Source organism: Parasteatoda tepidariorum, chromosome 11, assembly GCF_982258835.1.
Source record: "Parasteatoda tepidariorum strain Cologne lab strain chromosome 11, Ptep-v5.0, whole genome shotgun sequence".
Lineage (NCBI taxonomy): Eukaryota > Metazoa > Arthropoda > Arachnida > Araneae > Theridiidae > Parasteatoda > Parasteatoda tepidariorum.
Window position 1 is genome coordinate 62141906 of NC_141765.1, and position 57833 is coordinate 62199738.

The following is a 57833-nucleotide window of genomic DNA, read 5'->3' on the forward strand; positions in this document are numbered from 1 at the left end:
TATTTAAATATTAAAAAACCATTCTTTCATAAGGTAAAAAAAAAATTTTTTTTTTGGTTGTTAAGATACCTTACTTCCTTTTTAAAGAAATGGAACTAAATATCATATGAAAAATAAAGAATTCTCGCTAGTTATTTCAAGCAAAACATTCCTATTGAACATGTATTGCAGCCTTCATATTCAAAAAGGCTCAAAAATTCATAAAGTAATTTTAAAATAGCATTTCACAATAATGATTTATTACTAGCGTATTGATAATCATACTGAATCTGTAATGATAATTTAATGTTCATATGGAATATCTAAGTCATTGAAGTATTTAAAATCCCTTGTTATTACTATATTCAATTATTTTTATTACAATTTTTCCAAAAAAAACTTATAAATGTTCCTATTAATTCCATAAATTTGAAAAACGATCTTTAGTAAATAAAAAAGTATAAGAACAATACAAAAAATCTCTCTAAATGTAATTGCCTATTTAAGGTTAGTGCATTTTTTCGTGTTACTAAAAAGTTAGCGTTACAACACAAACAACAAATGTGTTGCTTTTCTGCGTGATCATTCACCATTATTATAGAATTAGTTAATGTACTGCAGTTTAACAACACTTTTTTTTAAAAAGCAAATTACTCCTACGATTGAAGTTTTATTTAATTAAATTAATGACAAAGCTTTTATTTGTCACCGGACAAATTACTTGACATTTTTTTTTTCATTTTACAAGTTAGATCAATTAACTTCAAGCTTAGTATTAATATTTATTTATAAAGTTCATTGCTATTGTTTTTATTGTTAAACAAATTTTTAAAAAAATTATGTGCGATTAGTATTTATTTAGCTGTTAAGAAGGCGTTCTGTAATTCAGATAGTATTTTTAAAATTATGTGATTTACAGAGGGTCTCAAAAATATTACGACGAACTTTTAAGTGATGTAGCGCACATCATAAGAATGGCATAGATTTTTGAACTGAGATTTGAAATGACCGAAAATGTCAGGAGAAAATTGTAGATGCATGAAATCTGAAAGGACACAGGAGAGTGATTAATTGAAAATATTTATTGGACATCAGGATTACAAATAGTGTAATATATTAATACAGTATATTACGTTGTAATAGATACTCTAAATCGGAAGGTATGCATGCCGGGCACAGTCGAACCTGATGATCTCATTTATTGTTTCCTTGCTACAAGTTCAATAGTAGTCTCAACAGGTTTGTGATACATTGCTTTAATACATACATAGCGTGCGATGATAGCTTTAAGAATCTTCAACAACAAAAAATCTTGGTGAATCACGATTTAGGCACCTAGCAGCACCCACATAGAGCTAAGTGAACAGTACTGACCACTTATCACAAGAGCCTTGATGGCGATTAATGTGGTCACGAAGTTCATCTATTCAAATAGGGGTGTGAAGTTAACAGTTTTGCATTGGTTTAGGTTGATAGAGTCATATAATTTCTACGATTCTCCTCCATAAGAAATGGTTTTACTCTTGTTCAATAACAGCAAATAAGTTCAAACTTTTGGTCGAGAGGAGTTCTCATGACAGTTGAATAGTATCATTCAAGTAGTGAGATGATTGCTCAGTTCTTATATTTTATAATAAAAATCTCTCAATTCTTATGATGTCACAATGCTTTTGAGATAACCTATAAGAAAATCAGAGTTTTTTCTTTCCTTAAAAAAATTGACGTGATTGACTAGTTTGTTACCAATTGCAAGTTTGACTGATAACAATAGATTTGAAATTAGCTTTTTCAGTTATATTGAGTTTTTCTACCTCAAGGTGAATTCATTCAGAAAAGCAAAAGAACCATTGAGCGAGATTTTTTCATCTTATTTAGTTACAGATTGGAAAGGTGAGAAATGTATGCATATGGTAAAAATGATCCATATATTTACAAAATAAGAAGGATGATAGTACAAGCAATATTTACCATTGCACATAGAGTCAAATTCTAAGCTGAGAGTCAGAAAGAAGTAGTAAGGCCTCTTGCTTGGCTTTCTCACACCTATCTGACCTCAACCCAACAGATTGTTTTCTTTTACGGAAGCATGAACTCTACAGTGTACGAAACGCCTTTAGACCTGGCAGTAAATCTCATTGCGAGAAAATTGTTGCCACAGATAAAATTAAGGCAACGCCAGGAATCTTCGACAGTGTGCGCCAGTCGTTCTTTCAATGTTATAAACGACACGCGTGTTCACCATTTTGAGTACTTTCTGTGAGTTTTCTTACGATGAGTAAATCAGATTGTGTAACTTTTGGTATCGTCTATTCACTTTCCCAATACTAATTATTCTGATTGAAATTTTAATTTAATCTTTTTTTGCCAATCAAAGGGGCATTTGATGCAATGTTCCGTTGAAATTACAACAATATATTTAAAATGATCAATCAAAGGATTATTTGATTGAATATCGTTTTATTCTTTAAACTTAAATATAAAACGGAAATCAACATTTTTATGAAAGAAACGTAAATACTTTTTTAACATACGTTAATTGGGTGAAGACAGCAGCGGTTAATTTCTCACGAAAAGAGTTTTCAAAATAACACTTTAAAAACAATTTTTCACAGTAAAAAACATTTTCATGGAACAAATAGTATAATACTTAAAGAATAATTTCAGAAAATTTTACATCAGGTGATTTCTCATGCATATCAATGAAAATTAAAGCTTCTAGAGGGTAGACTGACGGACAATAAATTACAAACGGAAAATAGTATTTTCAAACACCCTATGCCAAAAAATGTAGCAATAAATTTGTAACAAATAATTTGGTTATTATATGTAATAATTGCACAAAATTTCGCGAACATAGCTTAAATAATTATGGAGAAATGGATATTTTTCTAAAAAAGAAAAAAAACAAATTTTTCTGTTTTTTTTTTGCTATATTTTTAAACATATTTAATAAAATTAAAAAAAATTTTTTAGAGCAATTTAAAATTACTTACAAAATTTTTCGTTAAAATTTGAAAAATATTCGTTGGAAACTGTGCAATATATAAGTAATTAAAGCAGCTATTTCATACTGTATTATATCATTATTATTATACTGCTTATTATATCATGGGTGGAAAAAATTAAAAAAACCTTTTTTTCTGATAATTTTGTAAGCGTAATTGGCTTATAATGAAAAAAAAAATGTGATTTGAATATCTGAAAAATGTAAAAAGTTTTAAGCAATTTTCTAAGTAGTTTTTGTACTTTTTAAAAGAAACTCAAAATGAAAGAGGCTTTCCTTAAACATTAGTTTATATAATAAGACAAAATTAAAGAATAGATATAACCTTACAATAAACGTTCATATATCAAAATATGATTGTATAAGGAAAGAAAACATGCGAAAGAAAAGTTACTTTTATGGGGAATGATCCCCAACAACTGCTGCGTCATTTTTAATAAATCTTGTTTAATAGAACAAAATGAAATTTGTGGAAGACCACTTATCATTTACAGCTATCTTTTAAAGAGTACAAAAACTACTCAGAAAGTTACTTTTTAAATTTTTGAGATATTCACTACAAAATTAAGTAAAAAACAATTAAAAATTCTTCTGTGCATGCACAGTATAGAAAAATTATAATACTCATATCTTTCGCAGTTTCAAATTTTTTTTTTTAAATTTTGAAATAATTTTGCATTAATTTCAAATTCTCCAAAAATTTTGTTTCATTTCATTGAATATTTTCAAAGTTATAGCAAAAAGACGTAAACCAAATATTTTTTTTAATCAAAAATGTCTAATTCTCTATACATATTTAAGCTAGATTCTCGAAATTTCGGACAATTACTGCATATAATAATCAAAATAATTGTTACAAGGTAAAAATTTACTGCTACTATTTTTGGCATAGTGTGTTCAAAAACACTATTTTCCCCTTAGTAATTTACTGTCGGCCCCTCAAGCCTCTAATAGCTTTAAACTTCATTGACAAGTATGAGAAATCGCATAACCTAAATACTTAGAAATTTATAAAATGATTATCGAAGTATTTTTTTTTTGAGAAACATCAAAAAAATGTGTCAGTATTGAAATGTTTTAATTATTTTGTCCAATCAAAATTAAATTTGTTACACCAAAATAATTGTTACAATAATTGTTACACCAAATCCAATCAAATTGTTGCATCAAAATTGTCAAATTAAAAAATGACTAGTTTTCTATCAACAAATTTCTTAAAAATATGGGTATATGTCATGTTTAAAGATATAAATAATTAAAGAAAATATTCCCTCATTTATTTATAGATTAACTTGTATACCGTATAATATAAAATAATGCGATTTTATTTTCGCATTTCACAAGTCAAACTATTCTATGAGAATTTTCGACAAATTATTTTTATGTTTTTCATTCACCATGAACGTGAGGCTACAACAATTTGGAACTTTTATAATAATTTGTTACATTCTGCTTCGAAGTTTGCAGTAAATAATACTTTGCTTTGGTAAAATATCTAAAGTATTGTACCTTTTTCTAATTTTCATGTAACAACGAGTATTGTTTATCATTGCATAAGGTATTTTAAATTTCTTTTTTATAATAAGCTTCTCATTTCTAATAGCTTATAAATGTCTGAATTTATTCTTATCTAACTGTGACGTAAAAATAAAATAAAATTGCAATTTAACACAATTATATTAAACATTTTTCACCAGCCCATATGAACTATGGAGCTCAATTTTCAAAATATGTAATAACATTTGATTATTTAATTTAAAGAGCTTATTGTGAATTTTTGTATTATTTATTTTCTCTACAAGTATACGTACTTTTGAAAATATTTGTAACAATTAAATGATTAAAAAAATACAAGATAGGCTAAGCCAAGTTTGTAAAAAATCACCATAATAGTGTAAAAACTCTCAATGTCCTAGTCTCTTAGTTTAACAATTTTCACTAACTTCTAAGAAATATTAATATACTATATATATATATTCCTATAGATAAATTTTAATACATACCACTAAACTGAGTAACATTTATTTTTATAGTGCAGTGTCATGCAGAAAGAACGGGTTCCGCAGTGGACTGATTGTTAAGACACGGCTACCAGCAGATCAAGGAAGTCAAGCAGCACTTGCGACGGTCAGTGTGCAGGTGGGTGACCACTTGGATCAGCCTGCGTAGGGATCGAGGGTGTGCGGTATTGGTCCTCGTTAAACTGTGCTACCGTAAAGTGCTCGACTTCGCGCGCAGGTCGTCGGGCTACCGAAGCGGGGGTGCCATCCCCTCCGCAGAGGATCAAAATTGTGATGGCATGTCTTCGGATCATCCTCCGGGATGCTTCCCAGACCGTCGCCAATAACCCATTGTGCAACTCTAGTGCGACGTAAATTAGCAACAACAGCAGCAGGAAGAACGGATACTGATTCAGGAGTTTACTATTGGAATGCCACAAATCATTCAACAATTGCAACAGTAAAATGTCCATTTGGGATTCTAGATACTGCACTTGAAGCTATTGTTTCGAGGGAATGTGTTCTAGATGAAAATAAGACTTCATGGAATCCTGTAAATGCATCTTTATGTAAAGGAAAAGTAAGTTTTAAATTCGATTTTTAAAATTTTTATATACTAAGTCAGAAATATACTTGAAAAAAATACCGACAATATCAGTGCACAGAATCAAGCCGTGTTGCCACATTGTGCTTCATCAGGAACTCTCAGATTCATGTGTCTCGAATGGACAAATATCCTTTTTGATAACGCCCATGTCTTTTTGCTCGTTTGTTACCGTTCTCTTTTATCTTTCCAGTACAGTCGGAAAAAAAAAAAAAACACATCACCCTGAATAAATTTAGTTCTAATGATCAGATTATTTAGTGCTAACTATTAATTAAGTTACGAAATCGGACACAAAAACGTGCATTCTCTGAATAAACATATATTTTTTAAATACATATTTGGATTCAAAATATAGGGCAAATAATCAATGTGAGACAAGTTATAGATGCTCTAAATAGAAAATTTAATGCAGTTATATGAAAAACAACATCTCCTGCCTTTTTTTTTATTTCGATTATTTTGAGTTACATTTAAAATATTTAAAGCTAAAGAATGTGCGAAATAATTTATAAAAAAAAGCTATTTTGGGAAACAATCATATGTTAATTCTACTTAATTGCACCAAAAAACATTGTTTATTATTTAAAAAAAAGTTATTTATTAAATTCTTAAGATATTAAACCAAAAATCGGCACGGTGCCAAGACATTCTTAAAAATGTTCTTTGAAAGAAAAAGATTTTGTTAAAAAAGATTTCAGTGTTTAATATTTATGTTTAATAATATGTAAATAACAATAAGTAAAAAAAATATTTGCTAAGGTTTAAGTAAATTTCCTATCCTTTTTTTCATTATTATACCCTTCTACAAGATTTTTTTTCACTTCACAATGCGTATAAAAATCATTATTTAAAAACAAATTATGTATATTGTGGGCTTGAAACTTTTTTAGGGGGTGAAAGTCACTTTCATTTCTTAAATATAAAAACCAAGCAATCATGTTGTTCTGGCAAAAATTATTCGCCAAGTTTAAGAAAATAATTTTAGAAGGACTTTTAAATTTTACATGGTACACTGTAAGCCTGTATAAAACATGCTTGTATAACATTATAATTAATTTGCTTTTACTTCATTTAAAGTATTTTTTATTTTAATCTCTATGTCTGCTAAATTAAGAATAATTTTTAAAAAAATTTATTTATAACTTGACATTTTTATGCCAAAAATGTTTGTCGATGAAGTTACATATTTGAACACACATTACGGATGCAAAAATGTATACTTTGCGTCAGAGATTTGACTATCTTAGTATTTTAGTCTAAAAGGAATTTTATTTGTCTGGACTTCAACCCAGGTTCACAATTCCTGTTTAAAAAATATTCTTAAATAACTATTTTTTATATTTTACTTACTTTATATGAAATCTTTATATTTGATCATATTGCATGGCAGTGAATGACGACCAATAACAAAAACAGATGAAGAAAGACTAATAATATTTTATAAATATTTGGCTCAATTAGAGAAAATGATAGTTAGAGAATTCCATTCAATCATGAAATCAACAAACTAATATGGGCATGACTTTATCAATCATGACCCGTGTAGTAAATGGTGACTGATGCATATTAAATCTGTCGAGTTGCAAGTCCTCCATGTGCCCATAACAGATCAATACCTCTGGGGGTACTCATCCAGGAGATTCCTTGTTTCTGGATAGGGTCAAAATTACAAGGCTACGGAGTTGAACATTAGTAGTCGTAAACACATAAAATTGGGTCGGCTGTTCAACGAGTTATAAAATAAAATATATACAAACAAGGCGGGGATAGCCTGGTTGGTAGGGCACTGGGCCCACGCTCAAGAGTTCGTGGGCTCGATCCCTGACGGCTGAAGACTCCCTAAATGGTGACAGATGCACATTAAATCTGAGAAGTCGAAAAGTCCTCCATGCTCTTTGAACAAATGAATACCTATGGAGGTACTGATCCAGGAGTTTCCATGTTTGTTCAACGACGGATATAAGAATACATACAAACTGAGCCGCGATGGCTCAGGGGATAGAGCGTTCACCATTCAATGAGGCAAACTGGGTTCGAATCCCAGTTGATACAAAAAGTGTTTTTGTTACTCCTATGAATATATGACTTCTTGTTGTTCTGTTAAATAATAGAGAAGATTTGTACTTACAATTCTGTGATATTAGTAAACCATGTTAGTGTTCTTTTGGATTTGCATTGTTCTCTTAGTGAGGTACATTGCAAAGTTATGTTGAAACATTTCTTCTCTTTGACGAAATCATAATTAATCACCTATGAGTTTGTTACTTCATCATAAAAATGTCAACATCGAACTTAATGTTTACATTATGAACAGTGAGAAAAGGGTAGTATAAACGCAGATCTGACTGATTAAGCATAATTAACGATATTTCCAACATATTATAGTTTCTACAAAAGCTTGATGAGGGTCAGGAGAGTCACGGAGGTTAAGACTCTACAATTTCCTGATCATCAAGATGATGTCAATGTTATCATCATTATGCTTAAGCTACCTTTACTTCCCAGGCAAACTTGTACCTATTGATCTGAAGATGGGTGATCTTCAAGTCACCACTCTGGATCAAACTCTCCATAGATTAAGGAAAGTTTTAATAGCATAAAATTGTTTTTTAAACAATAAAAAGAAGAAAAAAAACATTATTACAATGGTACACATGCATTTAAAATAGTCAAAAAAATATTAATTAAAATTTAATGAAAAAAAATCTGAGTTTATTTGCAAACTACAAATAGAAAAATCTATAAAAAGTTCATTTATTGCTATTACTTTGCAAACTTGAAAAAAATTCAGATATACATTCTCGCAAATTTTATTTTCATGTTAAAAAAATATGAAATGGTAGCTTTTTATTAATTTAAAAAAAATCTAACACCTGCCTTAATTGGAGATAAAGTGTGTTTTTTTAAAATAAATATAATCGAACTTGCTTATAACAAGCACAAAGGGATCGCATTATTTGCTCGTTATCACAGAATGCTCTTATTAGATGGGCTCAAGAAAAAGTTTATGCATATTTTCTAAACAATAAATAAAATACTTTCTTCATTTTTATTTTAGTACCGTAGAAAAGCAGTTAATTAATTTGCTACAAACTGTCTTATTGACTGTTGCATTTTTATTCTTAGGAGAAGAATCATTGCCCTAAAAACATCATTTGCACTGCTGCTTTCTAAAAAAAGGTTCAAATGTTTGCTGAATTTATGAATTATCATTTACTTTTAATTGTCTTTGGATTGTTAAGGAATTGTTCTAAAAAGTCTTTAGCTAAGTTGTAAAGGGGGAAGTACATAGAAATTTTATGAATCACAAAAATACTGTGGGCGTTAAAAGCGAGCTATATTCCAATAGACTTAATGCACCAACCAAGTATTCTAGATTCGTTTGTTAAATCTGGGGGCTTGCTAAAAGTGAGCTTAAATGCATTTTATATAGTAAGCATGCAATATATTGTACTTCTTAGGAGCCAAAAAAAGTTGATAGATCCAAATGCAAGATAGAATTAAGGTAAGTGTAAAATTAGAGAAACAAAAAAGTACAAGGATATTGTGATAAATTTTGTTAGTAAACAGGGTGATTAAATAACACTTTCCCCTGTTAAGACCAACACAGATTCGTTTCTGGTTGAAGTATGTTAATGAAACTTAGTACATACTTAATAATATAAAACATGGGAAAAAAGAAATCTGCAATAAAAAAATATTAGTTCGCATTTTAACCACTTGATGAGAAAAAGGTACACATAAAAAACATGTCGGTGAAGTGAAATTTTATTTAAACATAGGGCATAATCAATGTGCATTGCAGTTTTACCAAAACACATGTTCAAAACATGATAAACAGAATTCAACCAATTCATAACAAATGGTTCTTTGATCTATTACAGAAACCTGGCTGTATCACGTTTGCTTTCAATTCTATTTGAAAGCTACTTTTACCTTTCTCTTGCAACACACCTCTACCTGTAATTCCCTATTGTCTTTGAATTCAGAAAAGAAATCAACTTTTGCAATTATTTCTTCTGTAATGCTAAGGTGCAGAATGATATTATAGGCAGTAACAATGGATTTCTAAAACTGTTCAAAATTGCATTAAAGTTTTATTTCATACATAAAAAATTACACCTATCGTTAGAAATATGAAATTTTTTTATTAAAGATTTCTTTTTTCCTATTATCCATATAACATACATACCAAGTTTCATCAACATCTGTCCACCAATATGGTCTAAACAGAGTACCTTTAATTGAAACCAACCTGCACAATCAGAGTAAAACGAACATTCTTGGTACCAATCCAAACCAAAGATGGTTAGTTCCCTATTCCCAATGCTACATCTAAAAAAAATAGATAATATGAATAATTGTATTCTATCACAAACGGGTTGGTCGCTATGGCCTCCGGCCCCGCGCCAACCAACCAAAATCACCATAGTGATATTTTTCCTTCACTTGTTGCTGAGGGTGGCAACGAGTGACTGAGAGGGGGCCATGTGTTTTTTAAAATGTAACCCAGTAGTGTGTGTTTTAAAGGGAGTTTAAAAAAACTATCTCCTACAATTGTATGATGTATAAATTTTGTTTTAACATTTTTAATAAAGCCTTATAACTGAAGCTATTAAAAAGTGTTATAATGGCGCACCAACTAGAGGCCCGGATCCCCGATAATCCGATTTTGTGTGTGATAGCGTCACCCGAAAGATCGTTCTTCAACGGTCTTTTCTTTTTATTTTGTTTCTTCTTCCGCTCGCTGCAGCTGTGCGTGTGTGTTTTTTGTTTTGTTCGTGTTGTTGACATTGAATAACTGTGATTCTTTTTTTTTCTTTCGCCTTTGGGGAGAGAAAAATGTTTCTTCGGTGGTTTGAAATAATAACTTTTACAGCTCTTTCAATGATTTAACATAAATATTTTGATTTGTTTTATTGCTCTCAATTTATAAGAATGCTTAATCAGTAATTGTGATGTTATTTAAGTGTTTTAAGTAATATATTTTAAAATAATTTTGGTTACTTGCATTACCTATATATGTTTATTAGAAATGTTTTATAACTGGTTAATAATTTAAAAAGTGCTCATGTATTTCATATATGTGATTAAGGTATTATATTTACTAAAATAATTCTGATTAAATTTTGTATTGTAAAAGTTTGTCAAGTATGCTATACAAGTTACCTCTCTAAGATCATTTTACCATAACAATTACAGTATTATTTTAATTCTCTAAAGTATGCCCTTGTGCAAGAATCGCCCCAGTGTTTACATTAAGTGTTACTAATCTAAAGTATGCCCATGTGCAAGAATCGCCCCAGTGTTTACATTAAGTGTTATTAATCTAAAGTGTGCCCTTGTGCAAGAATCGTCCCAGTGTTTACATACAAAGTGTGCCCTTGTGCAAGAATCGCCCCTGTGTTCACATTTATCATCTGTGCTCTGAAAATAAAAACGTTTTCTTTTGTTTATTAAAAGATGACGTTCTTTGGAAAAGCTCGTAAGGAGGATTTAATTCTCCTTGCTAGTGAGTTGGGTGAAGATGTCACCCCTGATTTAAAAATTATTGATTTGAAGAAAGTTATTACCTCTAGTGATAACTATGAAGAGGAGTTTGTAAAAGAAATGCTTAACACGATCATTTCCCAAAGACAGGATGCTGCTGAGGAGAAGAAGAGAGCTGCTGAGTTAGAAAAGGCCAGCATCGAGAGCAACGAAAGAATCAAGACAGAGCAAATGAAATTGGAGCTGGAAAAGATTAGACTCGAGATAGAGGCAAGACAGTGTGGACCCTCCACCAATACTGATGGTTTCCGAAGAAAACCTGTGATTGATTTGTTGTCCTTAATGCCCCGATTTGACCCAAATAACAACGACATAAACCTATATTTAGTGCTATTTGAGCGCCAAGCTCAACTCAGTGAAGTTCCAAAAGAATTTTGGGCATCCAATCTTATTGGACTGCTGCCCTATGATGTTGCGCAGCTAATTGCAAGAGAGAGTGACGAGGTTGCTAGCAATTATGACAGAGTAAAACTACTACTTCTAAAAAGATTTAAATTGACGGCGGAAAAGTTTCGTCAGCTGTTTGTGAAACATAATAGAACTAACTCATCGTCTTGGCAAGATTTTGCTTATGAACTTAGGAACTTTTTCCAAGGTTGGGTTAGTGGTTTGGAAATAACCACTTTTAGTCAATTAGGAGAATTGATCATATCTGACCAAATTAAACGTAAAGTGCCGGCAGATGTAAAAGATCATTTTATTGATGAGTGGTGCCAGTTGAACACAGTAGAAGGGCTTGTCAAACGGCTTGACGACTATGAAGCTGTAAGAGTGAAGAGGGAACCAGCCACTTCAAGCTCCACTGCCCGAGTTGACTATAAAAGATATTCGAAACCAAGTAGAAGGGGATACCCTGATACAAAACCGAATTTTCAAGAACATTCTAGGCCAGAAAATTTTGAACTTCAACCAAAGTTAACATGCTATGGCTGTGGAAGACCAGGATACATCAAGGCAAAGTGCCCTACCTGCTCTCCAAATGTTTGTGCAAGTGCTATCAATCTGCACGCTTGTCATATTTCTTCCTCTCCCATAGCACTGCTTGATGTTGAGATTTCTGACATCAAGGCCAGAGTTTGTGCTGATACAGGAGCAACCCGCTCCATTGCTGGAGAGACATTGTTTAAGATGCTGAAAGAAAAAGGAGCCCAATTCCAAACTAAAGAGGTAGTTATGACTTTAGCTGATGGAAGTCAGACTACAGTTGAAGCATGCGCCACCCAGGTGCTGGTTAACATCGAAGGTAGAAAATTCAATCATGAACTGTTAGCCCTGCCCGAGGCTACTGGAAATAGAACTCTACTGGGGAATGATTTTCTGGAAAAGACTGGTATCGTCCTAGATATCCAACGTAAAAGATGGCACTTTGGTGATGAACCTCATCATAAAATCTATTTCCGGAAGGATATCCATAAACCTGGTTTATCCATGAGCAACATTGTGGCAAATGAATGTAGCCTACGAGAAAATGAAGGAGAGCCTCTGACCCCAGAGCAAAGACGAAGGATTTCCATACTTCTCAGTGAATTTGCAGATACCTTTAAACCAGGGGGAGACCCTACTCCCTTTGCCGAGCATCGAATTAATACTGAAAATCATGCACCAATATCAGTTCCGCCATACAGACTGTCACCAGCCAAAAAAGAAATTCTTAAACAAGAATTGAATGATTTGTTAAAAAAAGAAATTATAGAAGAGAGTGAATCTCCCTATGCAGCTCCCGTTGTGTTGGTTCCCAAACCAAATGGTAAACACAGACTCTGTGTTGACTATAGAAAGCTTAATGCTGTGACTGTCACAGACTCCTATCCTTTGCCAAGATTAGATGATCTCTTGCATGATGCTAAAAACATAGGCTATATTTCCACTATAGATCTCCAGTCCGGTTATCATCAGGTGAAAATTCATGATGATGATAAAGACAAAACAGCATTTGTAACTCCTTTGGGTGCTTACAGATTCAAGAGGATGGCATTTGGGTTAAAAAATGCCCCTGCAACGTTTCAGAGACTAATGGACCGTTTTAAAAATGGACTCCCCTCAGTAAAAATTCTCATTTATTTAGATGACATAATCATCATGTCACCTACTTTTGAAGATCATCTAAATGATCTAACTCTTGTGTTCAAAAGACTAGCCCAATTTCAATTGAGAGCTAACCGCCTAAAGTGCAATTTTGCTTGCTCTAAGGTAAAATACTTAGGTCACTACATAACTACCCGAGGACTTGAAGTAGATCCAGAAAAAGTAGAAGCTATAACCAAGCTTCCTGTCCCTAAAGATATAAAGCAGGTTAAATCCTTCCTGCAAACTTGTTCATGGTATCGTAGGTTTATAGAAGGCTTTTCTACCCTGTCGAAACCATTATGTGAACTTACAAAAAAGAATGCTGCTTGGAAGTGGACTGAGCAGGAACAAAAAGCTTTTGCTGCCCTGAAAGAGAAGTTGGTTTCTTCTCCCATTCTGAAACAAGCTGATCCCGACCAACCGTACACAATAAGAACTGACGCCAGTGGTTATGGATTGGGTGCTGTTCTCTTACAAGGGGAAAATGAAAATGAACACCCAATAGAATATGCTAGTCGTCTTTTAACCTCTGCAGAGCAAAACTACTCGACTACAGAGAGGGAAGCTCTGGCTGTTATTTGGGCTTTGAATAAATTTAGAGGGTACATAGATGGTGCCCAGGTGACAATATCCTCTGACCATCAACCCTTGAAGTGGTTGTTAAGTATTAAATCTCCATCAGGGAGGTTGGCCCGATGGGCCTTGCAACTACAATCTTACAACCTGAATATACAGTACATCCCAGGAAGAAACAATGTCATTGCGGACATGCTGTCTCGCCCACCTTGTGTTCATGAAGAGAGAAATCCTTGTTGTCTCTGTTCAGTTACAATTGATCTTCCAACTCGATCACCAAGTGATATACGCACTGAACAGCTGAAGGATAATGATTTACGAAAGATTATAGAAGCATTTGAAGATCACTCAGATGAAGTAGACCTTAATCGATGGACTGAACGAGGATATATCATGAATAGGGGAGTTCTCTATAGATACTCCCATGATAGTGACTCGGACGAAGCTCAACTAGTAGTCCCTATGCAAGAAAGAGGTCAAATTCTTAAAGAATTTCATGATGCGCCAACTGCTGGCCATTACGGTATAGAAGGTACCCTGGATCGAATCTCCAAAAGATTCTTTTGGACTGGTATGAGAAGATTTATCACCGACTATATTAAAAACTGTGTCGAATGCAACCGCTATAAAGCTTCCACTCAAAAGCCAGCTGGTCTTCTTCAGACTCCTGTACATAATCAAAGATTTGAAAGCCTATCCATAGACCTATTTGGTCCATTGCCCGAAGGTAAAGATAAAAAGAAATGGATCTTCATCGTTGAGGACTGTTCAACTAGATGGGTTGAGCTATTTGCTTTAGCTCAAGCCACAGCTAAGGAGTGTGCAATCACTCTGTTGGAGGAGGTGATCTTGAGATATGGATTGCCTAGAAGAGTTATCAGCGATAACGGCTCACAATTTGTGAGCAGTGTGATGCAACAGCTTTGTTTTCTGCTTGATATTAAGCAATGTTTGGTGCCGGTATACCATCCCCAAGCAAATCCTGTGGAAAGAAAGAACAGGGACTTGAAACCTCGCTTGGCTATTCTTGTTGGCCAAGAGCATAGAAATTGGGTTGACCACCTACCAGTCATCCGATTCGCTATGAACACATCAAAGTGCGAAACGACAGGGTATACTGCTGCATACCTTCAGTTTGGACGAGAGCTCAGGACAGTTCAAGAGGTAAAGCATGATATTCGAACGGTTATCCAAAACGATAACTTTGTCCCTGAGATAACCCCGTATCTCAGAAAGTTTTCTTCTATCCTCTTGACTGTTAGAGATAATGTAGAAAAATCCCAAGATCGGCATAAAACATATTTCGACTCAAAACGCCAGCAAAACCCCACTTATGCTGTAGGTTCGAAAGTGTGGGTGACTCTACATCCACTCAGTAATGCTAAGAAAGGAATTACTGCCAAATTTGTACCCAAAAGAGATGGGCCGTATCTCATACTTCGAAAGAAGTCGCCTACCTCCTATGAACTTGCCCACCCAGATAAGCCACATGTTCCTGTTGGGACTTACCACACCTCAGCATTGAGACAATGCAACTCTGATACACAAGCAACAGAACCTATTTTACCTCTCCGAAGGAGAGGCAGACCAAAGATGAATTCTGATTCCTCCCCGGGACGTAACCTCGGAATCAGAGGGGGAGAGTATCACAAACGGGTTGGTCGCTATGGCCTCCGGCCCCGCGCCAACCAACCAAAATCACCATAGTGATATTTTTCCTTCACTTGTTGCTGAGGGTGGCAACGAGTGACTGAGAGGGGGCCATGTGTTTTTTAAAATGTAACCCAGTAGTGTGTGTTTTAAAGGGAGTTTAAAAAAACTATCTCCTACAATTGTATGATGTATAAATTTTGTTTTAACATTTTTAATAAAGCCTTATAACTGAAGCTATTAAAAAGTGTTATAATTCTAAATTGCAATGAATTCACATAATATATTCCCGTATCTCTTGAATTCTGAGAAATACAGTGTAAAGTCGCGTATCCGGAATCGGTGGGACTTCCAGAAGTCCATATAATAGATTTTTCCGTATAATAGACCCCCAAGGTAAACAAAGCTTAAAATGATTTAATAAACGATCTGAATCTAAGAAGCAAAAAATAAATAAACATTATTTTTAAGGGGAATAATGTTTTAGTATTAGAATATCTAATCAATCAAACATAATATATGTATTAGAAAAAAAATATTATTGCTAAAAATATAGAAAACGAAAAAATTTGACAGTCATGAAAATATTAATCCGCCATTTTGAACTAGAACGATTCAAGCAGGAAGGGGAAATTCACGTCATTCTGGAACAAAGCTTAAAATGATCTAATTCTAAGAAACAAAAAATAAATAAACATTATTTTTAAGGGGAATAATGTTTTAGAATTAGAATATCTAATCAATAAAATATGAAATATTAGAAAAAAAATATTATTGCTTAAAATATAGAAAGCGAAAAAAAATTGACTTATGAAAATAATAATCTGCCATTTTTAACTAGAATGATTCAAGCAAGAAAGGGAAATTCCCGTCATTCATTAAGGTGGGTAGGTAGAGGAGAAAAATTCATTTCCTTCGTATTTGTGAAAGAAGATAAGTGTAAAGAGGAGATCATTTAAGTTGAGGGTGGGGAAGTATCAAATTATTGTTTTCTCTCCAATCATTGGCTATCAATCAAGCATAAAGGCGGGCATGCTGATCGGGTTCTCTTTATTTTTTCTTCTATGACTGAAAGAATCTGCTAAAGAAAGAATGTTACCCCCTTTCCCCCCGCCTCCTAAATATTACATGGTACGGGGAAGAACGAATGTTTTGTTTCTCAAGGACGTGTATCCTTTTAGACCTATTCAAATTTTTCATTTTGACTCCCCCTCCACCTTAACGCTTGCCCCGTTTAGCGTTTTCCACAGTATTTCTTCTTTCAATAAAAAGGTTCCAGGAAATGCCTCTTTTACTAGCCATCTTCATGGGAAAGGAGGGGGGGAGGGGACTCAGTTGCGGTCTTTTGAAAACAAAACTCCCTCTTTTTCCTACATTCCAAGGGAGGAGCGTCACTAACGGTCACTCAATGGTCTTGGTAGATCTTCACTTCCCCTTTCTGGTGATTTATGGGTTGGATGCATAAATCAGAGGTTCAGTGCAATGCAAGCTAGAAAAAGAGAAAATGCGTCAAAAGACTTTTTTTTTTTTTGTAGGAAAGGGGAAGAAGGAGAGATGTTTGTTTATTTTGATTGTTAAAAAGTGTCCGTGAAATCGACCCTTCCGGGAAAGGGACGTCCGGATATAGGACGTTACACCGTATATATATTTTTCAAAGGATATTGCAAAATTTTTTTTAAGGAGCGTAATAAAAATAGAGATATATCGAAATCCATGATATATAACCCATGATATATATGAGATATATAATCCTTTCTACTTTTACAAAAATCAAACTCATTACTTAGTTTTTAAAAAAATATAAAATGTAAAAGCTGAATTTAATTAAATGTTTAAATAAAATGAATACATTTTATTTTTGATCAGAATTATTTAAAATGATTAAAGGACATGAAATAGACTGAAAAAATATAACATGCTAATTTGGAAACTAAGATTTCATCTGATTTTCAATCAAAAGAACTTTATTACTCCGGGAACAAATTAAAAAGGGTTATGCTCTTATGCCAAAATAAATAAATAATAATTGGTATAAAAACTAGTATATGAAAATACTGAGTATTATGGCCATACAATTTTCATGTAAGAAATAATAATTGTGTATCAACACAGATAATAAGTTAAAAAAATAAGGATTCAATTAAAAATGAAATTAATACTTAATTTACATTTATCACTTATTTTTCATAAAAAAAGACACTCTTACTAATTAGAAACAAACAGTATGACAGTATTATAAAAAAATACATGTTAAATAATTTTTATAATTAAACCTTTTCCAACCAAAAATATAAACTTTTAATATACACCAATCACAGTTAAGAGTTTTCTCCATCAAACACTGGTAAATTATCATGATCTAAAAAAAAAAGTATAAAATCAGTACCAACTTAATCCAAAAAAGTATTACATAAAATCTTTAAAATAAAAAAAAGAACAATAAATTATTGCAAAAATGCATGTAAATTTCTAGAAAAGTCTCACAAAGCATAAGTCATAACACTCCAATGAAAATCAGAGTTGAAAATATTGTGAAAGTTCTGCAGTACTTCAAATAAAATATTAAAACAGGAATCAATAAATCGCAATTAAGAAGTTTTTATTATTTACTAATTTTGTGTTCTAGCTTAGAACATGGTAAAACTGATATTTTCAGCATTTTTCAAATAATCTAAAACATTAAATGAGAAGTGTACTTTTATTTAATGTTTAATGTATTGGCTTTTACTGCATGCAACAGTATTTATTTCTTCTATGTAAGATGAAATAAAAATATTAAACTTCAAAGCTTAATTTTATTTGATTTGATTAACTTAAACGATTGATTTGGTTGCTATTATCACCTCACAACTTCATTTAATATGCACATGAAAAAAAAAACACTCAACAACTAAATATTATTTTACTAACACATGCAAAATAGTGATTCCCCCTTTGTATGTCATTAATATGAAAAGGTCGTGCTACAGCATTATTTATATTAATATTATTATTTAGCTGTAAGTAATTTCTTTATTTTTATCTAACAAGTCAATAAAAGAATTTTAATACAAAATATTTAAGGCAATATGTTTTTTTTAAATTAAAATATAATTGAAAATAATGAAAAGGAATAAAAAGGGGCTGCATACGAAATAGTAAAAGGCTGTTTTAGTACTAATAGTTTGTAAATAAATAAATAAAAAAAAAATTTAAAAAGTTTATTTTAACAAAATGGAACTTCAAATTTAACAATATGCTTATTAACAAAAGGCAGCATTAAATAAAATAATAGACAATAAAAGATATTTAAAATGATTTTCGAATCATTTTTTGCTAAAATGTTTATTTTTTATAAAAAAAAAATGCATTTTGAAAATATTAAAATAATGAATAAAAACATAATGTATTCATATACGATTCAAATTTGCTTACACTGAAAATAAAATTTTTTTTTACAAAGATAAAACGTAACATTTGGTGAAACACATCATTCCCATTCATACTTTTGATTGTGGCGTAATATATTTTTAATGGGATTAAAAAATTTTTTTCACTAACTCTTTATCTTAGCTCATTTAATAACATTACATATCTTATTTTAAAATCTTTCAGAACTAGAATTTATGGCACTCTAATTTTATATTCCACCTTTTTAGAGACATCATGATTTAACTTTTACTGATATTAATCCTAGTTCATTTTTAATATATTTATCTTCGCAGGAAAACAAAGGCACGTAAACAATTAAACATTGCATAATTATGTTTATTTAAAGTAATGCAGACTCCCATTAGAAATTAAATTTCAAATTGAAAATTTTTTAACACTAAATTTTAATGTATTTTTTAATCTTACACATAGGTTCTCTTCATCTAAAAGTATTTATATAAATAATAAAAAAAAATATTATTAAAAAGATTTAAAAAAAAAAAAAAAAAAAACAGACTACGTTTATTAAAAAAAATGGCTTAGACCAATTCAGATTCAATTTAACCGGTCAACTCTGATAAGAAGTATAATTGTAACCATTATATATTTGCTTGGTTAAATAAAATTGGGTAAAAATGAAACTAAACGAAGTAAACATTAATATTCGTTTTTTTGTGTATGTATATTATGAGGTAGTGACTTCATAAAGATAAATACTAGAAATATATATGTGTGTCTGTGAGAGAGAGAGAGGGTATAATAAAGTAAATGTAAATATTTTAAATAAATCTCTTGAAAACAAAATAATTGAAAGTCTATTATTTTCTACACCAGATATTTAAGACTTAAATTATAATCTCGTAGAATGCATGTACAAATTTCTCAAGTTGAGGAAACAACTCAGTTTGCTCAAATTATTCTCAATTATAATTAATAAAGTTGCGGTGCTTAATAAAAATTTATATCTTTAGTTTATGCAATAAAGGCTCACTTAAATTCAAAAACATAATGCTATGTCACCTAAATTTTAATTATTTTTTGGAAGTTTTCTTCTTATAAATTCCTTGAAGGTAACTCCAATGAAATTTAATAATTAAACATAAAATTATACAATCTTGAACTGAGATTTCTTCTTATGTTTAATTATATTATATACAATTTTAAAGGATATTTAGACATAGTGTTCTGTAATGACCACCATTGATATATATTTTTAGAACCATTGTTGAAATTCATGAGAAAAAGGGAAGCAAATTGGGAGTTACAAATTAAAGTAGTGTAAAAAAATACCAGATTCAATATCAACTATAAAAAAATATTATATATAATCTACAGAATTAATATCACTAGATTTGACCTCTTAATTTTTCTTTAAAACATGAAAAAAATAAATTCTTATCTTGCGCTGTTTGCAATTCAGAGAATTAACCCCATTACACATTAAGTGGTTTCCAACTGCACATAAACAGGAGAGTGGTAATTGGTTGTTAATTCCATGTGATAATTTTCCTTTTGTTTCAAAAGAACTGGGTCTTATCTATACCGAGAACGAGCATGCAGACATTTAATGTGCTCACTTAGTAGAGTTTAACGATTTGGATAACAGAAAGCAAACTGATTTAACATTAAAACAAACAATAGACATTTTAAATCATAACAATAGGTTAGGAGTTAATTAAACATCGCTCAGTCTCTACTTTAAAAAATTTTGACGATCTTCTTGTATCATCATAGAAAAATTGAAGACGAGCAATAGGAAACCTACTAACAATCAACAGTTGATGAATTTTTAACTACATATAATTTTTATATTTTAAATATATCATACCTAAACACAAGGTGAGTTCTTTTTATTTCATTTTCAAACTCAGTATGAGTGGCTGAAATTGGTAAATTAATTTAAAGAAAGAATGAATGTTACCCTCTTATTAATTTAAAGAAAGAATGAATGAATGAATACTACAGAAAGAATGTTACCCCCTTTTTTCCCCCCGCCTAAATATTACATGGTCAGGGGGGAGAACAAATGTTTCTCAAGGATGTGTATCTATCCTTTTAGACCTATTCAAATTTTCCATTTTGACTCCCCCTCCACATTAACCCTTTTCCACAGTATTTCTTCTTTCCCTAACACTCTAATAATAAGGTTCCAAGAAATGCCTCTTACTAGCCATAGAAAAGAAGGGGGAGGGGACTCAGTTGCTCTCTTTTGAAAACAAATCTTCCTCTTTGTCCTGCATTCCAGAAGAGGAGTGTCACTAACGGTCACTCAATGGTCTTGGTAAATCTTCTCTACCTCGTTCTGGCGATTTATGGCATAAATCGCTAGAAAAGGTAAAAACATGTCAAAAGACCTCTTTTTTTAAGAGAAGGGATGATGAAGTGATGTTTGTTTATTTTGATTGTTAAAAAGTGTCCGGGAAATCGACCCTTCCAGAAAAGGGACGTTACACTGTAGTAACAAGTCTTGTTTCTTGAATAATAAAACTCATCTTTAGTCTTAATAAACTGCCTTTTAATCTTGTACCTGTATTTGTTTATTTTTAGATTGGATATATTTTTATTATTATGTTATTAACACCTGATTAAACTAGTTGCAAGATGCGTGTTTAGTGGTGACATTAATGTTACTTTCAAACAAAATCTAAGTTTACATCATATTTTCACAACTACAGTTTGTATAACATTTTTTTTTGTATTTAACTTAATAACATGATATTTTCTAAATTTCTTGGGACCACTATCCAAAAAGGATTTGAATGTAACTTGATTATCCTTTCTTCAGAACATTAAAAACTATGCAAATCATTTACTCTCATAATAGCCCATAATTTTTTGTATGTGTATTGCATCCTTACCAGGAATTTTCCACAGTAGAGGAGAATAAAGTCTTCCACCAGCATCAACATGAAATGTTTCCCCCGTAATAAATGATGCACCAGGAGAAAGCAAAAAGCAAACAGGAGATGATATCTTAAAATAATATAAATGAATTTAAATTTTAAAATTAGCAAAAAATAGAAATGTTTATACACAGTAAAGGAATTTAAACAGATAAAAAATAAAAATGGTCCAAATTTCTCCATGCTTAAAAAATAATTTTATTTTTGTTAAATTATTAAAAAATAATTTATTTTTGAGTGCAGTTAGTGAAACATTACAGTTGGTTAAAATACATGATTATTAAAACATAACGGCAAGGAAAAACAAGTCGTAAATAAAGTATGCCTATATTATCCAGAAATCAAGCTTATAAAAATGACTTTATTTTCCTATTTACTCAAATATTTTTGATGCAGACCTAATGAGAGATAATACATAATTCAATTTCAACTAAATATCTTTGATTTTAATAACAAGCTCAAATAACAAGAAAAATAAGCTAAAAAATGCAGTAAATACCTTTTTTAAAAAAAAACTAAAATAAAGAAAAGCAAAGAAGAAGTTGACAGCACTAGAATATAAAAGGAACCTTGGCAACTGTTTATTGCATGAGCTCTTTCTATTAGTAAGCAAGATCAACAAAATGCTAATCAAGGTAATTGAATATACAGGCAAACAACTATTTAAACAAACAATATATCCAAAAGATGGGAAAATCCCAATTGAAAATGCAACACAGCCGAACTAAATTGTATAATATGAAAATGTATCAATATTAAATTTTAATATTTCAAAGAATGCCTCATAAAGACAAAATCGTTTATTTGGATGAGAATTAGACCAAGAGACAAAAGCAAGACGATGAAACTTAACAAACAGATCATAAATGCAAACAGGCACTCAAATCATATAAAGCAATACTATTTGAGCCTTCCTCACTAAGTTAAAAGCCTCTGGGTCTAATTTCCTCTAAATCCAATTATTTTGTCTTAACGTGAAATTTGTCTAATACTTATAATTTCATTTTTTTATCAGTTTGACCTAGTTACAAATTTTAAATTGTTGATATACATAGTGGCAATAGATATTTTTAAATATTTTCACTTCAATTCAATTTTATGTGTGCTTTTACTAGTGACTTGTATTGCAAGTTCAGACCTGAAGCCTCCTTCTTTAATCGTTTTTATTTCAAGTTATTCTACTATCATATTCTATGAATAGTCAAGGGTCTTGATTAGCATTTTGTTAAACTTACTCACCAGTAGAAACTGTTCAAACAATAACAACAAAACTTCATTTGATGAGGGCCCCGCCTGTTACTTTTCCCCACTTTTTCGGTATCGCAAAAGATGGTGCATGTATTAGTTTATTAAGTTTCAAATTGTGAATTATAAATGCAATGTCACTATTGGCATTACATATTTCCTAGCTTTTAAAATATCTGTAATTACTTAAACTTATGTTTTTTAATCATTCTGAATCGAATTATAATTAAATTAAATCAATGAGTTAATTTTTATGGTAGCAATCAATTAGTTAATAATTTAATAGTTAATTATTATAAAAGCGAACATAAAATATTTTATTCTTTTCTTATTGATCAATGTAACAGCTAACTTTTTATTTCAATATTAATGTACTCATTAATTCACTGTTGCGCCTAATCGAAAACAAAAATCTATTTATAACTCTTTATTATCAATATCTTACAGCAAATATGTTTAAGTTACATGGTTATAATAATTCTCAATCGCCAAAGTATTTTCAAACCTAATATTGATTATGGGGGGTTGGCTTTATTCTGGCTATGTTATCTTTAGATAATTTGCCAATCTTGTATCTCTTCTACATGCTCCTGTGTCCGTTAGGAACAAATTCATTCAATTTTAATTTCAAATTTGTTACGACTGGGGGTGACCTTTTGGGCCTCCCAGTCCCAACCATTAAAATATCATTCATGCCAACAAAACTTCTCGACGTAGAGAATTTTGTCTTGATCCCTTTAATGGACTTCCTTTTCCTTATGATTTGTATATTTTAAATATGGCCACTTTGAATATACTAATTCTTACTTAATAAATTAAATTTTTACTTAAACAATTTTATTCATTTTTCTTGAGACAACACTTCAACTACCACTATATTATTAAATATGGCGATCACCGTCTGCATAATAATTTTGATCATTTATGTGACAGCAATGATTCATTTTAAATGTTTGATATAAAGTAAAATTTACAATCAAAATGCTCTTCAAGTTTTAAATTCCAAATTGCAAATTCGTAACATACATATAAAGAAATGATAGGCAAAATGCTTACTTCTTCAGGCACCCCCAGGCGTTTGGAAGGAATATTTTCTTTAACCATATCATAAATATTAATGGGATAATTCTTAGCAGCTGTTTCAGAATATATGGAAGAACCCTTAATAATGCAAGAAATTAAAAACAGACAAATTAAAATTATTGAAACAAAAAAAAATCAACAAATAGAATGAAATATTTTGAAACATACAGGAGCAACAGCATTAATTCTTATGCCATTTGATGCCCATTCAATTGCTAAAGATTTTGTCAAATTATCTAATCCACTTCGAGCAGCTCCTGAATGCCTATAAAAAAATATTGTTTTTTTAAAAGTTTGTTTACATTAGAAAAAGCATCACTACGCAAATAATCCAAACTGAATAAATATTTAATGCAGAATATTATCTTGAAAATCATTATGAAAGGTAAATTTTTCAATATAGAAAAACCACTCATCATGAGCCCACATTTATGAAAATTTTTGATTAAACTAGCTAAATTTAATACAGTAGAGAACCAATTATCCGGGATGCTCGAGACCATCGCTATCCTGGATGTCTGAATTTCCCGGTTTTCTGGATCGACCAAAAAGTGTCTTTAATCGATGTTTTATCAAACCCGAATTACAAGGAAAAAGTGTAATGCATAAAGTACAAGAAAAAAGAAAGGTACTCCTAACTTTAAATAGAAAAAAAAATGGTAAAAAAATAACATTTAAAAGAATAAAAAAATTTGCAAGTTTAGACAAGAAAAACAAGTTTAAAAAATACAAAATTCTCGTATTTATTTTTTAAAAATAATTACAATTCCTAAATTAACTAATATAAACAAAACCAATGGTTAAATAACGCAATATATTTCATACCTAATTATACGGGGGAAACGATAAAATAAAAAGAGAACTTATTAATCTAAATAAAAACACTTGAAAATTATCAAACCGAAACGATAGTTAAAAAAGGCACTAGCATAAATATTAAAACCCGGAACAAGGCAAGATCAATGAAATTTTAAAAAAAAACCTAATGATAAAATTTATGAATAAAAAGAATTAATTTATTAAGTGCGAAATTTATCGTGAAAAGAAAAAAATATCAAACGTAGTGGAATCAGAAAAACAAAACTGCAATCTGCTTCATAAAATAATCCTATGTTTAAATAAATAAATAATTCTCCTTTTATTATTTTTTGTTGTTGATCAAAACACGATATTTAATTACAGCAGATGTGATTCCACATCAATAGAAACTTGCAAATGATACCGCACTTCCAAAGAATGAAAATTTATTCAGAAGAAAAAGATTTTATTTTTATTAATCGATGTCAAATAGATAAATATATTTTTCTCTTTCATCTTCTGTTCACTGATATGCATTTTCCCCACCCCCCTCGTAAATCAAACAGAAAACGAAATCAGCATGCCACACCCTTGAGCTAGATTGACGGCCTAAAGGAGAAAATAAAACATTCCTCCCTTCCCTGTCTTCAACGTCACGGAGGAAATGACGTTTCTCTGGGTAAACGGGGAAAAAAATTCTCCCCTTCCTTACATTTTCCTCTACTCAACTTCAAGGATGAGTTCAATTTCCGCTTTTTTCATAGTCGTTCTAGTTTAAAATGACGGGAAAACCGATCAAAATTTTTCCTGGTTTTCTGGTTTCCCGGTTATCTGGATACCGGATAAATGGTTCTCTACTGTAGCATGTTTGGTAAAATTTCATATATGCATTAGAACATACTTTTTCGTGAGCAATTTTTTATTCTTTTTTGTCAAATTTATTGAGAAATAATTTTGGAAGCATGAAAATAAACAGAATTAGTGACAAATGTAAAAAAAATTATTAGAAGTATTTTTTGCATAATAATTTTGAAATATGCTTCAGGGTTATTTAGAAGTAGTTAAATCATTTTTTAAAGTTATTGTCAACAGGTACAACGATGCAACCTTCAGGGTAAATGGCAACTAGACTGCAAGCTAGATCAGCCCATTTTTCTCTTTCCTATAAAATTTGAGAAGTTTGAATATCATGAGAGAAGTACCTGAATGGTTGCAAATGCATTTCTGGTTTCAGAGATACATGTAAGAAAAGCTCATTTCTTGTGCTTACTTTTTAAAAAATTTTTTGAAAGCGCATTTTTCATTGAGCTGATTTAAGTGTCGAAAAGTATGGTCTAAAAAAGGCGAAGCTGAAATTATAAAACTCTAAGAAAAAGAAGAAAAATTGTAAAATGTAAGCAGTATGGAATTTCATCTCTTTTGAAAAACAATAAGGCTTTAATGAAAGTGTAGGAAAAAAATGTAACCGATTGTGGAAGGCTAAAAAAAAAGCAGGATAAAGGATTTGATGGAGCTCTCTTAAAATGGTTTGTTAAACAAAGAAATTCTAGTTTGTCAATAACTGTGCCTATAATGAAAATCCAAACTACACAAAAAGCAGCTCTTGTGCTAGGTTACACAGGATTTTCATAGCCTAATGAATGGCTATATAGTTTTAAGCAACATAATTTTAATAAAAATATGCCATATAAGGACAATTTTATTTTGCAACAGTAACTTTATTCATGGCATGAAGTTGTAATCTGAGTCAACTGAATTCACTTATGTACAAAACATATATGAATTCTAGAAAATTTGAGAACTAAAGCATACACAAACTAAACATTTGCAAAGATGAAAAAGAAAAACTTTATCGCAAAATACTTTATTTTAAGTAATTTTTTAAAAAAATATTTACTTATATTTATCATTTTCAAAGAACTTTTTAACATTGAATTTTTTTCTTTTCTTTTGTAGCTGAAGTCCAATGCTGACTAACTCAACTATGAATTTAAAAATCTAAATTACGCAATTTTAAATATGATGCAAAATTTAGTTTTCTTGCAAAGCCTAAACAAGAACACTACATTGTTGAGCAATCATTTTGTGTGCAAACCTTCTATGAAACATTAGAACGAAGTGAACTAATGGATTTTATATTGTTATTAGTTTGCCTCTTGTCACATTATTGTTATTAGTTTGCCTCTTGTTTTCTTGTTTATTATGATCTCTCAGCTGTTCAGCAGTAGAGATGGCTACTATTTTTCATAACAGCTATATTGGATCAGTTAAAGAATTTTTTTTATAAGCATACTTTTATATATGTTTATTATAAAATATTAATCAATTAATGTACTTATAAGAGTTATTATTTTATTTTATTAATGTTAAACCAGTTTTAAACAAAACAAAAAGGCTTAATATATTTTATCACTGTATTTAACAAATTATGTTATGATTAAGATTTATTTTTGGGCTTTAATAGTTTGAAATTGAACAGTCGAAAACAGTTCAATCAATAAAAACCATAATAGAAGATATTTTTCTCTTAATTCTATTAATGGATCTGTCCCTCTGTTGCATAACAGACAAGGAAACATATGCTACAGCTGTTTTTATTTCCGATTAATATAGAGGCCAGTTACTTTGCAACAGAAATTTATAATAGTTATGGTTTTGAATTGTAACAGTTATAACATTTTAATAAAAAATAACTATTATAACCCATCTTTACTACTGAACAGTTACTACCATGGCTCTTTGGTCAAATTTAGTTCACTAATGATCCTAATGACATTTGACATGTTAAAGTGATTTTAAATTATATAAAAGGGATTATTTTTCTTTTTAGGCAAAAATATAATATTTTTAAAGTAATTAACTTTTATTACAATGAAACAATGTAGGCTAATGTTTACTATTACCTGTCCACTTATTAATTATTATTTTAGGAAATTACTAGAGATTTTTTTCAATATGAAACAAATGAGAAAAAAAAAGAAATGATTTTCTTAAAATTAACCTGAGCCATAACATTAATTAATAAAAGATTTAATAGTATAATTTCAAAAAATTATTACTAAGATAATAACATACGCTGCTAGTGGTAGGCCTCTTTCAAAATCCATCAATATATTGATGATTACACCACCATTGTCTTTCATCCATTTATCATATACTGAAAAATATTTAAATTGTTAACTACAAATGTGAATATCTACGATTAATAAATGTAAGTGTCAGTGATTAAAAAACGTATTATATTCCTTTTAATAATTATAAAATGATGTGAACTTGTTAGATTAGAATTGATTTTGGAAAACCTAACCATTATTTTGGCAGTTATAATTTTATCGGGCTTTTGCAAATAGTTTTTTATATTTTCTCCCAATATTTTTATAAGATTAAATACGACTTTTAAATTTCGAATTTGAGTTATCACTTTTTAAGGCATTTGATTTGTGATGTTTGATTTGTTTTCACTTAATTTTTTTACATTAAATTACACTAAATTACACTAATTTATAATTTTTCTAGTATTATGGATTATTTGTCTCTTTTTCTTAATTGAACATTATGTGAACATGAAAGTAATGATGTTTTGTTACATTAAATTTTAAAATATATTTCAGCAAATTGTTTGCTTTAATCAATGATGTAAACGTTATCAGAAACCTTTTGCTGTCTAACCTGCAAAACTTAAATTCTGGATTGATAAAAATCAGTAATATTTTTGAAAGGTATATTAGAAGCAGGTATTTTGAAAATTTTATAGTGATATATATGAAATCTAATGGTGTAAGGTCGGTCAATTATGATAAGTGATTGAAGTACTTTGACCTTTAATCATTAAAATTTACATGATAATTTAAGACCAGACTGTGCAAAACAATCCCTGAAAAAAATTACGAATAGGGGTGGAAATATTCCAATCACCCACCATATTTGCCCGACATTGCACCATCAGATTATCATATATTCAGGTCATTACAACATTTTCTATGTGACAAAAAATTTTATAATGTGGATGATATTCAAAATCCGATATTTAAATTTTGCACGCTATATGACAATGTTTCTGGTGATGTGGAGAATGCATCATAGATTAATAATTAAAACCTGCTAACTCTTATAGAATTTAATATAACATTATTTTCCAGTCTGATTAACTTTTGCACTCTGTTTTCATTATTTTTTTCAGCCTGTAAATATTATGTAAAATTTTACAAAATAAAAATAAATAAAATAACAATGAAATTATTTTCTCTCAATTCCTTTGAGGTTTGTTGGAAGAGTATAAAACATATATCCTTCTATCTTAGTTTTCCCTCCTAAAATTATTGATACATAATAATTATGTTTTTGAGAGAAATGTATACGTATGTATTTACATCATAAACGTAAATTCATATCATATATGTATTTATCTCTTCATTATTTCAGAGCTTCATAATAATACTTATTTCATTATACAAGTTTTGTTAAGATAAAAGTACATTATATAAGCAGTTGGTACTGCATTTTTATCAAAAAATAAAAACTGTAGATTTTAACTTATTTTTAAAATTATGAATCAAATTTGTCTTTCTCTATACATATTTATCATCCATAATGGAAACGGCCACAAAAAATATTCTTACTTACACTTGAAAATAGGCTTGGACCACCCCTGTCATAATCAAATAAGCATCTTTAATTAATAGTATTTGTTGTACAAGTATGCTTTTCCACAATAATGATTCCCAGTCACTAATGAAATTATATAAGATTTTATTCTGTGGTTCTTTCTGCCTTTCCATTCAGGTTAACAAATCAGGTTTTTTTACTACTTCAACAAGGGGAGTATCTTATATAATGCCCCTGAATGACTACTGATTATGTAGAAGTTTAATACCATGATAAATCTATTAAAACTAACGAGTTATTCATCTGATAAACAAAAGAATAAAAAATTTATATTCATTAGTTATACAGAATGAATGAAGAATATAAATATAATTATAAAAGTAGAGGATATGTTAAGTGACAATTTTTTTTTTTGAGAAAAAGGAAACACTATGGTAAAAAATACTAAACCTGTATTAAAAGAAGCACTTTAAGCATAGAATTGTAATTTAAACTATTGATATATGATTGCAATTTTATAAGTGCATTTGTTTTGCATTAAAACGTATTATTTCCTTATAAAATACATAGTCACATTTCAATTTTGTATTTATTTTTAATATATCTAAGATAGAAAAATCTGCTTAATGTCAGTTAGCTTTGGTTCTGATTAGATCGGATTATCCAGAGACTACAGTAGTTTAGATTTTAAATTTTTTTTAAAATTAATTGAATTGAATTCTTTTTTAAGAAAGATTTAATGGAGTTTTAATACTGACTTACTTAGCACACTGTGGAGCAGTTACACCTTTGCATAGCAATGTTTCTAGAATTCTTCTTAATTTAAGTGGAATAAGAGCAAAAAACAATTAAAATTACCTAGCCTCCATGTTTAATTCAAAAAATTAAAAAAAAAATTAAGCTTATAGATTAATTCATTTTTTTAAAGATTGAATTATGTGAGAACTTTTTTTTTTAAATTTTTGGTAAAAATATCTCGGGGGAAAAATTTAAAATCATACAACATAAAATTTTGTTCCTTACGGAAATTTTTCTTAAAAAATGGAAACTACATTTCTGCAAATAAAAAAAACTTAGTTAACCTGTAGTTTGAAAATATATCAATAATTAGAAAAACTTTTTTTCCCAATCAAATGAACAAATTTAATGTATGAACACTTAGAAAAGGGGAGTGAGGTAGTCATTCAACATCCTTGAAAGTAAAACTAAATATTCAGTAAAAAATAGTATTTCTAATTCTAGTTTAGGATATAAAACATTTAATTAAGTACATAATATAAAACAAGAACTTGATAAAATTTACATTAAAGAAAAACTAATATTTACCTGCCCTGGACATTAAAAATGGACCCTTTAAATTTGTTTCTATGACAGCATCCCATCCTTTAGTGGTTAGATCACCAACTGGACAGAGAAATTGTCCACCTCCATTGTTAATCAAAAAATCAATTCTTCCATACTTGGCCAAAGTTGCTTGAACTAAATTTTTAACCTAAAACAATATAGTCTGTGACTTAATTGATAATAGGGTTTGAAAAAGAGGCTCAGCTCAGAAAACACTGAATATTTCAAAATGGGCTCATCTGATTTTGAAATTCAGTCTTAACTCACACTTCATTTTCTTTTCATTTTAGCATTATCTTCTGTGGCAGACAAAATTTAGAAATACCTATTGGCAAAGGTGAAAAAAGGGGTCCGCAAATAATGAAGAGAGCCAAATTAAAAAACTTTTTGTATTACTAATTGCCATTAGATTACAATCTATCTGTGGTCATAGGGAATAAATAGAACTTATGATTTTATCACATTATTTACTTTAAGAGTTCATAAAATACAATATATTTAAGATAAGATATTTTACAAAAAATTCACTAATGCATAAAATTAGAAAAGTGCCAAATTTTAATACTTTAAGCTTATCTTCAAAACAAAAAAATTATATTGGTAACTTTAAAATATATTGGTATTTTAAAATATTTTTTCCCTGATTTCACAAGAGTGATATACATACTATCCAGCAAATGTTTTATAGTTACTATTAGTAAGGGCGCACACCCTTTTTCAGTGCTGGGCCACTTGCACAGCAGATTGAATAACGAAAGGCTGCATTTGGATTTAAGCATGCTGACAACAAATATGATAATTTCTATTCAAAACATTAGTGCTTTAAGCACTAAATATTTTTCATCATTAAAATTGGTAATATATTTATAGAAAATTAAATACTTTTAATTATTAGAATTTATTCAAAAATGAAAAAGCTGATACTTTTTTTTACACAATTGTTACCCTTTTTATCAAAAATTGATATCTTAAAAAATATATATATAAATATTAGGGAAAAGAAATGGGTTTTTCTTTTAACATATCGAATAATACAAAATTTTATTTTAAAATAAATTCTAACAAAAAGGAAGAAAAAAACTGATGCTCACAGAATAAAAGTATCAACAAAAAAAATAATAAATACACATTTTAATGAGTAATATAAATTTAAAATGAACATTTTAATTAAAAAAAATATAGGACTTAAAATGATTTTAAACTTCAGAAAGTTTACAGCATTATTAACTTCCAAGGTTAAAAATTAAAAATAATGATTTTATTTTATCAGTTAAAAGGGATTTAGATTTTTTTATTGCTAAATTTCTGAGGTTGTTACCCCCTGACGACTTCAGCCTCAGTTTGTCATTATTATATTTGTCATAATTTTTATTGTTTTCTTCTTTGTTTACAATTTGCTATTGGTTTCAGTTTTCTTGTGGAATTTTTGCATTGCACAATTTTCCTTTGAAAGTGTAGTTTTAAGCTGTTTTTAACATATATTTTGATTTCTTTTTATTATCATAGCATTGTGCTAACTGTCAAAAAAATGGTGAAAAAGCAATTTGGATTTATGATGAAATAAACAAAAAATTGAATCAAACAGTGATTATTTAAATGTGCTGGCCTGTCATAATAACATCATAGTTAAAAAACGAAAGGTAAAAATCACATGGTGACAGATGACAATAACTGCAGGAAAAAAACGTGTTTAAGCTTATGATGATATCAGGATGAATAAAGCATGTCAATAAGTAACTATCTAAAAGTGTTTATTTATAATTAGCATAGTGTAATAAAAATTAGAATTTTTAAAACCACATGGGAATGTGGAGCAATAACTGACTACAAACATGGTTAAAAAATAACTTGGATTTACAATGGCACACTGTGGAACAAAAATTATTTTTCGCAGTCAAAAATAAAAAAATGAAGTTATATGAAAAAAAAATCTCAATATGGTTTTTTGTAGTAAAATGTCCAAGGAATATGATGGTGTATTTTGTTTTCTTTTTTCTTTCGGTTTATTAATGAAAATAGCAATTAAATGGAAACAAAGTCGAATTAAAAAAAATTAAATTTTTCAGTTAAATTTTTATTAATATGATAAATCCTTATAGTAAATAAAAATATCAAAGCTATGCATGATTTATACATAAATGTATTTCTAAGATATATATGAATTCATTATTTTACATAAATACTATTAAAACCAGAGCCATTTCCCTATTTCTGCCCTGTGCAATGAAATTGTAACTTTAGGGTGCTCTCGTTGCCGAGGTTAAAAAAAAATGTCTACATTTGTTTGGTATATATACTCAAGAACTAAAAAAAAAAAAAGCTGCGAATATTTTCGAATTTGGCTGATATATCGATTTTTATAGTTCGTGTCATTTTTATAATAATGATAAAATTAATGAAAATATTAAAAAAAATAAACTTGAGATTATCATTTTTGTTATAACATTTTCAAAATTTTTTATATCTAGCAAAATAGATTCATCATTTTTTTTAAATTCGATAATCGAATTTGTAATTAACAATCTTAAATATTTTTATTCAATTTATTTAGTTTAAATTTGCTTTGATCAATATTTGCGATTTTACATCCATTACTTTATTTAGTATTAAAATTATTAACCACAAATTTGTAATCAAAGATCTCAAAAACTACTAGTAAATAATTTTTATTTATTTATTTACAATTTTTTCAATAATCATCCGCCATTTTTTTTTTTGAAATTTTGACTTCATATTTGAAATCAGCGACCCAAAAAACATATAGGTGATCAATTTTTAGAACATTGAAGCTAATTTTCTAAGTTTGGCCGCATTTTTCTGATTTTGTCCCACTGTGTGGCATGGGCACAAACAAAGTGATTATTCAAATGCGCAATTTGCAATTCTTATATTTAAATAAAAAATACAGGATTCTTGGTAAAAAATACAGGATTTTCATAATCAAGTCGAAGAGTGCAGCAATAAAAAAAATCATTTAGATTAACGATGAAATCGCCCAAAATAAAACATTTCAAAAAGTAATCGCTCAAATGTGCAATTTATAATTTCAAGTCATATATCATATTAAATGTATCAGGATTTTAAAAACCAAATGGAAATTAGTAGTTATAACTGCCAAAAAAATTTAAAAATTATTGAATTAGTGATGAAACTGGAAAAAATAAAGTTAGATAAAAAGTTCAAATTCGCATATTGAGATATCATATTGAAAATATTGGATTTTTGAAAAATTATGTGGAATTCCAAAGCAATTACCATGGAAAAAGCAATTGAGAAACATAGATTTATAATAAAATCTGTGCAAATTGAGCGCATCAAAAGTGATGACTCAAAATATTAGAAGTTTTTTTTTTTTCAAATCGAATTTCTAATTTCATTGTATTCAGAAGCTCTTGTGGGCTGCAGGTTGAGCATCTCTATTATTAGTCATATTTTAGAATTACCCCAAAATTAAAGTCTATGCATTAAGGATTTCGGCTTTTTTTTTAAAGAAATTCCGAATTTTAAGATACCTGACTCTTGAAAAGTTCTGAATGAGGTTTCGGATTAAGAAATACAATTATAAATTTTTGTTTCAACAGCCTGCTCTCACTTTTTCAAGTCTTTTTTTTTATTTTCCAGAGTTACAGAAAGACCTCTACACCTCAAAAGAAGAGAAAAACATAACAGGAGTGGCGAGAAAAAATCTATGAACTGAATAAGTCCCTTGCGCTCCAGTAGCGGTCGCATAAAGAGATGTCCTTTGATGCTGAGCAATGGGGATGGTGGTCTGCATCCATCTAGTTCTGAAGGTCACAGAGCAAGGGGCCTGCGCAACATGAATTTGATGAAGATGTTTAAGGAGGAAGTCGTGTTCAGTCAGTGGTTAGCTGAAACTCAGCGACTGTTTTGCGTCTTGGCCACATAGGGTGATCTTGAAGATTATTCCACCAAATCTTTCTGGAATTTCGCTCTGTGATTTGGTTAAAAGTGAGATCCTTAATCTTTTTCTTGATTAGGAGCTAAGCATTAGCAAGAGAGGCAGCTTTTTTTTGTTGTTGATATTTGTAGGATAGAAGCTCCCTGCTCTGCGGTAGTCTGCTGACTCGTTACCAGGTATACAGCAGTGTCCCGGGATCCAATGCAGAACAATTTCTTTAGAGAACACAAACAGGCTCTACAGATATTTTTTGCATTCGAAGATGTTGGTTGCTAATCGTTTCTAGAGCAAGCGTCCTTAAAATAGAGATGTCTTGATCTCTTTTGAAAAATACTTAGGTGGTATTTATGAATAGTTGGATCCAAAAGTAAAACTAGTGGCTCGAGACAGAAATTTATATCAAGTAGCTCTTTAAGTTCCAGGACACTGATGCGCAAAACCGCATTGGTCTTCAAACATCTCCCTGTGCCCAAGGAGAGTTCGGTCATAAGAGAGTCTTTGGCATGAAATTTTATATTTTTGCTGAACACAGAATTATTTTAAAATTCCTGGCCCCTAATAGTTCAGTTATAAGATCCCCAATTTAAAAAAACAAAACAAATCATGGCATTTATTTTAAATACCTCACAATTGCTTTGAAAATTAGAATTGTGTTTTTTAATTTAGGGAAGAAATACTTCAATTAATGTTTTCATTCTCAGTCAGTGTTTTGAGATGTGTTAGATGATGATTAAATATATGACTTACGATAACTCATTCCCATTCATCACATGAAGGCAAGACAGAAAAAAAAAATTTACTTGCTATCAATATCATTGCTTTGAAAAGAAACTGTTTTGGTGGGTGCCAAATCTATTAATTGAAATTTAAACTTTATCCTGCATTTGTGATGCGATAGCCGTAAATTATGACTCACGTTTTCTTGCTCTTTATGAATGCCTCGCTATTTACACCCTTTCAACACTTGCTTTCACTTAGTTCAGTGGCATAAATTACACCCCCGAAGAGCCTGGGGAGGCACAAGGTTTTAGGGCACACGATCCATAAATAATACACTGCACGATAGGGGTGCACATCATGTAGCCCGCCAGCTCTTCGTGTGCGACACGCGAATATAGGAATAATAACAAGTATTACATATATTTCTTTTTCTTGAAAATAAAAAAAAATTAACATTTTGAATTATGCATTTCAGTTATGGAGGTGCTGAATCTAAATATTTCATTGCATTATCCGGTGGCAAATTTCTATAGATTTGAAAATCCCAATACTTTTAATATGACAAAATTATGTGTGAATTTTGAACTTTAGTAATAACTCTGCTCATGCATTTAAATATGCGCTATATTTACTGAGCTGATTTCATCACAAATCCAAGAGGTTTTTTTTTTCTTCATATTGTTCTTTTAACAGTTATTGCTTTGCTTTTCAACAGGGTTTTCAAATCAGGCATTTTAATCATCACTAAAATACGGAATTTCAGGCAATGAAAAATGCAAAAATAGGCAGGCAAAAAGGCATTTAAAAAGCTTGAAATAGGCACTTAAAATTGGAGCAAAATGTTAGCTGTTAATGCCTAAAAGCCCATATAGGTATCGTATCCAAGGTATAAAAAAAGTTGCTAGAAGTATCCGGTATACCTACATATTCATTTTACTCGACTGTCGTAGCAATAGTACAAAAGAAGTGGACATAATTGCACAAAAAAAAAAAATCCTCAACTGCGTAAGTATGAAACAAAAATTGAAAACTCATACTTACAATAATATTGTATGCAAATTTATTCTGATGATTGGTTGTTGTTGCACATCACAAATAGATGCTTTTTCGAATTTTCAAAAGAGAAATTTTGTCTCCTGTCAGTCAATATAGTTTTAAACAAAGAGAAGGATCTTTCTACTTCAAGAGAAGTTATGGGCGCGCACCTAAAACAACTTGCCATGGTAGGAGATATGGTAAGTTCAACTGTAGTATCACCACCAGAAAGTACTTTTGCAATGTCTTTGATGCATTCAAAGTCTGTATTTGCAGAGATGACGTTTTCACATTTCTTCCTTATTCTGTCACCAGCTAGTTCAGGCACAGACATTAGTTCTTCAATAGTATTGTCGAAAATCTTTAGTGACTCGGACAAAGACATATTTCTTTTTTCCATGTGTTCAATAGCTCCAGGGAGCTTCCCAAAATAAGTTGAAATAAAAGTCAGTTCATTTTTTATTTTAGAACTGCTATGCAGACTTTTACTTTTTCTTATGGATATTGCCTCTTCATCCGAAAAGCTGGTAAGGACTCGAGTAACTTCCTCAAAATTTGTGCAGTAGTATGAGACTGCTGAAATCCATGTTCCCCATCTCGTAAGGATCGGTTTAGGAGGTAATTGAATGAACGGTGCAATTTCTTTGAACACTTGAACTCTTGAAGGGGCTTTCACAAATACTTTTTTCACACTAGAAACAAGCGAGTCTACCTCAGGATAGAGACCTCTTACTTCCTCTGCTATCCTGTGCAATGCATGAGCAAGGCACCTTAGATGGATCATATTAGGAAATAAAACTTTTAACGCATTTCCAGCCTTAAGTGTATTCTGTATTCTATTCTCTATTCAAACAACACTGTCAATCTCATGGACAGAAAAATGTCTTTCACCTGCCTTGCTCACTCAAGCACGAGTACTCTATCAGCTCAGATGAATAGCCATTGTATACTGCGAGGGGTGACCACTGCCTCAGAGGGAGTGAGTTGTCCCAAAAGGAATAAAGTCCTAATCTCTATAAATGCATTACAATACGTTGGATGACAGTCAACCATTTCTGTACTTCGAAATTTATGCTCGGTCAAAAGTACAAAAAGCTTTGCAGAAAAAATTTAAATTAGACAGAAATAGGCATTTATGAACAAAAGGAAAGAAAAGGGCATTTTCAGAAGAAAACGTTTAAAAAAGGCATTTATGGCATTTTGCCTAAACTTCCGGGCTCTAATCATCACCCTTGATGTGCTTTATTTGTGCAATTTAATCTCCATCCATGTTATTTTTCACACTACATTTCAATTTTTAAAATTCAATATTTTTAATACAATATTATTACTAGACAAGATTTTTTAATGACTGTCCACGGCATGATAGAAAACTAATTATTGGAGATCTTAATGCTAAGGTGGGAAAGGAATCTGAATTTCATTCAGTTATAGGTCGACACAGTCTGCATGATATTACGAATGATAATGGCTTAAAGTTAATTGATTTTGCCGCCTCCCATAATTTGATCATTGGGAGTACTTGCTTTCCCCATAAAAAGATTCACAAAGCTACTTGGAGAGCACCAGATGGATCATTTGCTAATCAGATAGATCATGTACTTATTGAAGCTAGACATTATTCTAATTTATTAGATGTTCGAACTTACAGAGGTGCCAATGTTGATTCAGATCATTTTTTGGTAATTGCAAAAGTGCGAGAAAGAATATCCGTGGTTAAAAATAAAAAAGGTACAGTTCTGAAGGAGTTCAACTGTGATAAACTTAAAGTAAATGATATAAAAACGAAATATATCAATGATGTTGAAGCTGCTCTCACTAACATGCACTGGGAGAATGATTCTGTTGAGTCAAAATGGCTACAGTTGAAGGAAAAAATTTGTAATGCTGCTGACAACATTATTGGTAAGAAGGAAAAGAATTCAAATAAAGATTGGTTTGATGATGAGTGTGCTGCAGCATCCAATACTAAAAACATTGCTTATAAGAAAATGATTCAAAAGAATACAAGATTTAATGCTGATGAATATAGACGATTAAGGAGAGAGGAAAAGCGAATCCATAAGAGCAAGACAAAAGCTTTTGAAGAGGAAAACCTAGGAGGTATTGAGTCCCTGAAGACAATAAATGAAAGCCGAGCTTTCTACAGACGAATTAATAGAAGTCGAATGGACTTTAAACAAACATCTAACCTCTGCAAAAGTAAAGATGGTTTGATTCTGACAGACAAACAGGCTGTACTCAGCAGATGGAGTGAACATTTCCAAGAAATGTTCAGTGAACATGATCAATCCTATTGCTCTGGGAGCGTTTTTGAAAATCAGAATAATGAAGATATACCTCCACCTGAACTGGGCGAGATTGATATTGCTATTAAAAAGTTAAAAAACAACAAAGCAACTGGGCACGACAGGATAGCAGCTGAGCTGTTAAAATGTCATGGTCCAGTATTTCTAAAACTAATTTATAATCTTATTACTGATATTTGGAATGCTGAAATTTTACCTTCTGACTGGAACACTGCCATTATGTGCCCAATATATAAAAAAGGTGATACCATGGTTTGTTCTAACTACAGAGGTATAAGTTTGCTTTCTACTACCTACAAAATCTTGTCAAACATTTTATTTGAGAGACTTATACAATATATAGACCCTCAAATTGGAAACTACCAATGTGGTTTTCGCAAGGGAAAATCTACTAAAGATCAAATATTTGCACTTAGACAAATTTTAGAGAAGACCAGGGAATTTGGTATTACAGTGTTTTCACTACAGCGCGAGAACGCGAGAATCTCGCATATTTTTTTCTTTTCTCGCATTAAAAAATTATTACCGCGAGAAATTAGCGCATTCTATAAATCAAATTTGAAAATTCGCGAATTTCTCGCATTTTGGAAAAAGCTTCGAATTACGCCATTTAGAATAAAATCCGTTTCACTTTTCTTCCTGGATCTTTCATTATTTCCAACATCTGCCCCGTTATCTAGCTTCCCTATTTACCAGTATTGTTCAGAACCTTTTCGAACAACAGAACACGACCACGGGATCCCTTTCAGAACACATTTCTCTGCAACTACGTGTTTATAATATACGTAATATACGTAAGGTTTCTTCATGTAAGATAATCAAATTTTTTATGTGCTAATGTAAGATGGACAAATACCTTGTAAAGGCAAAATCTTCTATGATGATGCACCAAAAATATTCAATGCTTTAAAAAATAGAAGACGTTAAAAATCTATTATAATTAAAGAAATGATTTTTATTTTCGAGAGTTTTTGTGTTTTTTTAGTTTTTAGAAATCTCACTTAACTTTTTGAAACCTCACGCTGTTTTTGAGAAAGGGTGAGAAATTCTCACCCATTTTTTTTCTATGATGAAAACACTGGTATTACCACACATCATCTCTTTATTGATTTCAAAGAAGCCTTTGACAGTATAAGTAGAAATCGCTTGTATGAAGCCCTGGTTGAGTTTCAAGTACCACCAAAACTAATTAGACTTGTAGAAGCAAGCATGTCTAACACCGTATGCAGAGTCAAACTTTTGGGATCTTTATCTGAAGAAATTAAAGTAAATAATGGAGTCAGACAGGGAGACTCCTTATCCTGTCTTCTTTTTAATGTTGCTCTAGAGAAAGTTATAAGAGATGCTGAAATCAATATCAGAGGCAACATATTTTCAAAATCTATTCAAATATTGGCGTATGCGGATGATTTAGACATCATTGCACGAACTGTTCCTGCATTAAAAGAAGCTTTCCTTTCTTTGGAGCTTGCTGCTAGGGATATGGGACTAATCATCAATACCGATAAGACCAAATACATGCCTGTACTTGCTAAATTAAATTCTAGTGAATCCTATCTGGAGATTGGTTCCCACAGGTTTCAGACTGTTCAGAATTTTACTTACCTTGGTTCAATTGTTACTGCCGACAATAACATAGACAATGAGATTCGGAGTGGTCTAATTTGTTCAAATAAGGCTTTTTATGGTTTAAAAGTTTTTTCAAATCATCTCTTTTATCAAAAAATACAAAACTTTTACTCTATAAAACATTAATTAGGCCAATACTTACCTATGGCTCTGAGACCTGGAACCTAACTCTAGCTGGTGAAAATAAAATTGCCATTTTTGAGAGAAAAGTTTTGAGGGCCATCCTTGGTGGGATAAAAATAAATAATTCCTGGAGAAGACGATATAATACTGAACTGTATAAAATCTACAGAGAGCCAGATATTGTGAAATTCATTCAAATAAATCGAATGAACTGGGCAGCTCACATTTTCAGAAGGAATGATGACTCAAATTTAAAGAAAATCCTATTACACAAACCCCTAACGAACAGGAAAAGAGGTAGACCCAGGCTGAGATGGCTGGATTTAGTTGAGACTGATTTCCTTACTCTAAAGGAGAAAAACTGGCGAACAAGTGTCAAAAGTAGAGAGAAGTGGATTCGAATTCAAAGGAAGGCACTGGCCCACCCTGGGCTGTCTAGCCAGATATGATGATGATTATTACATAATGTGGGTTTGTAAACTGCTTACTGTTTTTGAACTTCATTTCTAATTTTTTGAAGCGTAAAAAAAAAAAGAGTTAAAAGAAAACGGTCTTAAGAATTCATAAAATTTTGCATAATTCATTAAATATGTCGTAAAATTAAATATGTACTAAATTCAAACGCATAATAGCAAAAATGTATGCATGAATTAAAGACTGATCTCTTTATAGCCTGAAATAAGATTACAACTGAATAATTGAATCTTATTTTGAGCTATAATGCATTTTTTCCCTTCTTTTTTTAAATCATTTTAAACCCCTTACAATCCCATTAATTAAAATGCTTAATTTGCATTCATGTAGCTCAATAAAATATCTATTCATTTTTCTTATTTAATTCAAGAGCATTTCAGTTAATTTATTTTAAAATGCACTTTTGCGTTACGTGATGTGATAACAATAACCATAACTTTTTCCCCATTTCTTTCTTTCTTTTTGATAGAACTATTTTTTTGATCAAAAGTAAATACTTCTATTGTGAAAAATATCAGTTTGGTATTCTTCAGTTTTGAATGAATTTTAATATTCAAAAGAATTTATTTTTATGGAAATATATTCCTAAGCTGATAAAAAAAAAATAAACAGAACTAACAAAATAAAAAAAAAGAATTATTTAAGACTAATTTCCAGGATAAAAGTTAAAAAGAATTTTGTTTGATACATCAATGTTTTCCTAAAAATTATTATATTTATCGTCAACAAGTCTTAATACTTGGACATGCATCCCTAATAAATAAAAATATTTTTTAATTCACTTAAAAAATAACTTATAACTAAATTTTGATTATAACTTTTGTAAGATAAAGAGTTATTTTTGCAAATTTTTAAGATTAATTTCATTTCACTATGATAAGACACTGTTCTAATTTAGTGCCTTTTCTAAATTCCGCTTTTCCATTGTAATTTTTAATTTCTTATTAATTAATATTAAAATAATTTAAATTAAAATAAAATGAATGATAATAAATGCCCAAATGTCTTGCTATTGTGTTGTAGTTTCATATTACAATTTTTAAAATTTATGTTAAGTCTAAGCTAAAATGTATACTTAGATCTCGCATGGGGGTGCCCTTTAGTCTATCTATGCTGTTGACTTAGTTATTGCACTTGAAGCAGTAATGTTTATATGTAGACCCATTATTTCATTAATTGTGAACACCTGGGCTATGAACATGAATGTTTGCTAGTAAGTTGTTCTAAAAACTCTTAAAATAATTCCATATCTACGAATATATTTATTTTCAATTCTAAATGTTATGTTGCTCATCATTGCAAAAAAAAAAAGTGAAATGCAGATAATCAGGGGTCTACTGTACATTGAAATTCATATTAAGATTTATATTTATGAGTAAAATTGTAAATGCATAAAAAGGAATGAAAAATTTAATGCAGAAAAATTTATATATACATTTTTAACTCTGATTTTGAAATTTTTGGAAACATATTAAATAAACAGATGATAAACTAAAAATTGCTATGCAGGACAGCCTTAATAACAAACCTCTTCCTCTTTTCTAATATTGCAGACAATACTTGTAACATCAGGAGACTTTTCTCTTAACGTATTCTTCATTTCCTCAGCAGCTTTTAGAAGTTGTTCTTCCTTCCTTGAAGCAATAACCACTTTACAACCTGAAATTTCAAAATATTAGTAAAGTATGTCAACACCTCTTAATAGTGTGAAGGGCAAAGTTAGGACAAATAGACTCTGCTCATCGACATACTCAGTTAGAAAGTACACAAACAATTTTCTTACTTTTGAATAAAATATAATATTTACTTTTTATGAAAAGCATATTGAAAGTTAATTATAATCTCGCTTGGATAATAATTACACAGTCAAACTTCTGCACCTCCAAAATCTGGTAACATTTGCTTTTAAAAGTAGAATTCTAATTTTTCCTCCAATTTATTTAGAATAAAATATGTATTAAAATATATAGATAGTTTTTTTTCCCTTTCTGTTATTCAGTGGTCTAATGGGCTTAAGAAGGTGAGGAAGATAAAGGTTATTAAGCAGACTCTGGATGAAAGCCAATGCTTTGATAAGCAATCAATTTTTTCTGTTAAATATTTTTATAACCATTCCAAGGGCAGAATAATATAAAGCAACATGTTAAAAAAGGTTATAAAAATGTCAACAGAAACTCATAACATAATTTTAACTTAAAACACAGAAAATTACAGAGCGGCTAAACCTTATGAAAGACAAAATACTGATAGCAGGAACATTTTACTTTTACTCTAGGTTTGCAAGCAAACTATCAGTATTAATAACAATTATGGAGTCTTCTTTTCAAACTAAAATGTCTGATTTGACTCTTAATAAATAGTGGAAGGTATGGATACAAATAAAATTTAATACTGCTAGGACTCCTATATTTTCTGAAAAATCTAGGAAAATTGGCAGCCTTGTAAAAATTACGTAGTTAAGTTTAAGAAGTAAAACCTATTATAATTTTACAAATTTACATTACTGTCAAAAATAAATAGGAGAGTTTTTGCTCTATCATACCAGAAAGGGTTACTATTTGAATTACTTTAAATATAATATGAGACCATGTATTTAAATGTATAATTTACTTCAAAACACTTTGCAAAAACCCTGGTTCGGATTTCAAATTACAGTTACATCGCCCTTGGGTTACCAATTGCAATATCGGTCGATGATGTGGCACAAAATAGCTCACCTATAATCAAACTACGTCTTAACTAGTAAAAACATTTAAAAAGCGTCGACACCTCTTCATAGTTTCTATCATAAATAAAAATAGATGTTGATGTTACAAGCACTGACTATTCAATTGGCAATCTAACTTTAATTATAAATATCTTACCTAGGTATAAAAGTTCAGTACTAATTGCTTTTCCGATTCCTGTTCCCCCACCAGTCACAATTGCAACTTTCTTTTTAAATAAATCGAAGCGAAACACACTGAAATTTTTCGTATTTGCCATGATCATATTTCTTACAAAATTATGCACTTGAGCACAAAAAATCTTAACCTTAACACATTGGCAGAAAACAAACCTTTACAACAAGGAATGAGATGTGTTACCATGATTTGCTATAATTACGTTTTTATAGAAATTCAAACACATAAAAAATTTATGGATGTTAGTTTTGTTGATTGTTTTCTTTGTACATGAGTGATTATCAATATCTATCGCTTCCGACTATCTTTCTCTGCTTCAATCGCGAACTCTGAACAATATTCTCAGTTTTCTTAAAGGCCATTCTTGCTTTATGTAATTCACGCCATCTGCATGTTATCCACGCATGTAATTCACTCCAATTAGACAGCCGTCGAGAGAGAACAAGGGCGTGATTGATGAAATATATTTTCCCGCGAAAAACAGAGTGTTCCTTTTCTCTCGACGGCGATCAGAGGTGCGTGGATCGCTCACGTCACATTAGAGCAGCACACTGGGCCATTGGCGATGGTCTGGGACACATCCCTGAGGATGATCTGAGGACATGCCGTGACAATTTTAAATCGCAGCAAGGGTGAATTCATTTGTGGGGATACTTCCTCAATTAGATTTGAAGAGGAAGGTAATTTTCTTCAGATACCTGTACCCATGATCAGTGACCAACCACTAGACTTTCGATTCCTCAGATTTTACGAGCTTGTATATCGCACGCACTCAGTGTGACTAAAGGATCGAGCCCCGGCCCCTTTAAGGCGGTCCTAAAGTGGATTCTAGCCTCAAACTTGAAAACTAGATGGCGCTGAAAATCACACCCCGCCTCAGGCTAAGATCTAGTTTAGCCTTTCCCAAAAACATTCTAACTCATAGTTGATTGGCTACCTCAAAAAGAACTATTCTACCTTTTAACAGTTTCCAGATGTAAATAAATCAATGTATCGCAATGATGTATATTGATGTAAATATGTAAAGAACGACTTCTAGTATCGTAAAACAAATAATCTTAGATTAATAAATGAAATGAATTTAACTGGAGAATTTAATTTACACTTAAGTTTAAAATGATTTTTAATAAAATATGAGCTGAAACACCATAAATTATTAGTACAGTGGAGCATCGTTTATTGGCGATCGAAATGGGCTGCAGGTGGCGTAGAGCAGAACTCTTTTCCTATGGCAACACTTCACATGCTTTCCCCATTAGCCTGTGGAAAGTCATAGAGGAAGGAAGTACGTTAGTTTCTCTCTTGATTTTCACATAGATTAAAATCTTTTAACTTAAAAAACTATATGGAACTGAAAACTACATTAAACATAGTTCTAAAGAAAAGTATCATAGAAATTTTAAAAAATATTTTTATTACATAAAAAGGAAAAATATTAAGAAAAGGGAAATTATCGTAGTACATTCCTATTGGCGATCGAAATGGGCTGCAGGTGGCGTAGAGCAGAACTCTCTTCCTATGGCAACACTTCACATGCTTTCCCCTTTAGCGTGTGGAAAGTCATAGAGGAAGGAAGTACATTAGTTTCTCTCTCGATTTTCATATAGATTAAAATCTTTTAATTTGGAAAACTATATGGAACTGAAAACTACATTAAACATAGTTCTAAGGAAAAGTATCACGGAAATTTTAAAAAATATTTTTATTAAATAAAAAGGAAAAATATTAAGAAAAGGGAAAATAGCGTAGTACATTCCTATACAACTGAAAAGAGGAGGAGAGAGAAGGGAGAAGGGCTGAAAGCATGAAACCGGTCTCTCCCCAGATGGCGTATTCGAGTGTTGCGATCGCCAATACAACTGAAAAGAGGAGGAGAGGGAAGGGAGAAGGGCTAAAAGCATGAAACCGGTCTCTCCCCAGATGGCGTATTCGAGTGTTGCGATCGCGAATACGACGATCACTTATACGACGTTTACATTTATACGACGTTTTAGTGTGGTCCCAAATCATTCCTATTCATTTTAATGTTAAAATATATCGTTTATACGACGCACAGAATCGGTTATACGTCGGATTTTAGATTTTGTTCATGTTTACTTAATTTTTTATTTTTTCTTGTGTATTTTAAAAAAGGGCGCAATTTGCCAACATGAATGATGCAGAAAAGGGTGCCAACAAGAATGCTTGGATAATGACCGTAATTTTTACTAGATGACTGAAAAAACTAGACAATGTTATGAAGAGGCAAAAACGAAAAATTTTGCTATTCTTCGACCTTGTCCAGCACACCCATCGATACTAATTATTTTGGAAAATGTAAAAGCTCTCTTTTTTCCTGCAAATTGTACAAGTGCGCTTCAGCCATTAGATTTGGCCGTGATTAGAAATCTAAAATTGCATCATAGAAAGCAGTAAGTTCAACTCGCTATTCAAAGCATTGTATAGACTAATAGCAAGAAAATATAATTCGAGGTAACATACATTCAAATTGCTCACTACAATCTTTCTTCTTTGGTTATTTGTTTGTTTTGCTTTGTCTAATTTAGAAATTTATGTAAATCAACACGTTAAACATTAAAATTAACTGAAAACAGAGTCAGTTTCTGTTTTAGAAGTAAAAATCGATTATACGACGTTATCGTTTATACGACGTTTTTCGGTGGTCCCATCGGCGTCGTATAAACGATGCTCCACTGTAATTATTTATTCATGTTTGCATGAACCAGTTTGTTATTCTAAAACATTATCCTAAAACAACAATTTTTTATGCTTTATTCGACAACAAATATTCAGTTTGAAAAATGCGAGGAAGTTATCTAATATTTGCAATTTTCTATGACTCGAAGTACCAGTCTGAACCACGTCTCGGGCTGCCATGGTTCCGTAAAAAACCGGTTTTATTCAGAAAAAGGGGGGGCTCAGACTATTTTCTGAGATCCCAGCCGTAAATATAGGCTTTGCGCGTAATCAGATCAGACGCGCAAAGTCTATACCTAGACCATTAAAATGCCTACCTAGACCATTTCAACGCTGTTTAGTTTGAATTCAGATTTTTTTTACTTCTTAAAACCAATATACTATTTTGTATATTGCTCAAAGATGTTCATTAAACTGCTTGCAATATATTAATTGCTTATTGAACGTTTTGAATCCAGAGATTATTCAATACGCGTAATGATGTACTAAAGTATCGGTTTTGCCTGGTTTCGGTTTTCAGAGTTTGGGTAAATTTCAACCGAAGAAAAGATATTTGCTTATTCAAATACAGTTACTTGCTTAAAGCATCGTTTTCTTATTATAACTAAAGTTTAAGTGCTTATTTAAACTAAAAATTAGAGATGTGCTCAGGGCTTGATTTAGAAATCGGGGAACCCTAGGCACATAACTGCTGCCGGCATTAATAATCAAATTTACACGTTGTTCATTTACAAAATAACAAAATACTTTGAAACTTTTTGTAATATAAGTAAATTTTAATATATTTTTAAATTTGTGCTTACACATTTATTTAAATATTTGTTTACACATAATTATAATTTTTAAGGAAACACACGCACACACACAATTTTTTTTTTTAGCATTTAGTTAGCTCCCAGACATGAAGGGATCCTAAGCTCATTCCTCTCAGGCCTTAGCATAATTCAGGCCCTGAATGAGTTGTAGACATTTAACTAAACAAAAACAAGACTAAAACCTTTTAAAGTTTATTAGTTTACTATTGTCATTTATAATCATTCAAGAATGGCAAGTTTCGTCCACAGTGGAAGCAACAGCCCTAAAATAGGTTTCTTCCAACCTAGAGGGAAGAGATTGAAAAAAAAGCCTTTTCAATTCAGAAGAATTAAGTATTAAATTTAAGTTTTAAACAGTTTATATTAGCAATCTTAATTAAATGATAATATAATTTTAAAGTCATTAAGTTGAAAAGCAAAAATATGATTTTGATATCTTTCTCTATAGATTTTTTCTCTATAATAAATATACTAGTAAATATTTATTATTTTTTATTATTTTATTTAATAATGGTAGAAAATATTTTGAACTGTAAGCATACCTGCCAACTTTTACGCATTTGGCGTAAAATTTTATTTCCATATTTAAAGTGGTAGCAAAATGTATGCTTTCTAGATATTCCTTGCATTTATAAACTTAATTTATAATCATTTTTGACCACCACTATTTTTAAGAAAGTTAAGCATATATATTAATATGTATTACTGTCGAGGTACTCCGTTTAAGCGCTTTCACAATACAGTGTATGTTTCGGCCTAAAATTGTAATTTAAATTACATTTTACTACCACTGGGGAAAAGCATCCTCGAAAGAATTAAAAGTTGGCAGGTATGCTGTAAGGCAGAGGTGTCAAACTCAATTTTGCAGAGGGCCATATATTAAATTTAGAATGTGTAGGCGGGCTAGATTCAAATAAAAAAAATGTACTGAACTATTATAACATTTTATTTATCTAATTATATGGTATATAATATACGGTTGTTAAAAATCATATCAAAGTTATAAAAGATGGTAATTATTTTGAGCTCGAGAATCCAGATAACTGACTTCTCTTGTTCTCAGAATGCGTGCTGCATGCTTTTTTAATTCCGGGTAGTTATCCAAACTCTTGAAATATTGTGTATAAAATGTAAGAGCGTTAACCTCTTTAAATTTTTCTTTCAAAATACTGCCGATTGAAGATTTATCAACTCCATTTGCAAATGAACTGGTGCCTGTGAAGCTTCAAAATTGAATGGATTGTTGAAAATTGGGAATTCTGTTTTATTCATTTTGGGGAAGTCTTCAAAACGATTGTTGAATTCCGTGATCAGATTTTGCAGAAGTTGAGAATACTGATCCAATTTTTTTTGGTTAAATGTGCCAAATGATTTTAAATAAGGGAAATGATCCAAAGTTTGATTTTTTACCTGATTTTCCCACAGCCTCAACTTTGTTTCAAAGGCTTGAATACATTTGAGTGACAATCAGATTTTTACCCTGTAACTTTACATTCAGATCAGTCAAATGTTAATTCATTTCTACCAAAAAGACACAATCAATCCACCAGTCATTGTCATAATCAATTGGGTTGCCTTTTTCTGACATGAAAGCTTGAATAGGGTCACGTAATGCAAAAAATCTTTCTAAAACTACTCCTCGACTGAGCTAACGAACTTCAGGGAAATAAGGGACATCAAAAAAGTTTTCGTCCAAATCTTGTAAAAACTGCCTGAACTGTCGGTGATTTAGTCCTCTGCTCTTTATAAAATTTACTATTTTAATTATAGGTAGCATGACATGGTCCATTTTTAAATGCTTGGATGCCAATGATTCCTGATGAATTATACTGGGAAATCCCACAAAATTCCCTGATGTTTTCAGTTTTAATTTAGTTACAACGCCCGAATGATTGCCACCCATGGCAGGAGCGCCATCCGTAGTTGTGCTGCTAAGTATATTCCAGTCGAAGATTTCGCCTGTTGCTAAGAAATGTCGTTGCTGTCTATCTCTCTCATTTGTCTAGGCACGCGCTGCCCTTGAACTTACTTATAAATGTAGTGTGCACATTTTAAAACTTCCGTAGAGGAATCGAGTGAAGTCTAAAAGCTCTAAAAAACACGATTCTTCTTTCTGTGACATATCGCGATCGCGGGCCGTATTGATACGAACCTGGGGCCGGATGCGGCCCGCAGGCCGTATCTTTGACATGACTGCTGTAAGGTATACAATTTTTTACAACATTTTAAAGAATGTAGTTTTACTTGGCAAAATACAACATTTGAGCAAGATCGGTCGAACAGTTACTGAGAAATCAAATTTTAAGTGTCTAACTTTGTGTGTTTAAGTGTCTTTGAAATTCAATTTCTCAGGAACTATTCGACCAATTTCGTTCAAATTTTGCATTTTGCTTTGTAAAATGACATTTTTAAAATGACGTAAAAAATTATATAATTTTACATTTCAAAATTTTTCGACTATTATTGAATAAAATAATATAGAAAAATAATTTACTGTAAGCTATTTTTTGCATGAATTTATCTTTGGATAAACAAATTTTATAATTGTGTGCAAAACTTTTAAAATTTGCTCGAAAGTTCTTAAGATATTATAAGGTGCTCAAGCTTTGGAATTGTCTCCTGACCAAACTATTGAGACCATATTTCCCAGATTGCAGCTATATTTTGGGGGTCAGAAATCCAAATCCATGGAAAAAAAGGTATGTTTATTCAGAGAAAGTACGTTTTCGTGTTTGATTTTGTAACTTAAATTATCGTCTGCACTTATTAATTAGCTTATTTGAGGTTACATCTTTAAGCCATTAAGATTGAGTCTGAAAACGTGCAAATCCGATCAATTGATCAAAAGTTATTCATGGTGGTCCATTTTGGGGGGGGGGGCTCAATGTACAAGCTCATGAATGCCTATTTGGATGGAAAAAAATATCCCTACCGAAATCTGACAACTCGTTTTTCTATTATCCTCGATAAGATTTTCGGATGATCCGAAGACATGAAATCACAATTTTGATCCTCTGCTTAGCTACCTGCCTACTACTCTGCTACCTACGTACGAAGTTGAGCACTTTGCGGAAAAACAGTTTAACGAGTAGCAATACCGCACACCCTCAGTTCCTTCGCAACTGATAAAAGTGGTCACCCACCCGTTCGCTAACAGCTGACCGTGTTACTTGACTTCTGTGATCTTCTGGAAAACATATATTACTATCAGTTCACTGTGGGACCTGAACTTTAAAATATATTTACGGAAACAATAATAGTTTTTGAAACTCTTGTAATCTATTTTTTTCATCATTTCACCCATTCAAGGCCAATGCTAACATGAATTTTTATAAATTATATTATTATTGAAATCTTTCTGGGAGAAAAAAGGCATTTGTGTTAACCATAACATATATACATAATAAATACCTATATTTCGATTTTTAAAAAATTACGGAACTGTGATATTTTAAAACCAAAGAGGTAACCAACTCTGGAAAATATATCTTGCATAAATGGCACACCGCTTTTCTCAGAAAGGTTATTTTGAACATTATTACAAAGTGATAGGTTTCGAAACAGTAGTCCGAAATGAGTTGATTCGAAATTATTGGTGTAAGCATGATAGATTTATCTATAAGACAATAATTATTATTAAATAAATGAATAAATTTTGAAAGTTTAAGCTTTTTTCCATTATTACGTTAAAAGAAGTGCTCGATTGAAAGATGATTGTAAGCGTATGCTTAAGTGGTTTTCCCAAATCGCTCAAAAAGTATAATATACAGCCGAGTTCATTTTAAAAGCATAAACAATGTGCGTAAATATTTTGTACGTGTGTTCTTCCTTAAAATGGATCTATAAATTCAAGTTGTAGCTTTTTCTTGAAATGGTAATCGAATATTGAGTTTATTATTTGGAAATTCGAGCATTATAATTTATGTTTGGAAGCGTGTCTTAAGAGGATGCTGTACCACGGGAGAAACTTTTCAACACAAATTCTCTTTCCCAGCCATAAGTATTTTAAAATATATTCTACAGAAAAAGTGAGTACAGACAAACCAAAGCTAAGCAATGAAGTTTCAAATACTGAAAAGAAATTCTCAAAATATCTGAGTGAAAATAAATTATGAGAAGTTAACTTAGGATTACGCAATGGGGTAGTTCTCTTCCAATAATTTGTTTGCATTTTGGTATTTTCAAAAAAAAAAAAAAAAAAAAAAAAAAAAATCGGCATTCAAAACTTTGTGGTTTTCTTGGTTTTCCTGAACTTCCTTTTCCAATAGTTTATATTTTAAATGAGATATGGAGTTGAAATAGAATTGCAATATAAATTAATGAATGGAGCTATTATAACACTAAGGGTTCGAACTATAATTTTTTTCGCGGTAAAGAAATTGTGTCTGATTGGATTATACTTTTTTCGAAAGTGGTGGTCCAGAATCCGATTTATCACGTTGGTTGTCTACCAATCCACCCGGTTTTCTACCAATCTACCCAATTGTTTTCTCACATAGTTGAATATAGTGCGAGCTTATGTTTGCGCCTGCATTGTCTATAGATAAGATATTAAGGGTACCTCTCTGATTGTGGACAGTTGGTTGTCAGTCTTTCGGAGCGACGTTAACAATAAAGTAAAAACTGCTCATGTCTTTAAAATTTGAAGATTATTCTCGAGCATTAGAATTTTCTTAATCAACTTTATTGCCGTTTGCCAAACAGCATTAAATCACAGAATATCACAGAATTATTGCACTAAATAACAGAATAGAGTAATGTTTGTTTCTAGTAGGTATCAGGCCCGGACTGGCCAGTAGGCAGACCGGGCCTACTGGCCAGTCCGGTCCGGGCCTACTGGCCAGCCCGGTGGGCCGGTCTGACCTGAGGGCCGGTTAACCGATCCTCAGATCAGACCGGTACGCTGCTAATAGATACGCTGCTGGCTCGACCCAATTGGGCCGAGCCAGTAGCGCAAATTTTTTTTTATACATCGCATGAATTTCAAGTAATATTGAGCAAATAATAATATTATTAAATGACATATATATGATATATGTAGTAATAATATTGTTTTAATTTACAGGGTGATTCAGACCATGCGTGTCACCCCTTTTTTTTATTTTTTCAAGAATGGGGCAAATAATCGATTTGAAATAAAAAATCTAATAACTAAATCGACCCCAAGGAATTCAGTAGAGATATTGTTAATTCCCAGAAGTACCGGAATTTGAACACAATTTTGATTTTTTAAATGGAAACCTATATCTTATTTGGCATCACTGGAGAGGGTTTTCTAAAAAAAGTAACTTTTACTTGACTTTTTTTTATATCTCATACTGTTCTCAAGATAATAGATACGAAAAAATTCTAATTATTTGCTTCAATTTATCATTTTTACCAAAAATAATTAACTTAAGTTATCAAAATCGCTTCGATTTTTATAAAACGTGGGAAGAAAAGCACAAATGTGTTTTAATGAAGGTATAAGGCATTATGACGAAAAAAAGTTTTTTTAGTGAATATGTCAAAATCTTTTTAATATGTATTTTTTCTAATCTATTATCTTGAAAATAGTAAGAGATATTAAAAAATATTTTAAGTAAAAGTTATTTCTTTTCAAAAACTCTCACCAATGATGCCAAATAAGATATAGGTTTCTTTTTAAAAAATCAAAGTTGTGTTCATCGATATCGACCATAGAGTTATAAATATTATTTCTCTACGGTATCATTCTACTCTACATTATTACTCTATGGTATCGACCCCCAACCAGTCGAAGGACTTTTAAAGGGAGTCTATAATGACGAAGGGGTTCTGGGGGCCTATTGTCGAATTTGTACCGTATACTAAAACATTAAAAGTAAAAACTGGTTTAACCTCAGAATTCAGTAGCATACCTATTTGAATACACTATACACTTCATTGTCTTCTAGTAAAAATAGTAATAAAGTTGATATTTGTTTGTATAGCAAATTGACTAATACATATTGTATTTATTCATGCAATATTTTTTTCATATTTTGATTGGAAAATTAAAGAATTTTAATGAAACAGCTATTCTTAATGGGCTCTTAATCTTGTAAACTGCTAAAGATAAATGTCTGTTACTTTATACAAGAGAAATATAAAAGTCTTTTCAATTTTGTTAGAATTCTGTACTAAAATACATAAAAATCATATTTTTAAATTGTACTTCCTTTAAACTTTTCCTGTGACGTTGAGAGGGACATGAGCATCACAAATATTTAAGTAGGGGTCTAAATCAAAATAAAGTTTGGAATGGGAATTCCTGAGTTGTTGACATTTTAAATTTTTTATATATCTTTATCAAACATTCTTACAGAAATGATCTTAAGAATTTATGTAATTTTTTTGCCTTTTGGATTTCAATTCCCACATAAAAAAAGAAGGCGTCAAACTTGATCAACACTCTGAAAGGCTTTTAAATCAAAGTTAAAGTTCCCCCTGGTCTTGAGTTTGGGCAGAGGGTCTTTGTTAACGTTTCTTTCCAAATCCACCATTAATTAAATTATTTAATCGATTGGACAACTTATAACACGGAATATTAGTATGGAAGTACAAGTAGCTGGTATGTTTTCGTTACAAGTGGATACAACACAGGTTATTTCATGCAATATTCAATTATAGTACCATACGTGAAAGACGATCGTGTAGATGAAAGACTTCTCGCTGTTGTAGAGTGTAAATCTTCAACTGGACAGAATATGTTTTCTTTAGTGGATTCAATTTTAAAGTCTTGTAATATAGATATAACAAAGTGCATCGGTAATTCAACTGACGGGGCTGCAAATATGCAACGTGAATATAAAGGAATTTCTTCATGGATTTCCAAAGAGTCCCTTGGTCAAATTCATGTTTGGTGTTAAGCACATCTCTTAAATTTAGTTTTAGGAGGTACCACGAAGGCACTAATTGAAAGTGCATCGTTTTACAGCCTACTAAATAGCGTCACAGTATTTTTCCGTGAATAATACCAACGCATGAACTTCTGGGAACAAAGTAACGAGCACGGAAATAAAAATAGGCTCACAACTATTGGAGAAACACGTTGGTAGTCCAAAGATTCTGCATTAAAGAAAATTTTTGGTTCATTTTTTAACTCAGATTCAACTATAAAGCCGTTATATGTCACATTGATTACAAGTTTAGAAACTATACAGCAAAATTCAAATTTTAAGCCAGATATCCGTGCAAAGGCAAAATATTTTTAGAATCATTTTGCAAATATTAAACAGTAATCACCGCCAAAATATTCTTAAGAATATTTGAATTAACTACACCGCTCTCCCAAAATTTGCAAACCTCTGGTTTAGACATCTTAAAAGCTTTTGGAATGGTATCACAAACGTGTTCAGAACTAAAAAAAATAGTGAGAGATTTTGAAGTTGTACAAAAAGTTACAGATTCGCGCAAAAGTTACAGATTTTTATTATTCGCGCAAATAAAGAATTTGAAGAAACTGAAACTGAAATAGAAATTCAAACAAAGTTTCCATAAAAAAGAGTGAAGAAAAGAAATTAATGTCGGGTAAGATAGCGTCAAATGAAACAGTTTCTGATGATGAAACCACGGCATTTAATGTAAACGTCCGTAACATTATTTTCAGCACAGTTGTAGCGTAAATGGAACGCCGGTTTCCCGTAAATGGAAAATTGAACGCCGATTTTTTCTATCTAGATCCTGAAATACGCCTTAACAAGCTTCAATCTGGCGAACTAAATGAGTTAAGCAAACCCTTACTAAAATTTGACGAAACAGCTATAGGTGAAAATTTACGGATTACGACATAATCGATAAAGTGACAGACAATAGTGAGCTTCTTCAAAAGTCATTGATTTAAATTTTAATTTAATGACTTTTGAAGAAGCATTAAATCTATTTTTAAAAAAATGTTTAGATAAATCATTCATGTATGTGTAGTATAACAAATATTTTTATTTACTCTTCATCTTTCACCTTTTTGATTTTATCAACCTATATGTTTCCTCATAAGAACCATGTATTTTAAACTGAAATATAAAAGATTATTAAGCAATTTTTATCTACTTTCTTACTTTATTTTTATCTACTTTATCTACTTTCTTACTTTATTTTTATCTACTTTATCTACTTTCTTACTTCGATAAATTAACTCACTTTCATGAGAATTTATAAGTAAAAAATGCCTAAAAATGATACATTAGGAGCCGTGTACACTTCGCGCACGCGGTGTTTAACTGAAGTAGAGGGCCGATATCTCTAAAATGCCCGGGCCGATTTTAGATCCCAGTCCGGGCCTGGTAGGTATAAATATTTTAATAAACATAATAAACTTGTTAAAATTGTATTTTGATTTGAAAATTCATTTTAACTGTGTTGGTGAGTAATATAATTCAATTTCGACAAAGATTTAAAAAGCTCAGCAGTTTTTCTCATAGCGAACAATGAACGGTCTGATGTTTTCTCCGTTACTGCGATAGTCAAATTTTCTTTTGTGTTCATGAACCAACTTTCATCAAGTTATATAAAGTTATACAAAACAAGTATCGAATTAAGTATCAACTAAGATGTGTGCATTGAAGCACCTTTGAAAGCATATTGAAAATTAGTCTGAAATAATTTTAGTTTGATAGCAGGTAATCAGATATTAAAATTACATGAAATCTCTGCAACTATAAAAAGAGTATGCTTACATAAACGTTTACAAAATAGATTTATTAAGTGAAATGAACTTTACCAGCAAAAGTAAAGATGTCTATCTTAATTATTGTCTCAGGAGATGGAACAAAAAAGAAGTAGTAAGATGGCATGGAGTCTTATTGTGGTTCTTGATAAATAAAAAAATACTCGTACTTCCTCACAAATACGCTCTCTCAAACATCGATGAAAATATTCTACCAAATTCCGGCAGATTTCGAAATCATTATTTTATTAAATAAATTAAAATAACTCCCCTTGTTTTGGCCGAATTAGAATATAAGTTGTCGCATAAATTTTCATGGAATCTGAGCTAAATCAAATTTGTCCAGGAATATAAAGCATCTGAAACCGATATGGATCTTCACAAAACAAATTTAAAATTTTAATTTGTGCTTACCTTCACGGATGCCAGTTGGATACCACTTATGTGTACAGCCTTCAAAAAAGAAGAGTGGAAAGCAAAGGGAATCGAATAATTACAATATCGTTAGTACATTGAACAACAAGTTTTATTCATATTATTTTATTTTACATTCGTATATACATAAGAAGAAAAAAAAAAGAAAAGAAAAAAAAACGATCTTCACTGTCAGAAAAGCCTTCGTATGTCATCATTTGTCAGTCCAATAACATTTTCTAACAACAATGATTGAGGAGTTGAACGTAAGCATGGCAATACTAATAGTGTTCGTCCAAAAGCTCCACTTTCTTTGTTTCTCACCCGAAGCATGTGCTGCTCTAGTCTGGTTTGAGCTTGCTCTAATATTAAATCAACATGCCCTGGAGCAACAAGAGGCTTATAGCAATCTGGGAAAGTATAAGACTATGCATTAATGATCCCTAAAAATTTTTTTAAAATTAATAAGCATAATTACACTCAAGACCCAAAACATTATGACCACCTCTTAGTAAAGAGTTGGCCCACCTTTAGCCCGCAACACATCTGCAATCCGCCTTGGCATGGATGCCACAAGTCCTTGGTAGATGGCCGGAGACAGATTGTACCAGATGTTTAAGCAACGGTCTCTCAAATCCGAGATATTGCGACTTAGTGGTCTTTGAACTCTGAGCTGCCGTTCCACGACATCCCAAATGTGTTCCGTCGGATTGAGATCCGGTGAGTTAGGCGGCCAGGACATTAATTGGAATTCAACATCATGTTCCTGGAACCACTCAGGGCGTTGTCCTGTTGGAAAATTTAATTTCCAGCTGGAAAAACAGAGGCCATGCAAGGGTGCAACTGGTCCGCAATGATGTTCAGATACCCTGTAGCATTCATGGTCTGCTCTACCACAACCACGGATCCCAGAGACACCCAAGAGAACGCCCCCCCCCAAGCATAATACCGCCACCACCGGCCTGTGTATGACCTACTGTACATTGAGGGAGCAACTGTTCGCCTGGAAGACGGCGTATCCTGACACGGCCATCGGCGTGATGAATGACAAACCATGATTCATCTGACCAGGCAACTCTCTCCCACTGATCCATGAACCAGTCGTAATGTTCCCGGGCCCTGCGCAGGCGTTGTAGGAGATGACGCTTGGTCAGCAAAGGCACACGAGTGGAACGTTTGTTGAGTAGCCCCATATCCAACAGTGTCCGCTGAACTGTGTGCTCTGATGCTATTCTACTTGACCCTGCATTGTATTGGGCTGTCAGTTGGGCCACTGTCTGGTTCCAGTTTTGCTTCACCAAACGAGAC

General features: G+C 31.1%; 2 protein-coding genes across 6 annotated transcripts in view; both read right to left on the reverse strand.

The window, feature by feature from the left end:
- Nucleotides 1-1046: 1046 nt before the first annotated feature.
- LOC107446647 (peroxisomal trans-2-enoyl-CoA reductase) lies at nt 1047-44247 on the reverse strand. 5 transcript variants are annotated; one of them, XR_015430283.1, is made up of 10 exons: nt 43896-44247; nt 42560-42690; nt 30805-30970; nt 27949-28030; nt 24244-24340; nt 24049-24153; nt 21703-21817; nt 17707-17792; nt 9846-9925; nt 1047-1659 (listed from the first exon to the last, which is right to left on the reverse strand). XR_015430283.1 is itself a non-coding variant. In XM_043043943.3 (9 exons), exons 1-8 carry the CDS (start codon nt 44020-44022, stop codon nt 17752-17754), a joined length of 864 nt encoding a protein of 287 aa, XP_042899877.2. In that variant the 5' UTR covers nt 44023-44247; the 3' UTR covers nt 9341-9925; nt 17707-17751. The 5 variants fall into 5 exon arrangements, 3 of the variants coding, with proteins under 3 accessions (XP_042899877.2, XP_042899876.2, XP_071043528.2); XR_015430282.1 differs by having other exon boundaries at nt 9783-9925; XM_043043943.3 differs by lacking the exon at nt 1047-1659 and having other exon boundaries at nt 9341-9925.
- A 12440-nt stretch (nt 44248-56687) lies between these two features.
- Hr83 (nuclear hormone receptor 83) overlaps nt 56688-57833 on the reverse strand; it is a 21174-nt gene continuing 20028 nt past the window's right edge. The window contains exon 7 of the mRNA XM_087154500.1: nt 56688-56935. Within this exon, the coding sequence (XP_087010626.1) occupies nt 56718-56935 (218 nt within the window). The 3' untranslated portion in view covers nt 56688-56717. The remainder of the gene's footprint in view (nt 56936-57833) is intronic.

Excerpts from the sequence above, each read along its gene's own strand:
- LOC107446647 (XM_043043943.3), bottom strand. The coding sequence starts at position 44,022 with ATGATCATGGCAAATACGAAAAATTTCAGTGTGTTTCGCTTCGATTTA. Across the intron at positions 42,691-43,895 it reads TACTGAACTTTTATACCTAG|GTTGTAAAGTGGTTATTGCT; the intron begins GTAAGATATTTA and ends TTGAAATTTCAG. Across the intron at positions 17,793-21,702 it reads TCTACTGTGGAAAATTCCTG|ATCATGATAATTTACCAGTG; the intron begins GTAAGGATGCAA and ends TTTTTTTTTTAG.